The 72,089-nt window shown below is 44.8% G+C and overlaps 2 long non-coding RNA genes across 2 annotated transcripts; one reads left to right on the forward strand and one right to left on the reverse strand.

Annotated features, from left to right (window-relative positions):
• The first annotated feature begins 20,369 nt into the window (after positions 1-20,369).
• On the forward strand, positions 20,370-45,161 carry LOC131424567 (uncharacterized). The gene is made up of 3 exons (XR_009227848.1): positions 20,370-20,502; positions 24,930-25,169; positions 41,043-45,161. It is a non-coding gene; the product is annotated as an uncharacterized LOC131424567 (long non-coding RNA).
• On the reverse strand, positions 35,957-44,244 carry LOC131424566 (uncharacterized). The gene is made up of 3 exons (XR_009227847.1): positions 42,339-44,244; positions 37,744-37,889; positions 35,957-36,776 (listed from the first exon to the last, which is right to left on the reverse strand). It is a non-coding gene; the product is annotated as an uncharacterized LOC131424566 (long non-coding RNA).
• Positions 45,162-72,089: the final 26,928 nt, after the last annotated feature.

Here is a 72,089-nt window from a genome sequence, read left to right on the forward strand (position 1 = left end):
AAGCTCCCACTGTGTGGAGCAGTCACCGTGTGGGACGAGCCGGGAGTTGCAGTCCTTCCTAAAAAGCAGGAAGGCGGCTATCTAGCCATGGCCTCAGGTGGGAGTCTGGGAAAAAAAGATTCAGGACATTTAGAGAAGCAGGTTCAATGGCTGGGTGTACCGTGATAACCCTGTTTCCCCTTGGTCAGAAAAGGAATGAGATAAACGCGTTCTTCCTCAAAAGGGCCAGAGCCCCGGAAGCTGAAGGGCTGGGGCTGAGGAGTGGTGGCCTGAGCGTGGGTGACCCTCCAGGACTGGGACTGAGCCCCAGGATGGGGGAACAGGGGCTCCGGGGAGGGGATTGGGTGCCAGGGCTCTGCTTCGAGGAGGCCCGCTTACTAGAGGGCTTGAGGGAGTGAGTCTCCTTCCCCCTTGGCCTTGTGAAAGGCCCATCTGTCAGGCACACAGCCCTCACGGCTCCCTGAGTCTCCTTTCACCTTGAGCTTGGACTCTCGGCCTCTCCAACCGTGAATCATAAATTTCTGTTGTTTACAAACTACCCAGTGTGACTTGCTTTGTTATAGCAGCCTGAAGGGACTGAGACAGATGGCATGGCAGGATCCTTTCCTGGAGGGAATGAACCTGCTGGCATATTTTGAGTGGGGTTCTGTGCAGAAATCCCGTGGGCAGCCAAGGCTGGCAGCAGCCAGGGCTCCACTCTTCACAGGGTGGGCTGCCTGGAGACCCTGGCATCCATCTGACATCTAGAGCTACCCACTGCCAGAGGACGTGGGCAGCAGCCCAGGGAGGCTCCAGCAAGGAGGCAAAAGCTCTGGACCAAGGCCAGCCCTGTCCTGATTTTCTGGCACCAGAATTCTTACATAATTTTGTAAAAAGTGGGAGACATCCTCTCCCACACTGAGGGGTGGGCAGGATTGCCCTGGCTTAGAAAAAGTGGATTTACCTGACTTGGAAAAGGAGAGAAATGTGAAGTTTCCCTGAATTGAATTCTGAGCAGTAAAAGTCGTTGCCGAAAGCTCGGTTCTTGTCCCCGATGTCAATCTAATAATGAGGACACGGTTTTGAGAAGAAGGAAAAAGAAGATTTGTTGGTTTTCTAGCAAAGGAGAAACACAGGGGGCCCCTCCCCCAAAGGCTGTGATTCTGCCCATGAGCGGGAACAGGGGGCTTTTAAAAAGGTGGCTCAAGGGCTCCAGTCCCGTGTTCTCTGTTGGAGTTGCAGTTTGCTTGTTGATTTGGGAGACGGTCATTTCTGAGATCTTCTGGTGCCATCCCCAAAGTCTAGATTACTTAGTTCCTATGGTGGGTGTGGACTCAGGGACAGATAACTGGGCCTTGGATGGGGAAGAAAGATAACTCTGTTTCCCCTGAGATTAGAGGAAGAGAAAGAAACATGGCCATTTAAAAAGTAAGTTGCAATAGCAGCAAGTGTTATCTTCAAAGCATAAAATGGACCACTGTTACAAAGTCTCAGAGGAGGTGAACATTTCTTCTCCTCCTCCCTCATCTCCTCCTCCCTTTCTTCCTTCCCCCACCTTCTCTTCCTCCCTCTCCTCTTTACTGGTGGGAACCGAGGGCTGGGATGATGCAGAGTCGTTTGCTAGTGGAAGTTGAAATCTTAGCATAAAACATTTAGCATCTGGTAGAAACGTGACTGAGGTAAGCTCAAGGAATGTGAGGTCATATTTGTAAATCAATTTAAGTAAATTTAGAGTTTTGGGAAAACACATTTGGAGGAAGAAATGGAAATGGCTGACCGTCCCTTCCAGGTGCACGCCCTCCCCTCGGGTGCTACTGGATTACAACTGGTGCTGGGGTTGAGGTGGACGTGGAGTTCAATCTGCTCATTTCTTTCTCCACATCCTATGAGTGGGTGTTCCTAGGGCCTTCCAGCTGAATGGACTCAGCGGATTAAAAGCTCACATCTGTTCATGAGGTTGAACTTTCTCAGCCCACAGGATCCCTTGGGTCTCATGCGGGGAGGGAGAGGTTTTATTCTTTTAAATGGACTGACTAGATGTAGGTTTTAGGACCCTGTGAACAGAGCTCTCCACATAAAACTATGGAGTGCTATTGACCCTGGTGCTGAGGATGGAGCCCCAGGCTCTGCTGGAAAGTGCTGAGAAGAGGGGTGTTATGGTTTGGAGGTGAGGTGTCCTCGAAAGCTCATGTGTGAGACAATGCAAGAAGGTTCAGAGGAGAAATGATTGGGTTGTGAGAGTCTTACCCCAATCAGTGAGTTAGTCTCCTGATGGGGATTAACCCAGTGGTAACTGAAGTGGTGGGGTGTGGTTGGAGGAGGTGGGAATTGGGGGCATGGCTTTAGGGTATACATTTCTATCTGATGAGTGGAGTCTCTCTCTGCTTCCTGATCACCATGTGGACTGCTTCCCTCTGCCACACTCTTCCACCATGATGTTCTGCCTCACCTCGAGCTCCGAGGAGAGGAGCCAGCTGTCTATGGACTGAGACCTCTGAAACTGTGAGCCTTTAAATAAACCGTGAGCCCTTTACCTCTTCTACAGTTGTTCTGGTCGGGTCCTTTAGTCACAGAACCAGGGGGCTGCCGAGGACGCCAGGCCTCATGTGAATTATGAGAGGACTGTTACCCACAAGAGTGGAAAAACACTTTAATTTTCTTCTTGAGTCTTAAACAGAGAACGGATATTATCTCCTCCAGGGAGAATAATCTCATATGGCCATACATTTGCAAAAAAAAACTTTCCTTATAGCTGAGCTATTTCCTACATGGATAGAAAGTTGGAAAGAATAATATAAAAAGCACTAGTTTTTTTTCCACCTAGGATCAACAGAGGATACTTCTGTCATTTGGTTTTTGTAGTAAGTAAAATACTACAGTAAGCTTTGTGACACTTAACCCAAATGGGTGTTGCCTTCAATTTCTATAAATGATGTCACATAATACATAATGACTTACAGTTTGGTTTATCTGCTCCACATTGTTTTTCAAACATATCCATGTTCTCATATATATTTATTTTGGTGTGTGTGTGGGGGGGATAATTGGGAATTGAATGGTGTGTTTGTGTGTGGGAGGGGGGGGGACTTTATCACTGAGCCACATCCCCAGCCCTTTTTACTTTTTATTTTGTGACAGAGTCTCACTAAGTTGCTGAGCCTTTGCTAAGTTGCTGAGACTGGCTTTGGACTTGTGCTCCTCCTGCCTTAGCCGCCTGAATTACCCGGATTACAGGAGTGCACCACCATGCCCAGCTCATGTTTGTATTGACAGATCTTGTTCCTTGTTTTTAAAAGTTGTATAGTGAATGTATTCTATTTGATTAAATTTCCTTATCACTTCAGTCGTATTATTATTATAGTAATACCATGATGAACATCCTTTACTTCCTTGTGCAAATACGTGGTGAATTCTTTGTTACATACTGTAAATGGAATTGCTAGATCATAGATCATGCACATTTTCAATTTATTCAGAGCCTACTAAAATCTCTATACTGATTTTCCCTTCCACCAGAGGTATCTTAGAGGGTTAGGAATCCGCTTCCCTCCATACATAAAAGTCAGGCAGTCTGGAATCACCTAAACCCAGATTCTCTCCAGCCTTCCCATCATGCTGAGAATGAAACCTCAACCCTTGCACTGGCCACCAGAGCTCTGCAACAGGCCCTTCCCATCTCTTAGCCTCAACCTCAGCCTAACTGCTTACTCCACTCCGGCCATGATGGTTTTCTCCATGTTTCTTGACATTTCCAGTTTGTTCCATTGTCCAAATTTTTGTGTCTGTTTTTTCATCAGCCTAGAATAATCTTTGGTAGATTTTCTCATGTTTTGTTCCATTATTTCAGGTCCCTGCTAAGAGTCCTTTAGCAGAACTGCTTTCTGGGACCACCCTTCCCAAAACACCCGTGCCTGTTGCCAAAGCCATTCTGCCATTGACTGTCCTGCTCACCTCATGTTATTCTTATTTATAGAATATCTCACAGTCTGCCATATATTTTATTTATTTTTTGTTGGTTGTCCACTAATATGAGCTCTGTGAGGGCAAAGTCTTTACTCCTTGCTGTGTCCCCCTACCCAGAACAGTGCCACATTATTAAGTGCTTACTAAGTGTTGGATAAATAAACATAATTCTGAAAAGCAAGGGATGGAGGGATGACTTGTGGGTACTAGAGGGATGTTAAAGATCTCCCCATTCCCCCAACCCTAGACCCTTACTTCAAAATGTGCATTTTCATGTGACAGAAAGAGACCATATTCAGAGAGGACCAGGGAAGATACTGAGATATTGGAATCTGAAATCTGCTCTAGCATTTTCTTTTTTTTTGAGACAGGTTTAAATCAGAATATTGCTGGCCCAAGATGGTGGAGTGGATTTTACGTGCCCTCAAACTACCCAAAATGTGTGTCGCACTGGTTTCTGTTTTTACTTGAGTTATCCACAAAAGGCTTTGTTTGGTCGATGATAAGAAGGCCAAGTACCCCACAGCACAGTAGCTTAAGAAGCATTCCCTTGCAGTCTCATGGCTTCTGTGGGTCAGGAGCCTGGAGAGGCCTAGCCAGGTCTGGGCTTCAGGGTCTCTCACAGGTGGTAAGCAAGGTGTTGGCCAGGACTCTGGTTGTCTCAGAGCTCAGCTAAGGGAGGACCACTTCCAAGCACGCTCATGGTTGTTGGCAGGTTCTGTTCCTCATGGGCTGTTGGCTGGAGGTGTCAGTTTCACGTTGGCTGTTGGCCAGAGGCCACTTAGTTCCTTGATTCATGGGTCCCACCAGCACAGCAACTTGCCTTATCAAAACAAGCAAACCGAGAAGACAAGAAAGACTGAAAGCAAGATGGCAGCCACAGTCTTATAGTCCCAGCTCAAAGTAACATCCCATCACTTTTTCCCATATTCTTTTCATCCTGCACACAAAGGGAGGGATTAGACCAGGTAGCAGATACCAGGAGGCGGGATCATTGAGAGCCATTTTAAGAGCCCCATGCCACAGAAGGAGCAAGAGATAGGCATATGGGCTGGAGAGGGGGCTATTTTGGTGACAGAAGAAGAATTAGTTCTATTTTACAAGTTCTTTCTTACCATTTGGTTGCAACCAAATGGCAATTGAAAGTATGCTTTATGTTGTATCACGGAGAGTTTATTCTGACACCTGCTGAAAGTAGCAAAGAAGCTGGCTGTGGTGGTGTAGGCCTGTAATCCCAGCATCTTGGGATGCTGAGGCAGGACGATCCCAAGTTTAAAGCCAGCCTCATCAACTTAGCGAGACTCTCTCTCCAAATAAAATAGGGCTGGGGATGTGGCTCGGTGGTCAAATGCCCCTGGATGCAATCCCCAGTACAAAAAAAAAAAAAAAAAGCAAGACTTTCTTCTAGACTAGTGCGACGGGGGTGAGGTATTAAGCTCAACTCCATGTACAACAGGGATAAGAGGGGATTACAGCCAACGGGCACAGAGAATGGGAAACCACCCTGAGGCTTCCTTAGGTGTCAAGAGGATGAGGGAGAAGAGGAAAAAAATTAAAAAGTGGGTGAGGGAGAGGAACTGATTAGTTTCTAGGGTGGAGGGAGAGGTGCTTGCCTGGATATCGGGGGAGTGGGGATTCTTGATGAACTGCCTTAGCAGGATTCCTTGCTAACGCCAGACTCAGGTTTAGACAGGAAGGGCCTCCGAGGAGCCTACTGAAAGCTCCACTAAGAGGGAGCCCTCTCAACTCCTGGCCTCTCTGCTAGTATCTCTATGTCTCTGGAACCCCTTTGACTTGCTAGAAAACACCAGTTTAATGACAGCCCTCCCATGGGGATGAGGCCCCAAATCCACAGGTCTGGTGTCCTCATGGAGGAGGAAGAAGAAACCCAGCTGGCTTTTCCTCTGTGCATACAGAAGAAAGGCCACCGGAGCCCACAGGGAGAAGACAGCTGTCCTCAAGCCAGGAAGAGACTCTCACCAGGAACCAAGTTGGTCAGCACCTTGACCTTGGACTTGCAGCCTCAAGAACTTGGAGAAATTAATGTCCACACAAGCCATCCAGTTTGTGACATTGTGTTGTGGCAGCCCCACCGGCTAGCAAAACCACCTCTCCCCTTCTCTTTAGTCCCCTTCCCCAGTGGCGACCATTTAAGATCGTTTTAGTAGTTTTTTTTTTTTTTCCTGCTATTTATCCTATTGCGGTTTTGGATATGTGATATCTTTTGGCTCATTAACGTCAGACATTACCTGTTAATTTCCTCTTGTGCTTAGCCCTTGTGTCCTGCTCCCTGTCTCCCATCCTCCCACTGGAGCTACAATGCTTGGTTAAGTCAACATGCGGAATTTACATCCCTTTCTTAATCACCAGTGAAACTGCGGAGACAAGGCAACCTGACCTGAGTGAAGTGGGCCTCACTGCTGTGGAGAGTCGCTGGGCAGGTGGAGAGGAGGACATGTGCATCCCGAGAACAGAACATGACAGAGGGAGTGGAGGGGCCGACTCAGCGGTGCTCATTCATCAGATGCTGTGCTCCTGTGCCCAACAGGACCCAGAGTGAGTGAGCCCGAGAGGCCAGAAGCCTTCTTCCTGACCTTTTGCCTCCAGGGGAGTGGAAAGGAAATTCCCTCCCCTTCATGGAAGCCTGAGGTGCGGAACAACTTTCTCTCCTATCAGGTCAAATGGTTTGATTTTTGTGAGCCTGAGGCCGTGATAGGGACCCGTGGAATGCCAGAGCCCAGGCCTCCCTGCTTGGGGCAGCTCAGACGTCCACTGGGAAATGAGTGTGGAGTCCTGAGGCTTGCTAAAAGTAGCAAAGAAGCTGGCTGCAGTGGTGCACGCCTGCAATCCCCAGCATCTTGGGAGGCTGAAGCAGGACTCTGTGAGTCAAGGATGGACGCACAGAGCATGGGCAGCTCCGGAAGTTCAGTGCGTGAGGAGGTCAAGCTCCCCAGGCGCTCGCCTTTGAACTGGACTCTAGCACTCATCTGCCGTGCTCCTGCTCAACAATAGACTTTTAAAATGATGCACACGCAGCCCTAAATTTGCTGAGCTATTCCCACACTCAGCCGAGCTCATTTCAAAGCATTCAGACTGTCCCACAATTAGCTGCTGACACTATCCTAAAATAATGTAAAGCCGGGCCAGTAATTACACACTGGAAGAAACTATGTATAGAAAATCCGATTAACTTGTGGGATGGTGCAATTTTCTGAGCTGAGAGCATTTGAAAAGCAGAATGTTAGTGCTTGTGTCGGTGTGGATGAACCCAACTGCGAAGCCTTCGCCAAATGTTTAACAGTGTCCTGCTCAGCAGTCATCAAACAGGTCTGTAGACTTCATGGGTCAAGGCATTGAGAGGGCCACATCTTTCCTAAATTGACCTGTAGGTGGCACTGTAAGAGTGGTCAAGGGAAATCCAACACTAACCTACCCACTTAGAAGAGGGACGGCCGCCACCAGCTGGGTTGTTACTATTGTCACCATCAACACGTTCCTTTATGGGCGAAGGGCACGTGGTGTGGTAGCAGACGTCTTTCCCTCTGTTCTGTCACAAGCATGCTTCACACGTATGCAGTTGGCTCTGGAATTTCCATTGCTGTTCCTGGTCCCTTCTCTGTGAGGTCCCTTGACTAGGCTCTTAGGGTTGGCATGTTCCATGGCCCCTGCTGTGTCATCTCATGAGTCACCACTGTTCCTCCCAGGTTCCCGAGGACTCAGGAGGGCTTCTGTCAAACTCCCAATATTGTCCAGCACAGCTTTGCCCCGTTCCCCGCCACCCTCCTGCCCCATAGGCCTTCCCTTCTTCCTTCTCAAGGTGGTGTCCAAAGCAACTGCCTCCGACTTCCTTGTGGACTGCCAGTGCCCCACCCGCCTCTCCGGTGGGGAAGGCGCTACTGGCCGCCTCTGCTTAGTCTCCTTCCTCTGCACCCAGAGCGGTTCCGTTCTCCCTCTCTTGACATCCCTTGTGAGCTCCTAGACTTCAGGGACTTTGCCTCACTGATTCTTTATCCCCACAGGCGGACACACAGTAAGTTGTCACCAGAGATTTGCTGAATGAATGTGTGAGAAGAGAAGATGAAGCAAAAGGCCCCATAGGCACCTCCTTCAAGGCAGGATGAGGAAAGGCAGAGAAATTTCTAGTCTTCTTACAACAATGTTTTGCCTTGACTTTGGGGATCTCTACTTGTGGGGGGGCAGGATGAAGCTACAGGGAATCCTTTTTGAAGGAAGAGTGTTGTACTATCCTCTCTTGAGGTGGGCATGTTGGACATGACCCCACTCTTTTTCCTGTTGGCAGAGCCCTGAATCTGTGGCTTCTTCATGGCCCCAGGGGTAAATCATGATTAACTTAAGTGACACCCTCATTCACCTTGTTAAGGAATGGTCTGAGCCTTACTTCTGGCTAAGGATATCTGAACGCATCCCCTTAGAAGATTTGGGGGAAGATTTTCCTTGCTAAAAGTAGACTGGACCAAAAATTTCCTTTTCTTGCCTAGATGTCGTTGGATTGGATTTGACCCCTGGAAAACCTACAACCATCTTGCACCAAGAGGAGACCTTCTCATGTTGATGAGGTAGAAAAGTGCACAGCCCCCATGGACATAGTAGGATTCTGGTTTACCCTGCCTTGAACCTGTCTTCTGGGCTTATTGAAAAATAATAAACTTCTTATTTAAACTTTTGTTCATTAAATTTAGTCTTTCTTATAGTCAAAAGTGTCACAGTTGATGTTCCTTACAATCTCTGTGATGTTTTTCTCATCATTTCCCCAGGATCAGCATGGATGCCCTCCCTAAACTGTGGGGAGGCAGAATCTCTGGTTCCCATGGGGAGGAGTTGGAGGGCCAGGCTTGTAGAATGTGCTGGATAAGTTCCTTGGGCCCCTCCAGATCTGCTTTCCACCCTTTCCACCCCACTCCATGGCCCCTCTCTGTCTCCTCATCCTACTGAGAAGAGTACATGCTGGTGCCTTTATGTCAACATGGGATTGCCCCAAAGGCTTCTCGTGAAACACATGTGCTGACTTGTGGTCTTCTTTTCAATTTTTTTCAAGATTGAAACCAAACTTTGGGGCTTATGATTTCATTCCATACGTTGTCAGGGTTCTAACAAGACTCACGTTTGGACAATCCCAAAGTTTGCTTATACAGGTGTGAGCAGGGGGTGGGCAGTCACCAGGTCAGCCAGAGATACCAGATTTTGAGGATGAGTCCTCCTCAGTCTTATTCAAATCCAAAGCTAGTTAGAAGCCTAACTCTTCTCAGACTGTTGCTGGATCCAGTGTCACCCATGCCTCCTCTCAGTGACAGTTCTCTTGGTTTTGGAAGAATCTCAAGTTACACGTCTCCTGGGAAGTTTCCCTGACCTTGACCATCAGCACTTCCTGAACCTTCAGGTACCACATCACATGAACGCCCACCTAGGTGGAGCAGGGAACTTACCTGATACCTATGAAACCTGTCACCGAAACTGAGCGATTCCACCAGAGTAACGTGTGCTGTCCTGCTAAGGATCAGATCTGGAATGTTCCCCAAAGGCTCAGTATCCGAGGACTGGCCTCCACAGCGCGGCAGTGTTCAGAGGTGGGGCTCTGGGAAGTGATTGGATCCTGAGGCTCTGGCCTCCTCAGTGACTTAATCCATCGATGGGTTTGGAGCCAATGGCATTATTGGGAGGGGCTGTGGGGGGCACTTTAGTTGGGGGCAGTAGGTCTCTGGGGGCATGCCCTGGAGGGGTATTTCTTGTCCCTGGCCCCTCTTTCTGCTTCCTGGCTGCTGCGAGCTGAGCAGCTTTCCTCTGCCACACCTTCTGCCATGATGTACATCTCACCAGAGGCCCAGAAACAGTGAAGCAAGTCAACTATGGACCAAACCTTACAAACCTGGAGTCAAAAGAAATCTTTTTTCTCCTTTAAGTCACTTTTCACATGTATTTTGTTACAGAGATGAAAAGCTGACCAACACATACTGTGTTATCTTTGTGTTACTGTATCAAAATAACCTGAGATAATCCATTTAAAAAGAGGAAAACCTTAATTTTGGCTCATGGCTTCAGAGGTTTAGCCCATGGTGAGTTGGACCCATTGGTCGTGGACCTTGGGGCAAGGCAGCACATCATGGCAGAGCAAAAAGCCCATTCATCTCATGACTGAAATGCAAAAGAAAGAGGAAAAGAGATAAGCGCTCCCCAATCTCCTTTGAGAACACACTTTCAGTGCCTTAAAACCTCCCTCTAGGCCTCACCTCGTAGGGGTTCCTTCTACCAATCCTTTCATGCATGGGCCTTTGTGGAGTATTCAAGCTCCAAACTAGAGCACTTAGCGTGATGCTTCTTTAATTTTGGTAAAATGTACCTAAGCTCAAATTGACCATTTCAACCTTTTTAAAGTGTATAGCTCAGGGGCATTAACTGACATTCACACTGTGGTGCAAATATCCGTCTTCAGAACTTGGTCATCATCCTAAACTGAAACTCTGTATCTATTAAACAATAATTTTTAACCATTTATTTAGAATCAGGCACTTAAAAAATAACAGACCTTTAAGATTTGCAGAAACTTGAGCCCATAGTACAGAATGCCCATCTCCTCCTGCCCCATTGTTAATTAGTGTTTTACGTTTGTTTGATACATTTGTTAAATTACTAAGCCAATACTGATAAATTATTATTAACTAATGTTCATATTTTATTCAGATTTTTCTTGGTTTTAGCTAATGATCTTTTCTGGTTCCAGGATTGCATCTAGGATACAATTTGTCGTGTGCCTTCTGGCTGTGACAGTCCCTCAGGGTTTTCTTGTTTTTGTTGGTCTGGACAGTTTTGAGGAGTATCGGGGAAGTTGAAGAATCTTCAGCGGGGGTTTGTTTAATTTCATCCTCATGGTGGACTGGGGTTATGGGTCACTGGGAACAAGACCACAGCGGTGCAGTAATAGCACATCTGGGGTCTGTGATATCAATAGGATTTATAACTGTTGATTTGACCTTGGCTAAAGTTTCTCCACTCTACAGTCACTCTCCACTCCTCCACCCCCTTCCATATCTGTGACTTGGGAAGGAAAGAAGTCAGTACACGTAGCTCACGCTGAAGGAGGAGATAATTGTGGAATTATTTATTTGTTTATTTATTTGTGGTGCTGGGGATTGAACCCAGGGCCTTGTGCAGGCGAGGCAAGCACTCTACCAACCGAGTTGTAGCCCCAGTGGAGTTCATTTTTGTACTCTTGCAGGAGACACTTTCTGAAGCATCCGACTGGCTCACACGACTTCCTGTTCCCTAGGAACTTCCTTCTCTCAGATCCAGAGGGTACCCCTCCCCCCCCCTTTCACTTCCCTTCCTAAGCAGATTTGTTTTATGAAACCCTGTCCCCTTGTTCACTCTGATTGGAGAAAGTTGGGTCAATCGATTCTTTCATCAGCTGTTTGGGATTTTAGGACAAGTCGGGCTCTCTGTGCCAGGGTCAATACATAGCTACTGAATTAATGACTATTTATTAATACCCTTTGGTTAACTAATAATCATGCAAACAGCTTAGCTCAAATGCCTCTCCCACTGTTGATTATCTACACAGCATGTGTTCCTCTCTCCTTCTTCCACCACATAAACTCACTTTAATGTCTAATAGGTTATTTCTTTTGTGTAATCCATGAACTTGAAGAATGGGACCCCCACCCCAAGCTCCAGGAGTGGGCCCAATTGCTGTTGAGGAACCCCCTTTTCCTCACCTGTTATAGGTTCAGAAATAGGCATGCAACCCAACAAGTGATGGGAGATGTGCAGATGTTTGCTAGAGCCTCCTGGCGGAGTTCTTTGCTCTTTTGTTGTAGCCTTGAAGCAATCTCTCTTCTGGACATTGTTACATGTTAGATTGGAACCAACGCACATCCCTCCCTACCAGCCCAAGGGGGCAGCTGGAACAGAGAGGAGGGCAAGCTGGAGAACACCAGGAGAAGGAGCAAGAGTCATGCCAAAGCCTACCCTGTCTCCAGGTCAGTGCCACCCAAAATATAGGGTGTGAATCTTCTGGAACTGTGTTACATCCTGCAGTGACACAAACACAGAAACTGAGAGTAAGTGCCTAGAAGCTTTTGTAGGCATTTGACCTTGCTGTCACCTCTAAGAGTGTGACCAGCTGTAGACCAGCTTTGGCGCTGCCCAGCCAAGGGGTCAGCTGTAGTTCATGCAGATTGCCTATAGGTCCTGTGCATGTGGACAACACAGCAGTCTGCACTGGATTGGAAAAAAATGAAGAAGACAGCAACACGGTTCTTCACCAGCTATTTTGAGAAGCACTGCTTTAGAGGTCAATAGTGTGCGAGTCCATTAATTTCCCCACAGTTTGTGACAATATGGGTTTGTGTGCTCCAATTCAAGGTCAAAAGCATCTTGCTGACAGTGAGTGGATTTGGTAAAAAGACAAAGAGGTCATAGAGACACTTTTTGTAGCACATACATGTTTAATCAGTGTCTGTGGGTATGAGTGTGTGTTCACCTAGCTCTGCTGCTGGGTAACCATCTCCCCATGTTAGTGGTTCTGAAATTTGGATAAATGCTGCCAGCTGCCAGCATTTCTTAACTCTAGTTATTTGATTTGAATACCATGCTATCGTGCAACACAGAGCAAGATGCTAGAAGAACTGAAATTCCCTTTGAGCCCCCAGGGAGCCTTCATCAGAGGCAGGAGAGTTGACTGCATGCCATTTATGATTATGTTTTTCTCTTTGAATTTCAAAACTTCTCTACTATTGGGAAAGCATCAGTGTGATTTGTATAACATTTTTTTTTGGTCATAGCCTTTAAGGAATTATCAGAATTACAAGTTATATATATAAAAAAAACCATTACTTATAAGTTACAAAACAGAGCTTTGCAATTCTTTATGTTTTTGCATGAACTAAGAAAGGGACCATAATGAGATGATTGTTGTATGCATATGAATAGGATGGGTGCGTTTGTTAATAGATGGGAAACTTATTTTTGTGACTGTTCTCTTTGGCTATTATTTTGATCCCAATGGAGAGTTTTTAGAGAGACAGATTATTTCCCACATGGGGAATGACTATTTTTGTTTACCATCCCAAAGATAGTCTTTAAGCTAGTGATCTGGGAAAAATCATTGTATGAAATTTAAAATTTTCTTTTGGCAACAAGAGTGAAATGGGCACATCTTTTTAGCCCTGGTGGAAGGAAGCCACCTGACAACTGATTTATAGTATGCATGGCCTCAGCCACTGAGAGCCTTGGAAGGACTCCTGGTGTTGAAGGATGAGGCAGATGGGGTGTTCTCGAGAACTTGTGAGTTTATTTTGGCTTCAAAGCTGGTTACTATTATAAGAGATGGAAAACTGGGCAATAGCAAGCAGAAGGGACGGCCTCAACAGATGAGCCTGATATAGTATTTTAAGAACCTTCTTCCAGAGCCAAGGCACAGCACCTCGTTGCTTTGTATGAATTATAAAGCACATTCTCTTTACAGGACTTGCTTTCCTTGAAAATAACAAAAAAATCAATCACATAAACAGATACTTTATTTTAATATAAACACAGAGAGTTCTTGATTCAATTAAATAATAAAAAGTACATTATTATCATGCACCTTGTTGGCAGAGCCACTTCCCTATCCAAGAGCATCTGTAAGTGGACTCTTGGATGTGCCTGGTTGGAACAGTAATGTTCACCAAATAGACCCTAGTTCTCAGTGTCCCTCGTAGTTGAATTGGGGCCCTGTGTCTAGATCAGGCTAATGGATCATGTGAAAAAAGGACTTTTGTCACTTTTGGTTTTAGGCAGTTAAAAACAAGCATAAGATTTCCAAAATCTACTTTCCCTTTGATGGTGACCATTTTGAATATGGAGAAGCCACAGGTGGAAATAGCTTCTATCCTTGGATGACCACAGGAAGGAACATGTCCCTGGGGATATCTTAACCCACATTAGACATTTTTGTGAAAAGGAAAGAAACTTTGGCTCTGCTGCACCTTTGATATTTGGGTAACTATTTGTTACTGCAGCACAGGCCAGTGTTAGGCTAACTCTCATTAATAGTCTTGTCTATACAACTGTAGCCCACTTGTGCTGCTATAACAAAATGTCTGAATTGGAGTAATTTATAAAGAACATGAGTTTATTTCCTCACAGTTCTGGAGATTGGAAGCCCAAGATCAAGGTGCTAGCAGGTTTGGTCTCTGTTGAGGGTTGTTCTCTCTGCTGTGTGACAGAAAACAGAAAGGCATTAGGGCCATACCCTGTGGGAAGCCCTTTTACAAGGGCCTTAACTCCCATTCATGAGGAAGGAGCCCTTATGATCCAGTCACCTCTTCTAGATCCTGCCTCATCCTGCTGTTACGTTGGGGATTTAGTTTGAACATGGATGTTGGAGAGTGGAACAAACAGCCAACTGTGGCAGAATTGAGAACTGCTAGCCAGTTCACCGACTGCAGAGTCGAGACAGCACCCAGAGGCAGAGGCCCTGATAGCCGCTGTAGATGTGGGCACAGGGGGAGCTCCCCGGGGCCCTGTGTTAGCCTCTGCACCTCACTGTGCCAGCAGAACTGTGCTGGGTCACTGTGATGAGCTAACCAACAACAACAGAAAGATCTCGGCCCTACATCAGTTCAGCCCAAGGATGAGCACCCTACACATCCTGCCCTCGATGAACTTGCAGTCTATCAGGAGAGCCAGGAGAGGCCTCCTCCATAGAACACAAGGCAGAAGGACAAGTCCATTTCATGGGAATGTAAATTGTAAACCAGCTAGAGAAGACAGGTCCCTCACATTAACTCAGTTAATAAACGACGGCAAAGTCGTACATGCTCATGAACTTGTGTGTTCAGGGTAGGCACTGCGTGGATCTGAAGAGTGAAGAGACTTCCTATCAGGCTGATTTTTTTGAAGATCATTTTTATTTTTTTTTTGTACAGGAAAGGCAACATACCTTCATCCTAGGTTGGTGGCAAGTCCTTTGGCCTTTGCTTTCCCACCTTGGAGATGAGAGGCACAGATTTGGGATCTAGGCTGTTTGCCGCAGTCTGGCTGGGCACAATTCAGGAGCCACTTGTCAAAAGAAACGAACTTTATTTTTAGAAGCACACACGCCAAACAAAACAGCTCCTCAGGAAAAACCTTCAGAGCCCAACTGCCACCACCGGCTTCCCACAAGCCTCTCCACCTCCCACACTCCTCCTGCTCTTGAGGCCGATTGGCTGGGTCGCGTGGGCAGAGCCAAAAAAGTCCCCCAATGAGCAGCTCCGTGGTCTGAAAGGGCGGGGAAACAGCCCAATGAGCATCACCACAGAGGAGCCAATCAGTTGGCAGCTAGAAGTTGCTGGGGCCGCTGTGAGCCAATCATCAGCTGGCAGCTGGAAGTTTGCTGGCAGCTGGAAGTTTGCTGGGGCCCCTTCTGGCTGTGGCTCTCAACAGCTGTTGCCTCCCCAGTGATGACTGAGTTGTCCTATGTGTCATTGTGATTGGTCCTGGTGGCTTCCATCAGCCTTGCCAGAGCTCTTTTGTCTTTTGAGCCAATGTCTGTGTAAAGGCTGGGGTGACCTGGGCTTTTCTGGGAACCAGGCATCCAGTCTGGCCACTCTCTTGATCAGGAACCTGTGAAAGGAACCCGCTTTGTAGCGCAAGTCAGGCAGGAAGGACGGTTCAATGGGATCACATGGGTGCCACCACCACCAGGTGAGCTTTCTTGTTTTCCGCTCAGGTGGTGACAGTATTAACACCTGCTTTAAGGACAGGTGGTCTCAGTGAGGACAGTTTTCTGCTTTTCTTGCTCAGTGTCTGGATGTACTTGGAAAAGCAGTACTTAGAGGAGCTGTTGGGCGGCCCAAGGCCTGGGTGACCTGTTAACCTCAGGGGACATTTTCAAATGCTTACAGAGGAAGACGCTTAGCCCCTGCAGCTGGATGTAGCTAGGTCATTTGACAAGCAGATGACAGAGGTCATCCCATTTTGTAGGTCTTCCTGGAAATTATAATAATTTGGTTTTGACTTGAACATCTTAAAATATTTTGATAGCATTTAAGTTTTGGTCAAAGTTATACACGCCTATGCTTAAAATCCAACAGCTCCCTGGCCATCCCGCTGCCGCTGTGCCTCCTTGGTGAAGCACCTTCGTACAGAGGTTTCACAGACTCGTCTCATGGAGATAGATCTGACCACACAAGGCCAGTTGCAATCTGTGCTTCGACAAGGAAACATATGTAAATAAGAACACAATGTTAAGTTGTTAAGATTTTCCCTGTCGTGGTGAAGATTTCTCTTTTTTTAATTAAAAGGACTATGTCAAATCAAATTTTATTGCTTTCCTTCTTGGTAAACAAAAATGAATTTTCTATGTGCTATAAAGACAGCACCAGATCTTTTTGTCCCTCCTGGTTAAAAGTGCGCTGTTACCAATACTTTGACATTTATCTGCATGATTCTGTAATGAGTTATTCTAGGACACGTGTGGTCTCTGGTCTCTCTGTTCAGCTGTGTGGCTCGTACCTGACATTTGAGTAATCTAACTAATGAGGAGATCAAATACAATAAAAGTTGGAGAACATGATGATCATTCCTTATCCAGAAAAAACGGAGGCCTGACAGAATTTTCATAAGCAACTATAATTCCAGGATCATTTGACCTGTCCATTATGAATCCTCTTAATCATGGTCTCTAGTCGTCATCACATTTTCTCCTGGGAAAGATAAATGAGGCACAATAAAATCCAAGTTTGGCTTGTGGGCATTGGGCGAGTTCTGGTGAAATGCCGGGGGCTGAGCTGCAGGTTTTCAAGACTGTTTATTTTCGAGCCTGCAGATGTCAGGAAGTAACACCTTCGAGCCTTCGTGTCGTTGCTCCTGGTGGTGTCCGGCTGCCCAGGTGTGTCAGAGACAAGACCCGGGAGAGAGGCAGTGTGTGGACTCTGCCAGCCCCGAGGGCCTGCAAGCCCATGCCATCCCTTGAACTCCCTGCCTTAGTCTGGCGCTCTGAATTTTGCACTCGTGGTAACGGTTATCCAGAGGGCTGCGGCTTTCTTTGGAAATTCCAGTCCAGGATTGGTGTGTTCATGGTAACCTCTATCAACAGCTTCATTCCCGAGGACCACAGGCTTAGGGCCTTTTGATGGCAAACCAGTCAGGAATTGTCAACGCCCTTATTCCCTCGCTAAGTCTTGGTGTGAGCAGCAGCAGCCACAGCAGGGAGCCCTAGGACCAAGGGGCTTCCAGGCAGGAGGGGGCCAGGCAAGAATGTGCAGGGGGCAACTGGGTACAGGATCCCCCAGGCAGGGGTCCTTTCCCAGTTGGGGAGACATCTCATTAGGGGAACTGGTCAGAGCTGGAATCCTTATCTCATAGAGAAATGAATATGTAAATTGAATTTGTTGAAGAATTGGGGGAATGACACACCATTCTAGCTCCTAACAAGTGGTAATAGCCAATCAGTCTATTTGTGGGTGAGGTCACTATAGTCAGGAGATGCCACCTACCGAGTATCTGCAGAGGACTCAGAAGGAAGGCTCCCCTACATGACCCCTCCCTGAGGTGATGGGGGTGAATTCCAAAGGAAATCCCCTGGGGTTGACCCTGAAGGGACAAGTGCTGATTGACAGGATTCCTGAAGGCAGCCTCTGTCCAAGGCCCAGAGCTATCTAAACCACACCCGTGAACTTCACCGTGGAGTTTGATGTGTATCTCTGAACTCCACCTCCTATGGCTTCCACGTCTATGCTCCCCACCCCCCAAGTTCACATACTGAACTCTTAACCCCAGGCAATGGTGTTAGAGGTGAGCCTTTGGGAGGTGATGAGATCAGGGGCAGAACCCTCATGAATGGGATTGGTGCCCTTATAAAGGAGACCCCGTAGAGCTGCCTCACTCTCTGTCTTGTGTTTGTATATAGTCAGAAGGTTCCCTGTGTGAGCCAGGAAGCGGGCCTTCGCCAGCTGGGAATTTGTTGCTGCCTTGATCTAGGACTGTGCAGCCTCCAGAACTCTGAGAAATGCATTTCTATTCTTTGTCAGTCACCAGTTTAGGGCGTTTTGTTATAGCAGCCTGAGCTGAAATACCACCATAAATTTCACTCCAGGACAGAAGCATGAGTTCAAGAAGCCATTAGAGTATTTCAGTAAATTATCAGAAGTTGTTTTCTTTTTCTCTCCTGTTCTTTCTGTTGCTGGGGATTGAACCCAGGGCCTTTCACATGCATGCAATACCTCCAACCATCCTTTTTTTTTTTTTTAAGAATTTATGTAGCACAGATTGAGAATCCCTTATCTCCTATCTGAAATACTTAGCAAAACAGAAGTGTTTTGGATTTTGTTTTTCCACCCAGATTTTAGAATATTTGCATATAAGTAATGAGATATCTTAGGGATAGAACCTGAGTTTAAACATGAAATTTACTTGGGTCATATATACCTTATACATGTAAATTGAAGGTAACTTTATATAGTATTTTTCAAAATTTTATGCATGAAACAAAGTTTCACGGTGTGGAATTTCCCACCAATACGTTGGCACTCTAGACAGATCTTGTGCTGGGACATGTTCACTGGTAGAAGATGTGCTTAGCATGTGCAAGGCCCTGGATCTGATCCCAGCACACGCACACATAAAAAACATCTGATGTTTTAGGATTTAGGGTTTCAGATTAGGAATGCTTCAACCTGTATATGTTCAAAAGATAGAGGTTACATAAGGGGAACTCTTGGTAGGAACTGGGATCTGGTTAAATAGAAAGACCAGCATGGACACATTTCAAGCATCTGAGGATTTTAAGTGCCACCAGGCTTTCCTTCCTAAATTCTTATGGCCCAAATGAGGCCAGTTTCTCAACCTTCATGGAGTGGAAAAGACTGTCCAGTGTTACAAAATACAATGAAAAACTGGTGATACCCAGAGAGAGAGAGAGAGAGAGAGAGAGAGAGAGAGAGAGAGAGATTTTGCACCACATTATGCTCTGCATAATATTTTTTAAATGTCCAACTGTTTTTTTCTATTTTTTTAATTTGTCCAACTGTTTTTGTTTCAGAAATATATTCCTACTGAGTAGCACATCAGGTAATTCTCCAAAGAACTTCAAGGGAAAAGAGGCGAGGAAGTCAGGCAGGTTTCATGTTGAATTTTTGCCTGATTCTGAGTTTTAAAAACCTTGATACTAACTTAATACTTTTCCGATTTTTAGGTTTTCTTAAGGGCAAGGTGGCGATTCAACCCAGGTCCTCGTGTATTCTGGGCAAGTGCTCTGTAACTAAGCTGTACCCTCAGCCCTGATTTTTAAATTGAGGTGTATGTGGCTTATGTACACCAAGCTATAAATCTCACTAGGTCACCTATGTCATCCAAGTTGGCCTCCAGCTCCAATCTTTCGCCTTTAGCCTCCCAAGAAGCTGGAACTACAATTGTGTACCACTGTGCCCAGCCTTGAATAAGTCTTAAGTGGTTAATTAAGTATTTCCAGCTGTCCAGAATTTTAATACCGCCTTCAGTCAATCCTTTCCTACAATAACCCACTTCTCTGGCCTCTTCCTATCCTATAGATTACTGTTGTCTGCTTTGAACAATATAAATGGAAATCTTCTGCGAATGGTTTCTTATATACAACATTATGCCTGTGAAATCCTCTTTGTGTGCAGCAGTGCTGTGTAGTATTCCACTCTGCAAATATACTACATTTATTTCTCTATTCTTCTGTAGTACACAGTTGGGTTGTTTCTGGTTTGGGGACTATTTTGAACAGTGCTACTGTGGACATTCCTTTTCTTCTTTTAGTAATGCTAGCCATTCAATTTTCATTGGGTTATACCTAGGAATGAGTCAGAACAGAGATCATAATTCTATTTAACTTAGTGGATACTGTCAATTGGTTTCTGAACTGGTGAATGAGTCTATCTATCTATCTACAGCAATGTATGCAAGTTGGAGTTTCCCCTCAACCTTGCCATGTGTTTAGCTGCCCCTTAACTTCAGGTGGATAGTGTTGTCTCACTGTGGTTTTAATTTGTATTTTCCTAATAACTTATGATGTTGGGCACCATTATGAATATTTTATCCTTACTACTTTTTTCATTTTTCCATGTGTCTTTTCAGTGCAGACTATGTTTACATATTAGAGTAGATCTAGAATTTTGTGCCTTTTTACTTTAATTATTTAAAAATTTGTTATGGCCTTTTTATCTACCCTTTAAAAAGGTTTATTAAATCCTACTGAATTTGCCTAGCATAATTTACTTAGCCATTTCCCTCTTATTGATCATTAGGTTAATTCCCCCCCCCCCACCCCCGTTATTGTCCAGAGAGAGCAGAGCTACACTCGCCTGGCCCTTGTAATGTTTTAGTGAGTGGAAACTCTCATTGGTGGTGCGGGTGTGCTAGGCACTTGAATGTCTTTTACCTCCTTCTCAGTATAATCTGCAGAAGTATTATCTCTGTTTTACAGATGAACAGAGGCCGGGGACACACTTACACGGTGCCTCTGAGAGCCTGGCCCTGGGTGGGGGGTACTCAGGAGCTCTACGTGCCTGCAGGTAGCGCCAGTTCTGCGCTGACCCGACCTGCGCAGAGAGAGGCCAGGTACAGCCCTCGCCCTCGACCACCATGACATTCCTGCTTCGCCGGGTGAAAGGAAGCAAGCGAGACGCATCCGAGCGCGCTTTTAAGTTATGAAGTGTCATGCAAACATGAGTCAGGACTGTGACGACAGTCCCTCACCATCTGTCCCCGCACTCTGCTTCCCTGGAACCATGTCCCCGCTTCCTAGTGTGTGTAACATTTTCATTTTCTCACTTGGGTGAGGTAGCCGGGTGGGCAGGGAGCTCCAGAATCACGTGACATGGGTTGTCACCTGGCTTGCTGCGTGGTGACTGTGTGGTCCCTGGCAAGTTAGTGACGCAGCCGGCCCTTGGTGTCTGCAGGGGTTTGGTTCCAGGACCTCTGTGGAGTCCAGAATCTGTTGATGCTCAAGGGCTTCATGTAAGACGGTGCAGTATTTGCATATGACCTATGGGCACCGCCTGTGTGTTTTAAAGCATCGCTAAGTTACTTACAATACCTAATGCAGAGTAAGTGCTCTGAACATCCAGGTTATGCTGTGTTATTTGGGGAACAATGACAAGAAAAAGGTTTGTACATGTTGACTACAGAAATAACTTTTTTCCCCCAAGTATTTGCAATCTGTAGTTGGTTGAATCTGAGGATGAGTAAGCTCTGGATATGCAGGGCTGACTGTACTCAGATTTTGAGGCTTTTTTAAAAAAAATCTGTAAAATGGTGCTATGGCTTGAATATTTGTGTCTGCCCAAAACTTATATGTTGAAACCTAATCCTTAATTTCCCTTTATTGCCCCTCAGTTATACGGTCAATTATTTTTTTTAGCATTTCTATTTTTATTTTTTAAAAATTTCTCCACTTTTAAAAAGTGGTGTGTGGTAGTCGTAGATAATGGTGTTTTTTTTAAACATCCATCCCTCTTTTTTTTTTTAATATTTATTTTTTAGCTTTCAGCAGACACAACATCTTTGTTTGTACATGGTGCTGAGGACCTCAAACCCGGGCCGCACGCATGCCAGGCAAGCATGCTACCGCTTGAGCCACATCCCCAGCCCAATGGTGGTTTTGTTGTTGCACACAATTTAACACTGAATCTGGCCGATATCCCTTCCCAACACATCCTCCCACCCCGCCTGCCACCCCTCGGGGTCCCTGTCCTGTTCTTCTGACCTCCCTGTGCTTTTCACGTGAGGTTGATTCTTTCTAGTTGAAGTCATGGGACAGCTCACATGTGCTGGTGGGGGACAAACATGTGCATTTCTTCTTCCTTTTGTGCTGGAGAGATCTCTGGCAGCTGAGGTTGCTGCCCCCTGTAAGCAATGGCCTTCTGAACTGGCCACCCATGGTCCAGCCAGTCTGACCTGACTCCTCCCCTGTTAGAGTCCTCAAGTCCTCGTGGGAGGCATGCGTGTCCACTATGGTGCCAGGGACATGATCTAACTTCTAAACCAGATATTTGCCGATCCCCACATTAGTGTGTTGTAGCCCAGATCCATTCCTTTTATCCACGAGGAAGTTAAGTCCTATGAAAGTCGCTAATGACAAGGAAACTTAAAAATGGCACAATTAGAGCCTGAACTCAGGTTGTGTGACTTGAAGTCATCACACCGTTAGCTCCAGCGGTTATTTAAGACTGCTTCTGTAGCAAGAAGACGGTGAGGAGAGTACGGAGCTCGAAACCTGGAGATCTAGGACTGGAACTTGGCTTTGTTTCATGCTGCTTTTGTAAACTTGAGGACACTTGGTATTGTGTCTGCCCAAACCACAAACCATGACTTTGCCTTGCACCACAAACTGCCCCTTGGGCTTGGTGCTGTGCAACCTCACCTTTTGTCCAAGCAACTGGGTGCTACTTTTGATTATTTTTTGAGAAAACCTGGATCCTAACTTCTGAAGGGTCCCCACCTGTATCAGAGCCAGGTGACCGAGTCCAGTTGCCCAGAATAACATTTCTAACACTTCTTTCTCAATCTTGACTTGACTTAAATTATTAAATAACAGTTCTGGGTGTCCCATGGCTTTCAATGTGAATTTGCAGACTCATAATTGTGTCAGTGAGCTTTCCATCACTGTGACCAAAATGCCTGACAAGAACAATTTAGAAGAGGAAAGATTCATGTCAGCCCAGAGTCAGAGGATTCAGGCCATGGTTGGTTGACCAGCCCCAAGATAGAAATATCACGGCGGAAGGGTGTGGCAGAGGAAGGCTGCTCAGGTCATGGCATCCAGAAAGCAGAGGACAGCTGTAGTCGCAAGGCCACACCCTGAGTGACCCACTTCTCCCAGCCTCACCCCAACTGTCTATAGTCACTACACAGATGTCCATTCCAATTATTAATCCATCAAACAGACTAATCGACTGCTGAGTTCCAGCCTTCATGTCCAATCACCTTCCCAAAGTTCCACCTCTGGACATTGCTCAATTGCTTGACACATGAGCTCTTGGGGGGACATTCTGGATCCAAACCATAACAATAATCAGATTCTGCTTTTTGTTTCCTGAAGCCTCATCTTTTGCCTCTGGCAGAAGTCGGTCTTTGGGACGCTCTCTGCACACATGGACAGTCTCATTTTCCTGCCTCTTTCTCTTTCCCAGTGCCAGGTGCACGCACCCTGGAGTGCTGAACATCCCCGGGCTCTCCGCGCTCTCCGCCTTTGGACGTGATGGTCCCTTTCCTTGGAAGGCTCTCTTCCGTCAGGCCCACTGCCACATGTCCTTCAGCCTGAGTTCCCATGTGTCCGTTCCGCGGGGCCCTCCTGACCCTGCTGGCCGGGCTTGTCCTCATCTGTGTGCTGTTAGACGATGATTCACGGGGGTGTTCTTATCTGGCCCTCCACTAACTGTGAGCTCTGCGAGGATAGAAACCTGTGCTACTCGCGTCAGTATTTGCAGGCGTAGAGGAACTGATGGTGTAACACAGCAATTCATGCATATTTGCTGAATGAATAAAGAATGAGTAAGTTCTTTCTGACAAGGGAGGAAAAATATATTGAAGAGGTTATCAGATGGTGGTGGTCAGTACTGACTTAATCTCTGTTAATCAGAAATGAAACTGTAGACTTTTGTAAGTGACTTTAACACAGAGTTCAGCAAGGTGCCTTTGAACTTGAATTTCTAGTTCCTTGGGAATTTAAAATCCCCCCTTCCTTTTGTTTCTGAAACAGCTTAGAATCAAAGGCAATCTGGAATTCAATCTGGTTGGGTTACTACGTAAACCTAGTATTTGCTTGATCCAGGCTTATACTTGAACTTTTAAAAACCACATATTTTATTAAGATCTGAAAGACATTCCACAAACAGATGAAGCAATGTTGCTACCACCCTCATTAAAAAGAGTAAATTTGACATTTTCTTTATTCTTATTTAGAAAATGTTCCCATTTTTAAAAAAATTTTGTTGTTCCATAGCCTCTTTTTTTTTTTTTTTCTTTTTTTTTTTCTTTTTTTTTTTTTTTTCCATAGCCTCTTAAAAATGATTCTTAAAGGTTAAAAATTAAGACTTGTTTCTTTGCCTTTGTTCCTGGACCAGAATCATATATCAACAGAACTGCCTAGTCAGGAATAGCTTGCAAATTGTGCTTATTTATGAAAAATAGTGTCCCCTATCTGAAAAAGCTTGAAGTTCAGGTATCTGTTCTTTTGATAATTTGTGGCCTACTGAAGTGAAGAACCTTTCACTAAGATTTTTTTATTTTATTTTTTATTTGTTCCTTTTAGTTATACATGACAGATAAGATTTCTTTTTATTGTGCTGGTAGAGGAGAATGAAGAAATTGTATCTGTATTCTGTCTCTACTTGAGCGCTGTGTCCATTTCCCTGTAGTAATGGTGGCATAGGTACTGGTCCAGGAGATAATGAAATATGTTTTGGTTTCATTATAGGTGGTTCTCCATAGCCAAGAGCTCTGCATCTGTGATTCAACCAATTGTGGATTGAAATATGTAGAAAAAGAACGTTCTGCTTTTGCTGACGTGTTCTCTATGTTCAGGCCTAGAGTGGATGAATCTGTACTGAATACAAATAGGGGTTTTTTTTTTTTTTTGGTGTGGCGGGTTGTCATTATTCCCTGAGCAAGGCAATATAACAACTATTGACATAGGATTTCCATCTGTTGGAGTTATAAGTGATCTAGAGGTGGCTTAAACTGTACCAGAGCAGTTACATAGGTTATGTGCAAATACCCGACCATTTTCAAAAGGAACTTGAGCATCTGTGAATTTTGGTTCTCGTGGGGGTCCTGGAACCAGTTCCTCATGGGTGTTGAGGGTTGTGTTGCTTTTGTGGCTCATGTTCATAGACAAGTGTGATCAAGTCACGTGGAAGTCTGTGATTGCATCCGTCAGCCATAGCCGCATCACAACCTCCAAATACCATTCCACACGCAAATAACCCTTGGTTCCCCAGTCCTGGTGCAGGAGTCAGCTGAGACAGCTTCGTCTCTTGTTCCAGGCTGCCCAAGTGGTGCTCCAAGTGGCTTTCGGCCTCTCCTGGCCCCAGCAAGTGACCTGAGGCCTGTTTACCTTTTGGTGATGGAAGACCAGAGCACACGCCTCGACATGCAACCACGAGGCAAGTCCCAGTAACATCTTTTGGGCAAATCAAGTCACTCAGTCAAATCAAGTCACTCTGGGCAGAAAATCAAGGACAGGGGAAAGTACACACTGCCTTCTGCGTGGAGGTAACTGCAAGGTCAGTGACAAACAGCATGGCGATAGGGGGAGCGAAGGGTCTAACTGATTCCAGTCTTGTACCTTGACTAAGTACCTTTTAGATGGGGTACATGATGATATGTTTGGTCTACATGAGCTTCTGCGAAAACCTCAATATAGTTTTTTTTTTCTGTATAGTTTTTTTCAAAATAAACTAATTTTAAAACTATAGTAAGGTCACAAGATTTGCTCACACTGGCCTTGGATGTCCAAGAAAACATGCCACGGTCCCATCTCTCAGCTGCAGGTGTTAATTCAGGGAAAAAACTGGTGAGGGGCGATAGGAATTAAGAAAAGACAAACAGACACATATAGGGAGAAAAAGCTGAGGCCAGGTGGGACATCACCCCTGATGGAGGATGATGACCCAGAGCTGGCTCAGTGCATCTCACCAAAAGGTTATTTGTGGGAAAGTTTCAGCAAAGCAGGCAATATGAAGGACACGGCATGGCGAGACATTAGGGCCATCTTGTTATGCTCAGAATTCTCTATCCCTGGGAGTTGGTGCTTGAGCTTAAGGTTCTGACTGATACAGCTCTGTGCCTCTGCACGGTGTCACCATAGCAACCGGTCCATCTTGACCTGTGCCTTTGTACAGGAAGTTCCCAGTGCAAACGCAGCCACGAGGCAATCAGAAACCATGATTCAAATCACCACTGTCCATGAAAACATAGCTTAACTTTTTTTCTAGAATGATCTTAGTCTTTCTCATAAACACCAAGCAGTGAGGAGTGGGGATGGAGTGTTGTCTTTCCTAATAATCGTGGACAGCTTCTTGGTATGTCCGTCTCTCCCCGAAGTCGCTTGGTCTCTCTTGTCCCTACTCTGCTCTCTTCCACCTGTCCAGCCTGGGCATGGGTGATTCGCATGTCCTTGTTGGTGCAAGGTGTCCCAGCACCTCTGGTGGCCGCTCACCCCTCGCACATTTACATCTATGATCCTGGTGGGTCACAGTGTATTGTCTCTCTTCTTGGCTGGGTAGGACCTGGTGGCCCTCCCTGAGTGACAGGACCCTATCTTGCTTCTTCCTGGTGCGCTGAGACCCCCGGGTTCCTACTGTAGTTACCACTTGGCTTGGACAGGGGTCCCCCCAGACTCTGCTCTTGGTTATTCTCCCCTCACTGCGGCAGGCCCCATGCTCTCCTACCTTAGCTGCCTCCTGAGTTCTCCTGGGGACTCAGGACCTTCTGGGTTCCGCCTATGCTCTTGGGAGCCACAGAAGCCTGGGAAAGCAACATCCCAAGGCCCTCCTCTGCTGGGCCATTGAGCTAATCACGGTTCTTCAGAGAGACAGAACCAATGCGAGATTATCTATTTATCTATCATCCATCTAAAAGGAGATTTGTTACAAGGAATCGGCTCTGATGATTATGGAGGCTGAACCGTCAGCCCTACAATCTGCCCTTTGTAAGGTGGAGATTCAGGGAAGCTGTTGGCATAATTTAGCTGAGTCCAAAGGTCCCAAGAAGTAGGGAACCAGATGCTTAAGAAAACATAATTTTAAATCCTTGAACCCCAGTCCAAAGGTAGGAGAAGATGGGGTGAGATGTTCCAACTCAAGCAGTGAAGCGGAAAATAGGAGGGGAGGGTGTGTTCCTCCTCCTTCTACCTTTCCTTCCATTTAGACCTTCAACCAGTAGGATGAGGCCCACCCACGTTGGGGAGGGCCAGTTAACTTACTGAGTCTTGATTCAATGGTAAGTCCATTTGGAAACACCCTCATAGGCACACCCAGAAGTATGTTCAGCCAGGGCACTTTGTCACCCATTTAAATTGACACATAAAATTGAACATCACAACCAACTTGTGCTTCCAGACTTACTGATGTGTCCACTCTCCAGGCAAATGCAGGACAACTTGAAATTTTCAGGGTTCAAGATGAGAAAAGGGTATAGCTCCTCTCTGACCCCCTCTTGTGTCACCTCTACTGGTGTCCCCAAGGCCACTGGCATTCCCAGGTGACCCTCCCTGGTTGAGGGAGGACTCCCATTCTCCCTCCACCTGGAGGAGAGCCTATGGTGGCCTGATTGTCTTCCACGTAGAGGAGGCGACCCCAGCCCATTCGGGCCCCATTTATAACCTTCCGATCCAGCTTTCCCAGAGCCTGTCTTTGTGACCTCGCTGGGCATTTTCCAAGCCATTCATGAAGGTGATCCTTTGATGGGTGGTTCTTTCTGTGGCTGGGTTGGACGGCCTGTCTGCCAGCACCCGGCAGTGTCCACTGAAGGGTCACAGCAACTCTGTGGGGCTCCGTCATGTGGACGGTAGAACCCTGAAGAGAGAGAGCATGAAGTTAAGCTCCCCGATCCCCACCCACTTCCCACTGGGGTCGTCGGGAGGGCTCAGGGTCTGGGAGCAGATGGATCAAGCACGAGGTCAAGGTTGCCAGAATCGCCGAAGGAGGTCGGTGGCTGCCGAGCTTCTGTGCATGGCCCAGAGCATCCGGGGACTGAGAGGTCTCTTGCTCCCCTGGGCCCCCTGGTTCTCCGAGTCCAGGCTCCCTGGCTCCTGAGCACGGGGAGGGCAGGAGGATCTGCGGCTCCCTTCCACCTCGGGAAGCCTGGCCCTGTCCCCAGGACATTCGTGTCCCCATGATTGGAGGCAGTTGCTGGGCACCTGTGAAATGCGCGTGCGTGGGGGGTAGCAGAGGTGGCGGGCAGGGCTGTGGGCAGAGCCAAACTCCTCGGCCTCCCTCAGGGGGTTGGTCTGCTCAGGCTTTTGAGGACACGCAGGCCACCGGGCAGACCCACTTTCAAAGATAGCTCAGGACAGCCAGGGCGGGAAGGTAGGTCAGGGCGCATCTGTACTCGCAAAGGGGCTGAAATACTTCCTTTCCCTGTGCAGGGATGACGCAGAGAGAGGAGCAGGGCGCACGCAGCCATTCTTTTTTAGCGCTTTCTCAAATTGATTTTAGATTTGGGAATTATAGTTTCTAAAAGAAATAGAGCAGTGGACAGTGGCTTCCGGTAGAGCCACCCAAGTGTCCTTATATAGTCTTGAAAATCATGTCATCGGAAGCTCCCCATGTGACAGCAGGCAGTGACATTCAGTGTGGACCAGATGGGGAAAGGCCTGTCAGACTTTGTGGGCATTCTGAACAGTAGGCTATTTTAGAAGAAGAGGCTCTGTATTTTCTTTCATGTTTTGGTGATTCAGGCATGCAAGCTGTTTATGGAACCATCATGAACAGAGGGCCTCTGGTACCCACTCCCCACCCATCCCCACTACCCTGCTGTGGAAACTGTCCGCTGTTGGCTTTTCACCCTGCCAGGTTCCACAGGGGCATGACCTCCATAGACCACCAGTGGGTCTGTTGGCTGCTGGTTTCTAGGGGAAGAGAACAGGATATGGGGACATGGGAGGGTGAGAAGGATAAGAGGGCAAGGGTGTCTCAGTCCCTTTTCTGTTATTATAACAGAAGGCTACAAGCTGGGTAATTTATAAAGAAAAGAAAATTATTTCTTTTCTCCGTGTTGTGTCATCCTGTGTTGGAAGGTGGAAGGCAAGATCACACGCGAGGGCCAGAGGGGCTGTGTGAGGAAGGCTCTCCTGCAGCAACTGCAGACACCCATTCACGAGGGCAGAGTCCCACCAATTAACACTGCTGCATTGGGGATCAAGTTTCTACCACATGAACTTTGGGGGATACAGCCAGACTGTAGTAGAGGGTGATGGGAGGATGAGGGAGATGGGAGGGAGAGACAGTCATTGGTACTGGCCCCTTGCCGTGCTCTGGGGGTCCAGCATGGCAGTAGAGGCCTATCAGAACCTCTGGGTTCTGGAGAGCCGGCCCAGCTCCCTCCTGCCTGAGGAGGTGGCTTCCTGTTCCCACCCAGCACTGCACCCTGGATGCTTTCCTCTTACGTCACCTGCAGCCTCGTCCAAGTCCCTTTATGAAACTCTCTTTGGAGCGTCCATCTGTTTCCGCCGGAACCCTGACCAAGGTGCCCAGTGCCCTCCTAACCTGCTACTTACCTGTACATATTTCAGGTTTCCTCTCCAGCATGTCCACGAGGACACCTTGGTGTTTACGAAGCCGTCCTCCCCAGTTGACGCCCCCCTCCCCTGGGTGCCTCCTGCCCCCCTCCAGTTCTTTTTGGGTCTTCTTCAGAAGCATCGCTGAGCATCGGGGCCTCTTCTCCCTCCCCTCCTTTCTCACACCCTGGTTTTAATTGGGAGAAGGAATTAACCCGAGTACTTCCTGGATGGACATCAGGTGCCTTATCCCACGATTCACTTGGATGTCCCCCCAGTGTCTCCCCACGGGACACCCAAGCGCGGCTGGGGCTGGGAATGAATTATCTGACTCTCTACAGCAAGTATGTGCCACTGTCCCCGTTTCATAGCTGAGGCGTCTGAGCCTCGGAGAAGTTAAATACAGGGCCCAGGTCCCTTTCCTGCCTCCCACTCTGGGCTCTTCCATCTGTAGGTCAGTGACAACCCAGCTCTTGTGTTGTGTATTGCTGAACTTGAGTTGAACTTAGCTTCATGTTTTCTAAAAACCGCCAGCCTGGCTTCAGGGGCTTGGGCTGGAGTGAGCTCTTTTTGCCAACTCATTCATCAGAGCCGCGTGCCCGCCCCTGACTTTGAGCTTCGGTCTGCTCTGTAATTCTCTGCGATTCTAAAAATTACCCCTGACTCCCTCAGGGCTTCATTTCAGACTCATGGTATCTTGACAATGCATGATTAATCTAAAACTAGAGCAGCAGGATTCATTCCAGAGATTTCTTTTCATTGCACAAATTAGAAATAGGAATCATTGTATTGTCTTCCCTGCAAAAGGAAGAAGATATACGTAAACCTTCTCCAGTGTGTAAACACATAAGCTGTGGCCTCTGAAGCCAAATCATCACTATTATTTAGTGAATGTGACCTGTTCAAGGAACAAAGAATGGAGACTGGGGCCACCATCTGGATTAAGCCTTGTCTTGGGAACGCAATAGCTCTCGTTTTAAAATCCCGCTGGGTGATCTTGGGCATATGACTTGACTCTTCTGGGCCTCAGTTTCCTCATTTTCTCTTATGGACATGAGAGAGATGAGCAGGATGTAAATATTTTGTGGTCCCGAAGCCCTGGTCAGCAACTTTTGATAGAGACCACAAGTGTCCCTTTGGAGAAAACTTGAGTGATTCTGGGTGGGATGGGGTGGAGAGTCACTTCACTGACTCCCACCCGGTTCTCTCAGGGAAACTCAATACTGATGAACTCTCAGCCGTTTGCTGAAGGAGCTCTGGACCTTTTAAGGGGGAAGAGTCTAGACTCTAAGCCCTTGTCCCTAACTAAGATTGGAAGTTCAGAGCACCCTTCAGGAAGGTTCAGGAAGACCCTAAGCAGGGACAAGGTGAGAAAGATCCTGAAATAAAATCACCAAAAGGGCGGAAGGCATTGGGGCCAGGAGGGGTGGTGGTGGGAACTGTCCTTGGCCTTGAGGCCTGGAGTGAGTGAAGAGATCAGAGTCTGGGTGTCCCTTGGCCCCTGAGGGGACAGTCCTGCTTCTGCTTATCTCCACTCAGCTCTTGAAGGTGGACTTGGGTGTTGGAGGAAGTGGCTCAGAGGCATAGCCTTTTTTAGGATGATGGAACTTGCTCTTTTGCTGAGTTTTGGGGTGAGGAGGCTGAGGCAGGAGGCATCACCTGGAAATGCCCTCGCCCACAGGTGAGGGCCCAGAAATTCCTTGCCATGGGGGGATGCTGGTGGGCAGGGCGGGACGTCCTGCTGGTCAGTGTGACTGGCCTGGTAGCATTTTAACTGGAGAAACTACTGGTGATCTCCGTTACCAGTTACACATAGAAAGCGTTGAGCAAGTGCGGCAGGGAGAGATGAGGACTGTTATGTTGCTAAGATAGATTTCCATGAGGAAAAGAATTAACCCCTCAGGCTGAGGTGAACAGAGAGCCGGGGGACACAGCCAACCGACCGCCAGGAGCTTTGGCAGCTGTGGGGAGTCCAGTGACTCATCGTGGGCGGGGGAGGGGATGGCTGCAGGAACGTCCCTATACCTATACCTCTGCCTCTAGTGGTGTCACCATGTTGTAATACTCAGAAGCTCGTTCAGTCAGACATGGCCCAAGTCCTCAGGGTGTGCTATTTAGAGCCTCAGAATCTTGCAAGGAACTAGGAGCCATCTCCCTGTGGTTCTCAAACTTTTCACAGTGATAAGTTCCCTCCTCTCCCTTTTTTATCTCTAATAAAATTTTATAAGCCATCCTATTATATAAAACAAATAGAGTGGTGTGTGACTAATAAAAAAAATATTTTAAAATGGAAATGTATTCTATGGACTTATGTTAGCATTAGTCAGAACAGTACAGCGATTTTGAAAAATCAAAAAACTCATAATTGGGGCTATGGAAGCTGGTTTCAGTTTTTCTAGCAGATCTATCATCTATAAAATTCAAATTAAAGTGCAAATGGAATCCCAGAAGTATCCTGGTGGTACTTGGCATACCTGAATCTGGCTTTGTATTAGTCATGGTCTCAGCAGGAAATGGTTTGCACTCCCTCCTCAATTAAATTACTCAGAGGAGGGTCTGAAACTTGCTAAACCATTTGCAAAAACATCGCAGAGAAACCAAATGGGCTGGTGGCATACCCCAGGGTAGCACCAATGGAGGTGACACCATCCCCAGGGCCATCCCCGTTTGTCCTTCCCACACCCCCAGCCTTTTCATCTCTGAGGTCTGAAGACTGCACTGGGTATAGAATGCTAATGTCACCCCTCCTTTGGGACTGGGGTTCAGGGGACAGGCTTAGCTTCATCCGGTAACTCCCTTTATTCCGGCCAGGATATTTCTGCTCCAGGGTTGCTGTGCAGCCCAGCTGACTTTGCAAGTGTGAAGAGAAAGCGCACCTATCCAGGGTCAGAGCCGGGCCAGGAGCTCTTTGGCCTCTGCCACACACTCTAAGGTCACACACTTTCTCAGGAAGGATGGGAAGAAGTCAGCCCCACCATGTTCGGGGCTACTAACTAGACCGAGGTTACCAATTCTGGCCTGGGAAATATCCTCCTGGATGCCTATCTGTGCCTGCTGAGCAGCGGTAGAGACTCTGGGATCCCTGGTGACATCCGGGATCATGCTTCCCGAGGAGTTCACCCTTTGCCTGCTTCTCACAGAAGGTTGGGCTTGAACGACCTCTTCTAAAGCACACACCATCAAGGTGGTGGGTGGCAGCCACTGCCTTGCTGTGGACTGGGGAAGCCGTGGCGAAGATCCCCCTGCCCTCGAGCTCCAAGTCACTGGTGGTTTGCGGCAGTTGGGTGGGGACGGTGTGCACCTTAGGACTTCCTTGGCTTAGTGGAAACAGCACACAAGCAAGCTTCGGAGTGAGGGGATGGCTACTTACTTGCTGAGGCTTTAGGGTACAACAGTCGCCTCACAAGGAAGCCACGTGAACCCCTCAGCCTCCGGGGCGTTCTCCCACTGTGTGGCCACACCCACCAACTTGCCCTGGTTCCCAGGGATGCTGCCAGCCTAGCTGGACTTCTCCACGGCTGCTGTCCCGTCCCACCCCGGAGTGCCTGCTGCCTCCTGGGTTTACCGAGCTCCCAGCTCCTGCCTGTCTTCAACACGTCATGGTTAACTGGGCCACATAGGCATACGCTCCACGTCTGTTTGTCTGAACTGTTAGGACCCTCGGATAACCTCGGTGTCCCAGGCAACAGAGGGGTCCTTCTGACCTCTACCTCTCTTCTCTTCTAGCAGAAGAGCTTAGTTTTCTCTTTTGTAGTTTTTCAGATTAAACAGCACCAATCTGGGGTTGGGTAAGGCTCTTCTCATCTGTAGCTCTGTAGTCAGCAAGGCCAATGCTGTTTATGTGCCACGGTGCCTGGGGCTAACAGGACTGTGCCAGCCGGGGACCTTGCTTTAACCTTGAATACCATGTGACTTCCCAGATCATCCAGGATCACACTGCAGCACTGCAGCAAACCATTTAGGTCTAAATGGACTTCACCATTAAACTCTTCTCTGTAGAGAGCAATTGGCACTATGTAAGTAGGTCTTCTGAGAGACCTCCTTACAAACAGGCATCACTTATTGATTATTCACACAGGAGGAACCGCCAAGGGTAGCCTCATCCTCATGCTTCTCTAGCCCATAATAAATTCACACAGTGCAATGTTAGAACATGGAGCGGTGTCTCATCTGCACAGCGAGAACATCAGGAGAGTCAGGTATTTTTTTTTGCTTACTGCTGTAGCCAAGGCTATTTGATCTTGTTTACATGAATCAGGAAATGAAAAATGAAAATAAGTCTGGGTCCCTGATGCAAAGTACACATTCTCTGTGTGAGTCAGCTTTCTGTTACTATAGCAAAATACCTGAGATAATCAACTAATGAAGAGGAAAGGTTTACTTTGACTCAAAACCGCTTACCTCATGGCCAAGATGAGAAGGAGAGGAAGAAATGGGGATCCCACAACCCCCTTCAAGGGGATACCCTCAATGACCTGAGACCTCCCACTAGGCCCCTCTGCCTCACAATAGTGCCAAGCTGGGGACCAAGCTTTTAACATGTGCATTTGGGGAACATTTGAGATCTAAACTATTGCTCTCTCACTTGATTTAAACATAATGAAAAAAAAATACCCCAATAATGCAATTCATGGAGCTTTTCTTGTTGATTCATTAATTACTTTTCATTGCTACTGGACACCTAAAATCTTATGAAATTCTGATGAATGAATGTGAATGAGCCACTCTATAATTACATCTATATTTTAAATAGCTTCTATTTATTTTTTTTCCTAAGAGCTTTAAGTAAATGCTTTATTTGCACCTTCTAATTTGCATTTTCTTACTTGGCTTTTCTAAATTAGCGGTTGTTAAGAAGCACATTGTTAATAGGAGGGCTGACCTATCTACTCATAGAATTTTGTTAATACAGTAGAGGATTTAGGAGTAGATTTTTTTTTTCTGTGCTGGGGATTGAACCCAGGGCTTCCCACATGCCAGGCCAGTGCTCTACCATTGGGCTACACCCCCAGTCCAGGAGTAGATTTTTAATTTTTAATGTAAACGTTCCTAAGGGACAAATTTCCTGGCTAATGAGTGGCCTCCCACCTCGATCATTTTTTAAAAATAACTTTTTATTTTAGAATGTATTTGATTTACAGAAAAATGGCAAAGATAGTACAGGGTTTCCCTATATCCTGCATCCTACATTAATATGGTAACTCTGTCACAATGAAGCAATATTGATACATTGTTGTAAACTAAAGCCCATACTTTATTTACATTTCCTTAGTTTTTACCCAGTGTTCTTTTTCCATTCTAGGAGTCTGTCCAGAGACTGTGGTACGTTTAGCCCTCCTATCTCATGCTCTCTCGGTTGTGACAATCTCTCAGACTTTCCTTGCTGTTGACAACCTTGGCAGTTTTGAGAAGCTCCGGTCTGGTGTTTTGTAGAATTGGATTCTATGTTTGTCTCACGATCAGGCTGGAAATAGGAGTTTTGAGAGTGAAGACCTTCGAGGTGAACTGTCACTTTCATCACATCATATCAAGAGTGCATCCTGGAAACTTGGTTGATGGCTGTCGATGTTGACCTTGGTCACCTGGCTGAGGTCGCATTTGTCAGGTTTCTCTTCTGGGAAGTTACTCCCTCCCCCTTCCCCACACTGTGTGGTTTGGAGGAAGTCGGGCTCCACGCACCATCCACACTTTGGGAGTAGAAGTTATCCTTCACCTCCTTGAAGGCAGAGTGTCCACAAAAATGATTTGGAATTATTCTGCACAGGTTTGTCTCTTCTCTATAGGTATTTATTTATTTATTTTCCAGCTGCTTCTCTATGCCAGTCTGGATCCCTGGGTGTTTATTTTGTGTTTTAGACCACAATGTAACGCTACTTCCTGTTGTTGCTCAACTTGTTCTAGCTTTAGGCTTTGAGAGCTTTTTCGGGGGTTCGTTTGGGAACGGGGATAGATCCCTTTGACATACCCTTATGGTGGCATTTAAATTTTTTTTTATTTATGTTTTTGAGTACTTCCTTACATCCTGGCACTACAGAATGTTCCAGAGATGTTGGACATGTTTTCTGTTCTAATCTTGAAATCAACATTTCTCCAAGGAGCCTTGGGTCCTATTATCGGAGAACTGTGTTAGAGAATGTAAAGTGTGCTTGTTGCTGTGGGGTCATTGCTTCTAGGCCCTCTTAGCCGACAGAACAAGGAGGTACATATGTATCTACTAGCCCAAGTGTTCATGTGTGTAGCTCTCTTTTGATATGTAATAACTGTATCTCTATTGTGCTAACCAAATTCATACTGATGTTTCCAACTCTAATCCATCCACTATCTTTGCTTATCTGCAAACTACTCCAATGCTTCCTCATTGTTCCTGGGAGACAGCTAAGTCCTGCCATCTCCTCTGAGCAGGTGGTCAAGCCCATGGTTGACCCAGCTTCGACAACCCTGCTCAGAGCAGTCAGAGTGCCCAGGAAGCAGCATAGGCACGTTCTCAGCTTGAGGTGGAAGCCCAGAGTTTTATCACCAATTTGGTTTATGACTTGTTCTTTCTATCAGCAATAAGAATGGGGCAGGCTCACTGTGAAGCAAGGTGCTAGGGACATGGAGAATCACCCACACTTATTACCACCACTTGGATGTTAGCTGTCAGACTTTTAGGTCTTAGATGGTGACTGTCATTCTCTGACCACAAATTGTCCCTTCTTGGTCCTGTTGGGGAAAAATCATACAACGAATAACATTTTGCCACTCCAAAATGTTATTCGTTGTATGATTTTAGTCTCCAACTTTGTCTACACTTTAAAAATTATCCACTCATCTCCCTGTGAACCTCTGGCCAGCTAGTTTTTTTTTTCTTCTTTTCTATAGAAACTATTTCTGAAAGTCTTCATGCTCCTCAAACTCCCACCCCACCCCACACTCAGTCATGACCTTGCCCTTCCCACACACCAAATGATGCTCAAAACATTTCTGCCACACCCGCAGCAGCTTTCTACTCTCCAGTTCTGAGGTGCTCGGGAGAAGGTAGAAACATCACAGAGCCGTGATTTTCATAGTGTGGTTCTCTGGGCCCAACAGCATCTGCAGTGCCTGGGAACTTGTTGAAGATACAGCTCTCAAGCTCCATCCAGATGTACTGAATCAGAAGTTCTGGGAGTGGGCCGGGGCCTCTGGGGGTTGCCAAGGGCTCCAGGTGATTCTGGTGCGTGCTAAATCAGCCTTGAAACAAGATGTGGTTTCTGCTTATGCCTTCGGTCTTGCCAGTGTTGGCACTGCCTCTGTTCTATTGTGTGCTTTAATGATGCAGAATCGTGGTGCTGACCATCCCCAATGTGATCAAGCTTTCTCTTGGCTCAGGGGTTTGCAAAAACCGCTACCTCAGCTCAGAAATCTGCTGCTCTTCATTCTCCATAATCCCTTGTCTCCCAACATTACAAACTTCAGGGACTTGCTTCACATCTAGGGCTAAAATCTAGATGTGAAGACAGACTGGGGATGTGGACTCTGACGTCAGCGGCAGAGGCCTTCCTGACTGGGGGCCCCATGCCAATGTGTGAGTGTCTCCAGCTGTGCCGACTTCCTGGTCTTGCGTCACTTCAAGGTGACTTGAAGACAGAGTCTGTGTGGAAGGGTTGACAGTCATTTCAACAAGCTGTTCTTTTTGTTGTTTTGCAATAAAGAAAAGCTAGCTTACCAGCTCCGTCTATTTCTAATGTCATCCTTTCCACTTGCCGGACACTGAGTCGCTTGTGGACTGGGTAATTAGCTTGGTTGGAAGTTGGACTTTCAGGTTGGGTTAGGGCAGAGGGAGGGCATGTCCATTATTCTCTGGGTTGCCTAGCTGCCTCTGTGGTCTCACTTTAAGATCTCACAAAATAGCATTTCACCAATGCCAAGGGATCCCCAGGAGGGCCCTCTAGTGTCATTCAAGATAATTCTAGGGAGGAAAGGTCCACATATGGAAACTGATTTGGGAGGCTGTCCACCTCTTCTGGGAGACTGGCCTGTTTTATGATTTCAAGCAGTTGGCTACAGCTAAGGAATTGTTTCACCTGAATGCTCCGCTGTGAAGAACAGGTCCACTCCGGTGTGTGGTGTGGGTGGGGCTCGTGTAGCTCTCAAGGGACACTGAAGTGCAGTACCGATGTGAGGTGGTAGGACATCTGGAAGGTGGGGCCTAGGTCTTTAGGTCATTGGGGGGCGTGCTTTTTGGAAGGTGTTTTTTTTTTTTTTTGTGGTGCTGGGGATTGAACCCAGGGCCTTGTGCAAGGCAAGGCAAGCACCCTACCTACTGAGCCATACACCCAGCCCTGGAAGGTGGTTCTTAAAGGGTATTATAAAAACCTGTGTGTGCCCCCACCAGTGCTGTCCCTGCTCCTGTAATCACTTTTGCTCCTGCCATCGCTATCGGTGCCATATGTGACGCAGTCCAGCTGTGGCTCTGGCCAAGCAGTCTGGGCCATGCTGTTTGGACTTTGAATCTCCAAAACCATGAGCTAAAATGGACAAACCTCTTCTTCCTAAGTGTCCTATGTTAAGAATTTTGTATAATAAGGCAAAGCTAATGTACATAGAATGCATTTTACCTGTTTAGCTGCGTTGTAGGACAAGGCCCATGAATTCTCAGTGGTCATTCACCAACGTTTTCAGTTTGGTTAACTTCCCCGTGGTTTCTGCACAACTCTAAGCAAGGCCACATTTTTGTTGTTTCTTGTACATTTTTTTTGGTTTCCTGTAAATATGAGACATATCCCTGTTAAAACCTGATGGGATGTCAGCGTGTGTGTGTGTGTGTGTGTGTGTGTGTATGTGTGTATATTCCAAGGCTCTATCGGCTTGCCCTCTCTGACTGCTGAAGGTCGCCTGTATTCCTTGGTTCCTGGCCCCATCTTCTGTCTTCAAAACTGGGGACATCGCATCTTCATGTGCCTCTCTTCCATGTCACATCAACAGCTTCTGTCTTCTGCCACTCTTCCTACTTTTTAGGACTCTGGGAAGGCAGTGGCCTCCTGGGTAAACCAGGATAATGTCCCTACTTTATGGTTATCAGATTAGCAACCTTAATTCCATCTGGGAGCTTAGTGCCTCTTTGCCATGCAACCTAACATGCCCAGGTCCTGCAGACGGGATGTGGCTCTCTTTGCAGAGGTGATGTCATTCTTCTACCTACTTCACTAGTTTCTTTTTGTTAGTAGTGTGTAGTAATTTCTTCATTTTGGGGGGGGTATGGGGAATTGAACCCAGGGGTACTCAACTACTGAGCCACGTCCCCAACCCATGTATAAGTATTTTATTTAGAGACAAAGTCTCTCTGAGTTGTTTAGGGTCTTCCTAAATTGCTGGCTGGATTTGAACTTGCAATCCTCCTGCCTCAGCCTCCTGAGCCACTGGCATTACAGGCCTGCGCCACCGCACCCGGATAGTAACTCTTTACTTTTAAACATTTTGAGTCCTTTGTCAACTTGGTATTTCTGTCATCTATCTTTTTTTTTTTTTTTGGTGGGGTGGGTATTTCTTTGATGCTTATAATTCTCCCACTTCCTCTCTGCTCCTTTAGAAAATACACATTTTATTTATTAATTGATAAATTATAAATTGTGAATTCATAATTTAACATGCATCCTTGATGTTAAAAGGCCCAAAGTTAGTCACTCTCTTTATTCTCCTCCTCCTATTCAATAAGGTCCTCGTCTGATCCCTGCCCTCCCCTGTGAACCAGGTGGCTCCAACAGGAGCTTGTCTCTTAGTCCTGGATGCTTGAAGTCCAAGGCAGGGCTGGTCCTTCCCAGGCTGTGGGAGTCCGCCACACCCATTGCCAGCTCCTATGGTCTCCTGGTCACCTTCTGCTCTCCTTGGCTTGTGGAAGCCACTCTGCTCTGCCTTCGCCTTCATACAACACCCTCCCTGTGTGTGAGTCTCTGCACCCAAGTTTCCCTTCTAACAAGGACTCCAGTTATTTTGGATTGACTCCAGTTAAGTGATCTCCTTTTTTTAAAAAAATATTTATTAGTTGTAGATGGACACACACCTTTATTGATTTATTGATGTGGTGCTGAGGATCGAACCCAGGGCCTCATCATGCTGGGTGAGAGCTCTGCCGCTGAGCCACAACTCCAGCCCCCAGTGATCCCCTTTTAACTATTACATCTGAAATGACCTTCTTTGCAAACATTACGAGCTCCTTATGAGGTCCTTGGGGTTAGGACTGCAGCGTTAAGAAGTTTGGGGGCATATAGTCCAGCTCCTGGGGCTCTCCATCTTGGTTTGACACACTTTAAAATAGTCCTGTGTTTATTTATTTGTGCACCCTTCATTTTGTGGACCTCTGTCTCTTGAAGCTCAGCTTCTTCCTCTGGGCTCAATTTTCTTCTTCTCAATGACGCCTCGTCTTGATCATTGTTCATGATGTCCTCTCTCCTTTATGATATTTACTTGCATCTAGAATTCCACATTGACATCTTTTCCCAGCACTTTGAAGATACGATGTCAGTCTTTTATCGTTTCTTTTGTTACTGTTGGGAGGTCTGAAATCAATTTCACGGTTTCTTTGTAGATAATCTGTCTTCCCTCCCCCTCCCACTTCCTTCAGGCAACTCCGAGACTCACTCCACGGTTTGCTGCAGTTTGACTACGCTATGTCTAGGCGTGCATCTATTATCATCATCTTTTTCTGTTCAGTATTCACTGTTGCCCTGAGTCTGTAGACTCATGCTTTCTTTTATTTCCAGAAAAATCTCAGTCTTTATAGCTTAGAAGGTGGCTTTCGTCCTGTTTTCTCTTTTCCATCCCAAACATTTTTTTTCTCTACAAGTGTAATTTTTATTGAAGCATAAAATGCATATAAAAACTACATAAATTATAAGTGTTAGGTTTGCTGAATATTCATAAGCCTAAACCTCTGTTTAACCAGCACCCAGACCCAGAAATGGAATAATTCCAACACTCGAAATCCCACTTCAACTCCTTCTGGTCACTGCCCACATCCCCTATCAAGGGTAGCTGCTATCTTGTCTTTTATCACCACAGATAAGTTTTACTTGTTTCGAAGCTGCATAAAATTGGAACCATATTCTCTTCAGTTTCTCTTTTACTCAATGTTACGTTAGTGAAAATCATCTACGCTGTGCGTACTTGTTATTTATCCTTTCTCACGGCAGTATGGTATTCCTTGTGTGATTCTCACCCAGAGCTTTTTTTGGAAGCACATAGGACCTTCTCTCCCATCTGTCATATCTCTTGCCTTCTTTCTCATGTTTTGCATCTTAAAAAGATTCTTTTTAAGTTGCAGATGGACACACATATATTTATTTATTTTTATGTGGTGCTGAGAATCGAACCCAGTGCCTCACACATGCCAGGCAAGTGCTTTACCACTGAGCTATAGCCCCAGCCCTACATTTTCTATCTTTTTAATTCTCTGTGTTTCCTGCTGTCTGAATTCCTCAGATCTTCCTTAATGTTTACTAAATCTCTACTTGGCCACACCAAATTTGTGGTTTAGCCTATTGACTAAGTTTATTATTTTTTTATTTTTTTGTTTTTTGTATCTCTGTAGTCTGACTTTATTTTTGTTTATTATTTTTTAATAAGAAATTTTTTCCCCATTGACTGAGTTTTTAATTGCAGTAACAACCTTTGTCATGACTGTAAGCTCTGTTTGGCTCCATTCCATATACAACTGTTCATCAAATGCATTTTTTCTTCTCTCTTAAATTTGATCTTAAACATACTTATTTAAACTCAGAGGGCTCCTTTCCAATGAAATATTAGGGGATCTTGTCTTAATTTTGTTGTGTGTGCTGACTTTTGTTTTTGGTGCATTTTTCTTGTGAATTGGATAATCTTGAATTGAGATCTGTTTTTTTTTTTTTTCCTTTTGTTCCAGTGGAGCTGTACATTTGGAACCATAGTGTGGCCTTCTTGGAGGACTTCTCTTTGGAAAGGTGTGGTGGATGTTTCTGCTGCAGCTGTAGCATGAGATTAGGACCAGCTTCTATATTAATTTCTTGGATTGGATTTTTCTGCATTAATCAGGTAGCACAGAGTATATTCATTAGGCTTGAGTGAGGTCCAAATAGTGATTCTGAATTCTCGGGGGAGATTATGTTTCCCTATTCAGAATCCAATGTGAGACAGACAACAATCTTTACCCAATAAACTCTCCGTGGCTCAGGAAAATTTAAAAAAACCACACAGCCCTGTGACTTGAGCACTGGACCCCATGACAAAAGAAGTGGACATTGGAATCCAAGGATGGACCCCATGACTGGGACTTTGGAGTGTCTCATTCGAGAAATGGGGCAGGAGAGAATCTAGAAATGAAGTCAGGACGTCAGACAGTAGAGGCCACGTGGCAGGTGAAAGGGAAAGGGAGGTTCTGGGGTAAATTTTGTGTATTCTGGGCACTCGGATCAACATGCCATTGAAATCATCTTGACACTTAGTTTGAGCCCTTCTCTGGACCAGGGGAGGTCCCCTTAATGGCACAGAACCTGGCCAGTCTCATTGGCCACATTTTGGATGATGCAACTTGTCTTTAGTACCATCCTGTTTTGCTATCCCACTTTCTACAGCCTCTCGGACAAGTGTCTCATCCTCAAGCACCTGTGAAGGAATGGATGATGAGGTCAATAAGAAAATTAATAAAACTACCCGGAAGGTGGCCTTAGGGAAGTTGAGGCCCCGTGGGACATTGCTTCTCAGTTTCAGCTTATTTCTGTGAAGTGGAAATGCGCAACCTGGACCGGGATTTTGGATTTTTAAAAGAAAACATAAAATTTTGGCAACTCATTCAATTATTAAAATGTGCTGTGCTAACCACAAACACAGCTGTGGTGCACATATGGCTTGCAGGCTGCCGGATTGCAATCTCTACTTTGAACGGCCTTCCAGAACCTTCCAGGAGCCTGTGTCCCCTCTTTCCGAGCGGTTCCCACCTTCCAGGCCTACCTGTCAAACAGAATGTCTTCGCTTTCAGAATCATCTGTGTTCTTAATTCTTCACTAAATACCCCGTTCTTTGAGTGAGCGTGTTTGAACAAATTTGCACTAATGTGGGATTGAAGGATGTCCCTCCTGCATGTTGGACTGAGTCGCATTGCGGAGCCCCGGAGCAGCATGCCTGGCCGACAGGCTGTGCGGGCTGTGCTGCCAGATGTTCATGACCCTGGCTCTCCACTTACCTGCTGAGAAATTGTCTCCAAGAGAATCAGCTCCAAAAGGCCTCAGCTCTCTCAGCGCTGCTATTCTTCTCTGTTGAGTCAAGCTCTGTCAGTGTTGCTGAAAGGCTATTTTAAAGTATGTCACATACTGGATGCTTATTTTCGTCCAGAGTATGAGAATTCTGCAGTTGTAAGAGCCCTGGAAATCTCCTAAGTCAAGCCCTCCACTGGGTGGATTTTGTAGACAGGAGAGATTTTGGTTCAAAGGACCTGTCCGAGGCCTGGCTAGCCACACTGGAATGTCTGCAAACTTTATTTGTAATGATAAATTTTGTTGCAGATGTGACTTTAATCTCCCAAAGCTTATCCACCCGGCATTGTGAATTAATCATTAAAGCAAATTATCGCTCCTGAGTCTATCAGGGTGGGGTAGTGGGGAAGAGACCCAAGGTCTTGCAGCGGTCATGTATTATCTGCCTGCGGTTCTCTAAGTTTCAGTCAGGCATCAGGAAACGACACAGTCAGATCTGCTTTGTGGTGAGAGTTTTATTCTGAGTGTTATTAGCGTGGTGTGAACATGAGCCCATCTCTTGGAAAAATTCATACTGGCCCAAGTTGTCTGTTCCTGACTAGTGGAAGGCTGGTTTCTTCTTCCTGTGAATCCCCTTCCCAAATGGTTGAAGAACCTGAGGGTTACAGAGTCCTAAGGCGGGGGTGGGCAGGGGGTTTAGTAGCAAAGCCAAAGCTGAATCAGCCCACTGTGCCCACAGCTCCACGGAGCTTCACAGTGTCCCTGTCAGTCACCTCTAAGTGCTCCAGAGACCTTCTATGATTTGAAAAAGGATGGCCCTTGAGGTAGACAGGGCTCTGTGGCCTCCCGTAGGCACGTGAAACCCGGACTAGACTTTGCCCTCACTTGCTTCTTTGAGCTAAAGTCCCTGCCCCATGGCGGTGTTGGCCCTGGTGTAGCAGGACACCTGCTCCCACACTTTCTGACTTGGGGGGGTGCTGGTCTCATGTCCCTGGTAGTTATCATGGGTCTCTGAGGGGGATCGGCTCCCTTACTTGGGCTCCCAGGTCATGGCTCTTACATGTCACCTCTCAGCTCTTTTGTTGCCATCTCAGGAGGCGAAAGCCCCTCAGGGGACGCCCACCTGGTCTCTGCCTCCTCCCTGAGGACCTCACACTCCACCCTCAGAACAGAGGGTTTGAGTTCTCACTCTGCAGAGCTGGGAGAGAGACCCTCCTCGTAAGGCCCTGAATGCCTACAGGGAGGCTCACAGCCTCCAGGATCCTAGCGTCCCTCGGGTGACTCACCCTCCTGAAGTCAGCACAAAGAACTTTCTAGAGCATGCTGTGATGGAGAAAACAAAAACAAAAACAAAAACAGTGCAAGTAAAAGTCCCCTGGAGATTCTCGACACACGCTGGTGGAGTGTTGTATTACGACCTGTTCTCTTTTTGGTCTCCACTTAACACTACTCATCAGATTGCATGTGAAATAGGCTGGTGGCCTCAGCAAGAACTGCAGAGGGTCAGGACTTTCAGGAAACTCACTGAGCCTTTTTTGGACCCTTGGCTCTGGCTTCACTTGCAAATGAAATTCTGGGTGCTGACTCACCCTCTGAATGTCACTCTGGTAGCCGAAACCCTCAGCTGGCCTCCCTTGTGACTTGGAGGAACAGATGCTGAGAAGCAGGGGCCCAGGCTGGGCTCAGGGGCTGGACTGCTGACCTGGAAGCCAGGCCTTTCGCGCGTGACCACTTTCTTCCCATTTGAACTCAGCAGTTGTGGGGTCAGAAGTCCTCGTGCTAGAATCCACGCAGCTGCGGGACACAGGGTGGACTACAATGAACAATGAAGGTTTCCTTTCTTTATTTCGAATTCTGAAAAGGCTGACCAATGTCTTTAAAATTATCCCAGCTCACGGAAATCAGGTCAAGGATTAAGGGAAAACGCCAGCAAACAAAAATCAATAAATCATTAACGTGAGGAACACGCCTTCCAGGCCCGTTGGCTGGCTGATTTGCCAAGAGACAGAAGGGTCAGTGACTTCTCAGAAGTGACATCATAACCATGATGTCCCTAAGAGTGAATGCATTAATTTCGCGTGTGCTGCTCATGAAGGGCTGAGAGCGATGCTATGTCGCCCCCTAGTGGTAAGTGCAAGTTATGCACAAATGGGCTCCGCGATTGCCTTGGCAGCCTCCAGATGAGGTGAGGCCTTTAGATGAAAACTGACCTCAACAAATGACGCATGACAGGTATTAAAATAGAACTACTCCAAAACCTTCCCTGCCTTCTGTTTTAGTTTTTAAAATTTTCGTCTTGAAATTTTATTAAAATGTATTTGAAAGGAAAACTAGTAACAATGTATACCGGCTGTACTACACAAGTGGAAGTCCAATTATTGACAAGCTTAGCACAAAGGACAGGGTATGGAGATTGAATTATATTGTCATGAGCATTCATTATACATTTCGGAAAAGCATATCTAAGTGGGAATGTCTAAAAAATATTACTATTAGGAAATATACCTTTTAATTTTGTCTTATTTTGTTTTCCCCCAGCTTTAATTAACATATAATTAAAAAATTAAAATTGTATATATTTATGGTGTTCAATCTGATCTTTTGATACATGTGCACATTGTAAATTGATTAAATCAAGGTAATTAACATTCACCATCTCACATACTTTTAAAATGTGAGAACATGTACAGTCTAGCCTCTTAGCTATTTGTATGTGTACAGTGGTGTTGACCCTTGGTGTCCACAGGTTCCACATCCATGGATTCAAGCAACTGAGGACTGAGGAGGCAGGTAGTGTGTGTGTTGAATTTGTATATGCTTTTTTCTTATCATTATATATATATATATATATATATATATATATATATATATATATATATATATATTTTTTTTTTTTTTTTTTTTTTTTTATGGTACTGGGGATAGAACTCAGGGCACTCGGCCACTGAGCCACATCCCCAGCCCTGGTTTATATTTTATTTAGAGAAAGGGTCTCGCTGAGTTGCTTAGTGCCTTGCTTTTGCTGAGGCTGGCTTTGAACTTGTGATCCTCCTGCCTCAGCCTCCAGAGCCTTGGGGATTACAGGCGTGTGCCACCATGCCTGGCTGGTTGATAACTTTTTATAAAGCATTTACATTATATTACATATTAGAAGCAATCTAGAAATGCTTTAAGGTATGTAGGAAGATGTGCATAGGTTATATGTAAATACTATGCCATTTTGTTTAAGGGACTTAAGTGTCTATTGAAAGACCTAAGCAAGCTCATTCTACTTGGGACCTCATTTTGCTCTGAAACTTAGCCTCTGACCTACTGCAGTCCTAAAGTCAGGAAAATACCACAGAAAAGCTCTGTGGAAACATTTCTCGAAAAAGCTGCAGATGGTGATCACCTAAGATAGGCCAAGATATCGAAATATCTGAAATTCCAGATGACCCCCACCTAGGTGTGGTGACCAATATCTAAACTAGAAGCCCTGCAGCTTGGCACGTACCCCCCTTGCGACACCCTCACGGTTTAAACCCATCAATTTTAAGTGCGTCAACCCCTTGAACTAACCAATAATCCTTTCCAGATTCTTTCCCACCACTTGATACGCTAATCATGTTTTAGAGTTGTTTTATGATTTTCCCGCGGTGTGTGATGATTTGCTAAGAGATGCTATGATGTATGTGGGGTCCCTGCCTTCTCTAAAGAAGGTATAAAACTGCTGCAAACCCTGGGCATAACACTATGGATCATGGCTTCCTCCCGGGTCCTGAACCAGTTCCCCATGGGCACTGGATGTTAGAGGCTTCTGTGTGTATTTGGTCTGGGACGCTTAGGTGGGGGCATTTTGGAGCGAGGATCACTGTGCCAGGCTCTCTGGGCTGGGGCCTCATCCACCAAGGGTTATTAAATAGTGGGGGATGGGCCTGCCACAGGCCACTCTCTGAGTCAGTCCTTTAGATAACGGGAGGACAGGAGTGAGAACCCTTGTTCTCCCAGGGAAAGCTGCGTGCTCCTGCTGTTGGGGGTTTTGTGTGCCTCATTGTGTATGAACTTGAGGGTCATGACGTTTTCTGAGGAAGGCAGGGACAGATCCTTCCTAGTCTCCAGGCTGCCTGTCTGTGGAGAACAGGGAGTAGCTGCTGTGAGGGCCTGACCGCCACCACCCTCTGCCCCCACCTTTGTTTAAGCCAGCAGTCAGATTTTCCCATGTGGAAATAACCTTTCTTCCTTTCTCAATTCAAGTGGTCAAGCAGGGTCGACCTCATCTACTGAAGCGTGTCCCTTGTCTCTGGCCAGTAACGGGCCCCAGCCCCTGGTCACCATATAGACTGATAGACAGATATGGGAGCATTCTGTCAGGAATGGGGTTGCTAGCTGGCCCAGGACAGGACTGTGGACACAGCTTGCCTGAGTGGAACCAGCCCAAGAACACCAGCTCTGGGGGACAGCGGGAGGCCCTTGGCCTGAATTTGCTGTGTCTGGTGCTAGCCACACCTCTAGGCTTTAGAGTTCTCCTGAGAGCTTCGATTCCTTCAGCTCAGCCAGTCTAATTGGGTGGCTGCACCTGAGGGGCCGAAGCTTGAAACAGGAAGTGCCTCGGTTTGATAACTTAGGTGATTAGCATTGTACTAGAGTGACCTCTGCGACAAATTCAGTTACCACATGGTCCAGCTAGCACTGCTGAGAGCCAAGCTCTGCCCCTTGAACGGCACCAATAAAAGCAGGATTCAGAGAGCCAGAGTACCTGACTCCAGACCCTTCTTCATGCAAGTGGAGTGATTTGGTGAGCTTCCTAGTGATGATGGATCAGCCCTGTCATCTCTAAGAATCAAATGTTCTGGAAAGAGTATAGGTGGATCTATAAATTTGCTAGAAAACAAAGTATTTTGACACTTTTGCCAGCCTGTGTCCTGAATTGCACTGAAGTAATTGGTGTACTGGAACTGCTGGGAAACATGATCCAGTCATCGAAACCAAGTGGACTGTGGACCAAATACATTGTTTTAAATCACAGAGAGTTTTTAAAGGGAGTTAAAGTTGGCAGCAAAAACTTTCAAAAGAAATTGACTGTACCACTGAAAAGTAGCACGATAGTAATTTATTTCCTGGGAAGTAATTGTGACAATAAATGAAAAGCTTTCATCAAAGTCTTTCAGGATGAACAGAGCCTAAGTAGGTACTAATTTGATTTCAGAATTTTGTTATTTTAAAGCAATTTATAACAGAACCAATTTCAGTTATGCATTTTGATACAATATGGTGTGGGAAGCAAATTAAACTTATGACACAGAGGAGGTGGGAAATGTGTTCTATGAATAAATTTGAAGCTTCCCAGATGCCCTTCAATAGATGAATGGATAAAAAAAATGTGGCATTTATACACCATGGAGTACTACGCAGCACTAAAAAATGACAAAATCATAGAATTTGCAGGGAAATGGATGGCACTAGAGCAGATCATGCTTAGTGAAGCTAGCCAATCCCTAAAAAACAAATACCAAATGTCTTCTTTGATATAATGAGAGCAACTAAGAACAGAGCAGGGAGGAAGAGCAGGAAGAAAAGATTAACATTAAACAGATACATGAGGTGGGAGGGAAAGGGAGAGAAAGGGAAATTGCATGGTAATGGAGGGAGACCCTCATTGTTTTACAAAATTACATATAAGAGGTTGTGAGGGGAATGGGAAAATAAACAAGGAGAGAAATGAATTACAGTAGATGGGGTAGAGAGAGAAGATGGGAGGGGAGGGGAGGGGGGATAGTAGAGGATAGGAAAGGTAGCAGAATACAACAGTCACTAATAGGGCATTATGTAAAAATGTGGATGTGTAACCGATGTGATTCTGCAATCTGTATTTGGGGTAAAATTGGGAGTTCATAACCAACTTGAATCTATTGTATGAAATATGATATGTCAATAGCTTTATAATGTTTTGAACAACCAATAAAAAAAATAAATTAAAAAAAAAATAAATAAATTTGAAGCTTGTCTGCTTGATCCAAAGACAGATTGGGATATCTATCAATATCACAAGGGAGAAATCTCTCCCTGGCCTTATAATCAAATAAAAATTTCCAAATTTTCCACTTTAGGTTGTGGAGGCTGGCAATTCTGACAGAAGTTCAAAGATCAATATTTCTTATGGAGCTGGAATCGAGGTCCTGAAATATTTCCAAAGTTTTGATTGTCATTGAGATAACAATAATGTAAAAAATAGGATATAACTCAAGCCTGTCTTTAAGGGCAATTACATTTACACAGAAAATATTCTTCAAGAGTAAAGCATCACTGAATCCTGGTGCATAAATCTCTCAGATCTAACCTCCACAGCCTTTTTTTATTTTCCAACTAGTGATACATAACTCACTACTTTTTAAAATACATGTAATTATTGTATAGTGGAACGGAGTTAGACTACTAGACCCTTAAGGACATAAAGTTTATGAGCTTAGAAGTCACATTTGAAGTAGTGTTAATGACAGCTTGGAAATGAAAACCGAGACAATTAAACATCCGGAGGCCTGACTTTGTTTTGGAGTGCCTTCAAAGAAAACGTTTGTAATAGCTTTCTCCCATTAGTCATACTTGGTCCAGCCGACACACAACACAAGTACCATTCTCCATTCTTCAAATTCTTACAGGATGGATGCTGTGCTTTACAGGGTTTCTGAGTTTTCACATAGTCTAGTTTTTTCCACGCCAACGTAATATGGGCGGTTCCTTGTGGACCATGGTTACCTCACAGTGCCAATTCCACACACTTATTTAATAAGCATTTATTAGGTGCCTATTCAATAGGGTACTATCTGGGTCTTATGGAATTTACAACTCAATGGAAAGACACAAGCAAGCTTTCGACAACAGCACAATTTCAATAGTGCTGCATTGCACAGGGAGCTCACTTAAGAAATAGCTGATGGCTGAGTTCAAGGCTCAAAACCTCTTCATGCCTCTGTGTTCCCAACTGCAACACAGGGATAATAATTCCTGTGAACAATTATGATGCAGTTGAACCCACAGAATACAACCAAACACAGTTGTATTCTCTATAGCAGTGTCCATCTGTCTGCTGAGGGATAATATGGACGGGTACATGTCCTGGTATACAGTATAGAACTCAACATTCGTATTAGGTAGGAACGATTATTATCCTAATTTTTGAAGATGAGGAAACTGAGGCAGAAGAAGAGAAATTAGGTTAGAAGTAGAGAAGTTAGGTGGCCACTTACCCTATTATTAAGAGACAAAGACTCAAACTCAGAGTTGGATCCAGAGTCCACATGTCTAACCCCTATTTTCTTTAAAGGAGAGAAAGATGAAGAATAAAAGATACAGACATGGAGAGAGAGACAGAGAACAAAAGAGAGGGAGATAGACAGGAAGAGATCCAGAGACAACTCTAACTTGGTGGCAAACAGATGTGTGTCAAAAAAACATCCCGAAGACTTCTGACAATGGTTCCTGTGTGCCAGCAATTCTTAGTCAAGCGCTAAGACGCCACTGAGATTTAGGAACAGTAATCCTTAAACCTGGAACTACTGTCAGCAGAAATCTGGCCAAGACTGGAATTGGTGGATTCTTCAATCTTTTCCGGTTCTGTGTTTGGAAGTCCAGGCCAATGGGGGGGGGGGTGGGAGTGGGTATGAGGGATGATAAGACAGGGGGAAACTTTATATTTATTGAATCTTTCTTGCAAATTTCAATATTTTATAAATGAAATTTCCTGATGGATTAATATATATTTAGAGTGATGTCCAGTGAAATCTTTATTTTTAACTTTGTTATAACAAGGGCTTGACCACATCCATAATTAAGCTATGATCTGACATTTTTTTTTTGCTTTGCCTAATTTTCGTGGCTTTAAAGTGCAAAGATGACTGCTCTAAGTGCACTGTTCAGCATTCTAAATCTAGGCAGGATGGTGGGGAAATGGGTGAGAATTCTCAACCCGTCAGACTTTCACCTTGCCCTCCCCAAAGTTAAAAGGTGGGCGCAGCCTTTTGTGTCCTGCTTGTCCGCTGGGGCTGTTCATTCATCTAACACGGTCAGACTTTCTTCCCATCCCCACTGTGCTCAAGACCTGCTCAGATGCTTCAGTTCATATTTTGAACCCAGAAAAGTGTTTGACTAGTGACAAAAGTCATAGCCTTCATATAAAGGGACGGACGTACGTACAAGTGAAATGTATGATAAAGACGGCACAGACAGAAGCGCGCTGTCGTGCCATCTTCACACTCTAGTAGCACAGTATAATATTACTGGAAGGTAAACTGATGAGTTAGAGATGCGTGGGGTGAATTCTGAGGCAATCGCTGAGAAAACAAATCTAAGACGTGCAGTTAATAAGGAATTTAAAATATAGATTCACAAACTCAATCCAGAAGAAGAGTGAAAAAAGAAGAAAAATGAAGGGAACACCCACCTCCACCCCAGAAGTGACAAAGAGAGAACAAATCAGAAGCAGCTTTAAATCCAGCCATTAATCATATTAAGTAGGAAAGGGCTCTCCAGCACAATTAAAAGGCAAATGCTGTGAGGTAACTAAGCAATCAACTGTCTGCTGTCTACTGTCCAGATAGGTTAAAATGATGGGGGAGATGTACCAGGCCAATGTTAGTAAGGAGAGTCATTTTGTAATAATGAAGAGGTCAGTTCATTAGAAAGACATAATAATCCTAAGCGCATATGTACATAATAAAGAATTCAAATACACAAAGCAGACATGGACAGAACTGATGGAGAAATGGAGAACCCCATAACTCTTGCTAGAGATTGCAACACTCCTCTCTCAATAACTGATAGGGCAAGTTGACAGGAAATTAGTAAAGATACAGAATACTTGAAAAAGACCATTGATCAACTAGGTCTTATTGCGTGTATGTATAAGTGTTCTAACACTTTACCCAACAAAAAGACAATAGATATTCAGCTTAAAGGGGACATATTCTGGGCCATAAAATAAATTTTAACAATTTTTTAAATAATTGAAATTATGCGACATTACAAGCCATCATGGAGTTAAGCTAGAAGTAAATAACAGAAAGATATCTTGAAACTTTTCAGTATTCGGAAACAAAATCATATACTTTGGATTAACTTATGGATCAAAGAAGAATCACAAAAAGAAATCTGAAAACATTTTTGAACTGAATGAAAATAAAAGAGTGACTTCTTTGTGGGATGCAGCTAAAGCGGTGTTAGAGGGGAAAGTTAATAGTATTGAACACATATTTTAAAAGGAAAAATTCTAAAATCAATATTCTGAGCTTCTCCGTTAAGCAATCAGAAAAAGGAGGTTAAAGTAAGCAGAAGAAAATAAGAGTTAAAATGAAAAGAGTAGTGAAAAAATGGATGAATTTACAACTGGTTCTTTAAGATCAATAAAACCAATAAGCTTTTAGTGGAAATGATAGGGGTGCGGGTGGGCAAAGAAAAGATTTTATATATATATATATATATATATATATATATACATATATATATATATGTATATATATATATATATATGTATATATATATATATATATATAGAGAGAGAGAGAGAGAGAGAGAGAGGGAGAGAGAGAGAGAGAGAGAGATGGGGGAGAGTACAAATTGCCAATATCAGCAATGAGAAAAGGAAGACCATTAAAAGGACATTTAAGAGCTGGGTGTGGCGCTGCACAACTGTAATCCTAGTGGCTTGGGAGGCTGAGGCAGGAGGATCACTGAGTTCAAAGCTGCAAGGCCCTAAGCAATTTAGCAAGACCTTGTCTCTAAATAAAATATAAAAAGGGCTCAGTGGTTAAGCCCCCCTTGGTTCAATTCCTGGCACTCCAAAAAGGAGATTATATAAATAGAGTCATGCCAATCAATTGGACCAGTTAAAGAAAAAGACAAATTATTTGAAAAATGGCAGCTAGAAAAATCTCACTCAAGAAGTAATAGATAAGCTGAATATCCCTAAATTCACTAATACATAATCAAATTGTAGATAAAAACCTTTCTAAAAGAAAATCCTATAATCAGATGACTTCTACCTAATCTTTAGAGGGAAAAATAATGTATATTGTAAATAAATGCATCCAGAAAGATAGGAGAGGAATAATTCTTCCTGAATTCTTTTAGTACAGAATCACCATGAAATTGAAATCAAAGCCATTACAAGAAAACTACAAATCAATATTTCCCATGAATTTAGATAGAAGATTTCTGAAAATTTTTTTTAGCAAGTCAAAATTCACGGACAAATGGGTTTATACTAGGAATGCAAGGTTGAGTTAGCATTTGAAAGTTAATTTGTCATGCTAACAGAAAAAAGAAAAGCATAGTACCTTACACAAATTAAATTTAGCAGAATTTATTAGAGCAAAAGATGATTCATGAATTGGGTACTCAGAATGAAGAAAGGTTCAGCGATCTTCTCCCATCAGCATGAGCCAAAGCTTATGTAACACAGAGGCAGAAGCCAAGTAGAGAAGCATCTGATGAGCTAATGTTACGCCTCTCCCTATCCTGGGCGTGGTGCGCTAATGCAGTTTCCTCCTTTGGGTGTGGCGTGACCAGTTGTTTGCTGTCATTGGCTGAAATCCTGTTGCTTGGGATTGGTTGATACTTGCTGTCTCCCGTATTTCTAAGTTAGGTTGTAGCTCATAATATAGGAATTCAAAGTATGGAGGCAGCCTCGGAATAATGAGCTCCTGCTTATTTAATTCAACAAGTTAACACTATTTAACATTCTAGAAGAAAACAGGAGATATCCTAGTGGTCTTAGCATGGTCTTCTTAAATGAGACATAAAAATCATGAACTGTAAAAGAAAATGTCAATAAATTTGACAGCAAAATAAGAATTTTGATTCTATTAATAAAATGAAAAGATAAATGGCAGACTGGGAGGAATATTTGCCTCTCATTTCTAGCAAAGGACTTTCATCTAGATGATATAAAAGATTCTCACAATTCAACAATATGGTGATTTTAAAAATTCAGTAAAGGGCTGGGGTTATACCTCAGTGGAGAGTGCTTGCCTAGTATGTGTGAGATCCTGGGTTCAATTCTCAATACTAAAAAAAAAAAATAAAAAAGTTAAAATATAAAATCATAAATTAACAAAACTGGTCAAAGGATTTTGAATAGGCACTTTATCAAAAAAGGTTTATAAATGGTAAATAAGCACATAAAAAGATGCAGCCCTTCATTAGTTAGGAGGGCAAGTAAAATTAAAATAGCAATGAGACACTATTATATGCCCATTGGAACGGTGATAATACAAAAGCTGAAAATAGCAAGTGTTGGTGAAGATTTGGAGCCAGGGGAATGCTCACACATTGCTGGTGGGATGCAAAATGTTACAACCACTCTGTCTTGAAATAGATAGTGTTATGGTTTGGATGTGAGGTGCCCCCCAAAATCTCACATGTGAGACAATGCAAGAAGGTTCAGAGGAGAAGTGATTGGGTCCTAAGAGCCGTAACCCAATCAGTGATTTAACCCATGATAGGGATTAACTTGTGGTAACTGAAGTGGTAGGGTGTGGCTGGAAGAGGTGGGAATTGGGGTGTGGATTTCTGATCATGATGTGAGCTGCTTCCCTCCACCATACTCTCCCACCACGATGTTCATCCTTGCCTCGAGCCCCGAGGAATGGAGCCTGCCTTCTATGGACCTCTGAAACCGTGAGCCCTCAAATAAAATTTTCTTCCTCTACCATTGTTCTGATTGGGTTTTCTAGTTGTAGTGGTAAAAAAGCTGACTAAACCAGATAGTTTCTTTAAATGTTATGCATATACCAACCACATGGCCCCATTATTTCACTCCTTGGAATTTACTTAGAAGAAAAGGGTCTACACAAAAACTTATATTTGTAATAAATATATTATAATTTGTAAACTTTTATTTGTAATAGCCAAATGCTGGAAATAGCCTAAATGCCCATCAAAAGATGACTGGATCAACAAAATGTGGCCTATTCCTACAATGAAATACTACTTATCAGTAAAAAACAAAATATGGATGCATATGACAACGTGGAAGAATTCCTGACATGGTGCTGAAGGAAGAAGCCAGACAAAGAGTACAGATGATTTTGTTTTTATATAATCGAGAAATGCAAACTAATCCATATTTCATTTTTATATACTCTAGATATGCAATCTAATCCATATTGCTAGAAAGCAGAGCAGGGCAGAGGGGAGTCCCAAGGGGCAGGATGAGACTTCTGAGGGTGATGAAATGCTCATGATATTGATGGTGGTGGTGGTCTCATGCCGTGTGCACATGCCAGGACTCATGGAATCACAATTTATTTAAAAAAAATGCAGTTCATTCTGTCAATTCCACCTCCATAGATCCATTATAAAATGAGCCAGGACAAAGCAGTTGGTGGAACGAGATGTCCTGGGCCTTCCTGATGCTCCTGAAATTCATCAGGTGGACTGTTGCCTGCACCACTGATAGCCAAGTTTGGTTCTATTTTCATGTCAGAAAAACAGCCAATTAGAACACAGGCTTGTTTGGGAGGCTTCTGAACATACAATGCATTTACTTCAAATGGGCCATCCCTTTAAATGTCCTTTCCTTGAGGTGTCCAGTACCAAAGGAGGAACTTGCAGTAACCTTGGAGCTAAGTTCCTTGCTCCAAACACCAGGAGCTCTTCTGCAAGGCAGCAGAACAAGCTCTTGTTTCTTACACTTACTTCTCCCCCAAATGGAACACACACCCTGTGTTGATGCTTAGGAGCACTGCAAATGAACACAGATGGCAAATCAAATTTAGGGAGGAGGGATGTTCTATATAACTCCTAAATGCCAACTTCTAAACGCTAGATGGCTCCCCCCATGTATTTCAGATTGCAGCTATAAATATGGTTCCTCATCAGAGTTATTGAGAAAGATGACAATCATGTTTTAGGCAACACTGCGACCATATGGGCTCTGGTGACGAAGACAGCAAAGTACAGCACAGAGCAAATAAAACACTCAGGGATCAGAACTTCGGGCTATTTTTCTTTCTCATTGAGTCTAATAAACGCCAGGTGGAGCCTACTGTCTTGGTTGCCATAGAAGAATCAGGATTCTGTTTTTAAAAAGTAGTCATGAGTTATTTTAGAAAAGAAAGAGTAATTTAAAAAAAAACAATTTGAAAACATGTTTGACAGTTGGTGTGATAATACTATTAACAGCAGTAGAAGCTAACCTTGCCAATCTCTTCTGCTGGGATCCACAGGATGCTTTAGAACTAGGATCGCGGCGCTCCTGCAGCCACGTGCAAAGCTGAGAGGTAGGGACCCTGGCAAAGAAGAAACAGTGCAGCCTGGAATTAGTCATTCTCAAATATTGTGACAGCGTGAATCTACCCCATTTTCCTCACCTGTAAAATGGGCATTCAAGAATGTTAGTTTGCCTATTCCAGTAAGGAGCACACTTCCCCCTCTGTGTGCATATGGTAGAAAAATATACATACATATACATGCATGATGCCTTATAGTTTGCAAAACATGTTCACATTTGTGAGGGATGTGCAAACTTTTGGTCCAAAGGGATGTGTTTTTTCTTGAACTTTTATACGGAAGTCAAAATAAAACAGTGAATTCACTCTGGTTGAACAAAGGGTGGAGTTTCAGCCCTTCTAATGCCTCCACCCGAACCCACACCTTCTTGCCCTCAAAATGGTCCCTTCCCCGTGGAGCACAGTCTAAGAGCCTCTGCTAGTAAGTTGTCTCATTTGATCAAATGCAGGATTTGTATGATCTGAGAAGCTGAAGGGTGGTGCGTGCTCTAAGATCACAGATTTACTTCATCAAGCATATATGGCTTGATTGCAGGAAAGGTGCTGGACCGAGGGGCTACTGGGATAGTTTTCCTAGCTGGCCTGCTGGGTCATTGAGGAGTTGACATCTCTGTCTCTCAAATGGCTATATATGCTAATGAATAGCAGCCTCCCTTTTGTTTTGAAGGATCCCAGGAAGGTGATTCAAGTTCACTGGAGGAACCATTTCTGCAAAGCCAGAGAGAAATAAACCTAATTTGAGAATGGATGTGGATGGAGACATTTCATCTTACACAAGCCAATATTCCTTGATGTCGATTTTTATAATAACTCTTGACTCAGTGTCTAATAATGTAGTTATCCCACTTATTTAATTAAAAAAAAATAGCCCATGGAAGAATCTTCCAAAGCAAAGGAATCTTGTCTTCCAGTAGAGGCTCTGGGGGGTAGTTTTTCCGGAAAATGCTCTCAGTTCACACTTGTTCTATGAGCTCTAAAGGGACGTGTGAATCCCGGACAAGCAATGATCTTTAGAGTCATACCGAGGCCTGTGGGATGCTGTGCTTGACTCCTGACACCTGGTCTGTTAAGCAGAAGATTCCATTTGGGCCTCAGGCCTGGTGTGTTAGGGCCTGGCTGGGCACAGGATCAACTGTGGGGTGGGCTGTAAAAAACCCGTGTTTTCAGGGATCTGACTCTCCAGTCTAGATGGCTGACTTAGTCATTATCTCCACCTCCTCCCGTCTGTTGCCTGGTTTTAGTCATCAAGCTGAGGAAGAGGAGAGGAAGACAGAGAGTCTGTGGGTAGGCAGCTGTCGCAGGAGATTGGGTGGGCCTTTGGGTTGTGTGCAGTTTTCTGGATTAGGTGATGATTTCAAGCAGATGATCTTGTATGTACTTTAGATTCTTGGAAGAGTAGAGTTCATCTATATACTGATCTAGCACCATGAATCCCAGATTTTTGAGATTTTTATGGCTTAGGAAAATTTCACACTATTTTTGGTATCAATACAGGACGGCTAACTTTCTATTTGGACATACATGAACTTTCATTTTCTGTCATTATCATTTCATTTAAAAATTAACTCTAAGCCCCCCGTGGAGTGAGGATATAATCTAAAAGGCAAGGTTTTAAACTTGCTGAGTTTGAAAAAGCTCAGCTTTATTTTTCTCATTTTTTTTTCTTGTGGGATTTGGAGAGCTCTGCCATGGAGTGGCATTTGGGAGACCCAGCTCTGGAAAACTCTGGAGGAACAGGGCAGTTTCCTAAGGGAGCTAGTTCACATATAGTCCATTGCCCCGTTGGAGTGATGGCTGTAGGACTTGGAATGGCTGAGACCTTGTCAGGAAACTGTGGCGCTCCTCTTCTTGGTGGTATTCCTGGTGCTCTGGGAGACCTCAGAGGTAAGAGGGGCCTAGGGCCCTGTCTCCCTCCCAGGTCATTGACTTCATTCCAGCACAAAGGACTATTTGAGTGTGAGTTTTGTGGGGAGTCACTCTTGTGACACCTTATGTGGTCCCAAGGGCAACTGAACCTCCACAGTACTTTCCACAGCTTCTGTACCATTTTACACTCCCAGCAACAGTGCACGGGTTCCCATTTCTCCAATTTCTTGCCAGTATTTGTTATTTTTTTCCTCCCTCCCTCCCTCCCTTCCTCCCTCTCTCTCTCTCTCTTTCTCCTTTTCTTCCTCCCTCTTTCTTTCATAGCAGCTGTCCTAAAGGGAGTGAAGTGGCATCTCATGGTGCTCAAGAGCTCTTTTCTCTTTAGATAAGAGTCCATGGTTGAGGTGCACCATGTTTGCTCATCCATTCCCCTAATGAAGGGCATCTTGGTTGCTTCCAAGTTTGGGCAGTTATGAATATGCTGCTGCAAACAAATGTGCAGGTTTTTGTGTGTATACACGTTTTCAACCCCATTGGGTAAATATCAAGGAGCATGATTTTTGGATGGTATGTAAGAGGATGTTAGCCGTGTAAGAGACTGCCAAAGGATGATTCAAAGAGGCTGTGCTGTTTTACGTTTTCAGCAAAGACTATTTTTTTCCAACAAAGAATATTTTTTAGATGTTGATAAACCTTTATTTTGTTCATTTATTTATAGGTGGTGCTGGGAATCGAACCCAGGGCCTCACACATGCTAGGCAAGTGCTCTACCACTGAGCCCCAGCCCCAGCCCAACAAAGACTGTTTAGTGTCTGCTGCTGTTGTTCCCCACATCCCGTGATGCTGTGTGCCCTGCTTCTGTGTTCTGGTGAGGAGAGGCTGAGATGGGTCACTGACAATTGGTAGGATCCTATTTTCATGTTCTTCTAATATTACCTTCCGTCCACTAGCCCTCTGGAAAGTCAACTTGAGATAGACCAAGGCAAAATCTGCTTGGCCCTTGGGTTCTGGCTGACAGAATTTATTTTCTACAGTGACTAAAGTATATAAGGAACATTAAAATTTCTAACACCCTCCCCTTAAGATAAAAGCACAAGTCACTTAAATGCTGATATTCTTTCCTGCTGTGTGTCCTGTGCTGTTAATATTTGGATCCATCTCAATGTTTCAATCCTTTTGTAACTAAGCCCCCTTGAAATTAAAAGCCCCCAAATATTTTTCTTCCCAATTTCCTAGTTGTTACCTTCTCCGTCTCAGAGTAGATTGAGGAACTGCTTTTCAACAGGAAGTGTTGAAAAACAGGCAAGTGGCCTGTTCCCCGTGGGCAGTTAAATATGAAGATATGTACCCACTGTGCCCCTCTTCTCTTATAAAAGCTGTTTATGCCCCCAAAGATGGAGATTGGAGGCAGAAAACTCTCTCTACCTTCCTCAAGGGTGGCTTTGAATGAGGCTGTTTTTCTTTCCAACCCCTGACTCCCCAGCTTTAGTGGAGCGATGAGCAGTAGAATCTTCATTCCTGGTGACACTTTCTTCCACATGAATCTGTTTATTTTTTCAAATAAGGGAAGATGGTAAAGAGGCTTTATCTGAAAGTTTGGATCTGGAACCTAGAATGTAATCAGCCACTTCAAGGTACTCAGAACTATAGGAAGAGTTTCTAAATTAAAAACGATCCTTGCTACATACAATCCCAACCAAAATACATGCATATGCTCATTAAATGACATGTAGGAGAGTGTTGTGTTCTCAGCGCACCGTTTGAATGGGCAGCAACCTTAGTGTCCATCAATCACAGAGTGGATGAACCAAACGTGGTGTCTTCAGTCAGCGGAATGCTATGACTGAACTACAAATGCATAATGCAAATACGTGGAAACAGTGTAAAATATGCCTGAATGGGAGAAGGCGGACATAAAAGTGTATATATACTTTAGGACTCCATCCATGTGAAGTTCAAAATGGTCAAAACCAATCTCTGGTGTTGGAAGTCAGGAGCTGGGATACCTTTGGGTAGGGAGAGGACTAATAGGTGCTTGAGGGGGCTTTTGGGTTTCTGGTAATGTCTGGGGTCTTGTTACTGCTGTTTACCGGTGACGAGTCAGAAGCATGCCGAGGCAAGTGGAGAGTGGAAGCTTTGTCAAAGGACAGCAGAAAAGACTTCCTCCCCGAGGAAGAAGGGGAGCTGAAAGGTGGAATCCATGGAAGGGCGGGGTCTTCCCTTCTTTATAGCTAGGGTCTTCTTTTCTTCCTCCCACACTCCTGTCCTTGGTTTCCCTCTGTCCTGCAGTGATAGAATGCAGGTGGGAAGGCCAGAGGTGGGGACAGGTGGGCTGGAGGAGTGATCTGGGCAGGAAGGGCCTGGGGTGGTTGGATCAGCACCTCCCTGTTTGCGGGGAGCTCCTTCATTAACAGTTCTTTAGGATGGGTTCTGGGGCTTGGGGACATTAACATTTCAGTTTCCCCAGGTGCGGTTCTGTGTCTGGACTCCATTCTCCATAATGGTCTCCGTTTTCTTCATCTTACTCGATATTAGACCTGATTTACCTAATTACACTGCTACCTATCTGTAAATCTGGCTTCATTCTGAGCTCTGGATCCAGTGTTGTGTCCATTTTGTGAATAGGCTTCATGTTGAATCAAAAGTTCAAAAAATGATCCCAAACATGTGGGAAATGCCCACAGATTAATTTTAAAAAAGGAAGAAATAAAACAAGATAAAATCCATCCAATAATTTAGATTTTTTTTTTTGGTCATTAACTAGAAGATTGGCCTTCCCTGAATATGCATTGATGCAGTTCACCAACACAGGGAGGTGATTCACCGGCAGGGATGATGGAGAAGAGTCCACCACCAGGAAAAGGGACCCAGCCCTGATGGGTCGATATGGTTTCTGAGAGCTTTGCATTTTTGGAGCCAAATGATCAGAACTTACAAAAGGAATCCAAAGGAAGCAGTTGTACAAACTTCACACTCAGGGAGATTTCAGCTGTAGAAGCCAAAGCGGTGCCTGAGCGTTTGCACGGCAGTAGGGCTGACAGTAAGTTGGACCTGCAGAGAGTCCCACAGTAGCAGCATGGGGACTCCATATTTTTAAATTTTTAAATAAAGAAATTTACCTTGACACATAAATGGCCCGTTTTTATGGGGTGCCATGTGATGGTTCAGTGGTGATCATTTCTGAAGTGACAGTTTTTCATCTTATGGTGTGACCTCACTTGTCCGTCAGCTTCTGCATCTAATGGACTTTGGAGTAAGTTTGGTGATTTAATTTTTTTTTTTTTGTACTGGGGATTGATCTCAGAGGCGCTTAACCACTGAGCCACATCCCCAGACCTTTTTCATATTTTATTTAGAGACAGGGTCTCACTGAGTTGCTTAGGGCCTTGCTAAGTAGCCAAGGCCGGCTTTAAACTTGGGATCCTCCTGCCTCAGCCTCCCGAGCTGCTGGCATTATAGGTGTGCACCACCATGCCTGGCAGTTTTCGTGATTTCTCAAGGCATTAGACAAGGCCTGCTTGGGGTGCTCAAGGAGAGAATAAAATGTGAAATGAATTCTGCCCTCTGCTTGGGAAAAATGCTGTTCTTGTTTGGAACTGGTTTTTCTGGGTAATTGATTATACATGTCTGGCTGGTTTTCTGTACGTTATGAATATTTCCCCAAACTATTTTTCTTTTCTTGTAACTCTGATACCCAAGATCCTAGTTCTTTTTACTTGTCTATGTGCTTTTGACCTCTCTGAATAGACCTGCTCTCTCCAGGGTCTGGGCAGTGTGCTGTGGTAGAGCTCAGACCTGGCAGGAGGTCAAGCCAGGCTAGTCAGTCAAACTTGACAAGTGTATCCAGCCAAATGTGGCTTAGTACAGGAAGGCAGTGGTCAAGGTGATGTGGGACTGCAAGACCAGCTAGCTTAGACAGCAGCCAGTGTAGAGGTCAGTGGTATATTTTCTTTTTTTTTTTCGTTTGTGCAGTGCTGGGGATTGAACCCAGGGCCTTGTGCATGGGAGACAAACAGTCTATCAACTGAGCTATATCCCGAGCCCCATGGTATATTTTCACTGGGCACAAAACAAAGAGTAGAAAACAGATCAGTAGGTCAGGAGTCAGGAGCAACACATACAGGTAACAATAAATCCAACAAGGCAGTGGTCAGGGCTCAGGCATCAGCTGGGGGAGGGCAGACAACTCATGTAACTTCTCTCCGTTAGATCTATAATTCATTTTTTTTTTTTAGTGTGACTATGTATCATTTTTTGTACTAGTCAGCTTTTGCTACACAAGAAAGAAGCACAGCCTCTTAATGGCATACAACAAAAACAACAAAATCCTGTTATTTCTTACTCTGGCCCTAAGGGTTGAATTGAGGCCTGCTCCAGGTGACTCCCTCTGAGGTCCAGGCTGGGCGATTAGCAATTCCTGGGGGTCTGTCTTCTCACAAAGGAGTTTACAAGCATGAGAGGGCCAAGCCAATCTGTGTAAGGACATTGTAAGCCTCTGCTTGTGTCGGGTGTGCTAACGTCACATTGTCTGAATCAGCTCACGTGTTCAAGGCCCAAATCTGTGGATGTGAAAATAAATAGCTTCTCCCTGCCCCAACGTGACAGGGGTGTGGTATAAGTTCAGTACAGGACAGCGAAGAAGTGGGATTAATATTCAATTTACCATTGGGTTTATTCTTGGTGAAAGAGATACCTATATGAATAAGACACTTTTTTGTATTTAAGATTTTCACAGTCTGCAGGGGGTTAGAGAGATTATTGTAAGAGGCAAAGAATCATTCAGCTCTGCCTGGTGCCTGGTTCCTCAGTCCCCCCCACTATGTGGAAAAATTCTGCCTTTACTGCTGAAGGTCTTCTGGAAGTGCAGAGAAGTTGTACTACACAATAATGCCCCCCCCCCCCCCCGCCCCCGTCTGTTCAACAGTTACTATCCAAGGACTTACTGGTGATGTTCTTGGCGCTTGGATCATCACATCAGTAAAGCAAAAAGAAATCTTCCTGATCTGTGGTCCTTCCATTCTAGTGGAGAAAGACGGATAATGAAAAGCAGACTCCGTATGAGAAGTAAATTATAAGGTCGATTTAAAGGTGACAAAGGCTATAGAAAAAGAAAAAGTTAAGGCAGAGTAAGAGGGTGTGGGGATTTGGGGCGGGGGTTACACTTTCAATGAAAGATAGTTAAGCCTTACTGGGAAAGTGGGTTTTGAGCTGTCTGAGCGAAGGGAAGGAGTCAGCCCTGAGGCTAACCAGGGCAGGGGAGTTTCAGGTGGTCAGAACAGAGTGTGAAGGCCTGAGGTGGGAGCACTGGGGGCTTTAAGAGCAGTGAGGTGGCCTGTGGAGTTTGGTCAAGGGAGTGAGGGGGAGAGAGGGGGGAAGCGATGTCAGAGGGATGATGGCTTGGAGTTGGACACGGCCATTATAGGGATGTGGGCTCTTCCTGTGACTCGGGTGGGAGCCCCTGGTGGGTGCTGAGAGAGAAGTGACCTGATCTTACGCTTTTATAGGGTTTGCGTTAGCTGCTCCACTGTAAGTAGACCACAGGGATGTCGTAGACAGGAGCAGTGTCCCCGGTAGGAGATGCTGCTTTTCCATAGAGATGGCCTGGTTCAGTCGAAACACAGTGTGAGTCCCAGAATCCATCTACATGGTAACTAAAAGTTTCCTAGCAGTCACATTAGAAAAAGGTGAGAAGATCCGGACGAGGTGGCGCACCCCTGTAATCCCAGTGGCTCGGGAGGCTGAGGCAGGAGGATCACAAGTTCAAAGCCAGCCTCAGCAACTTAATGAGGCTCTTAGTAACTCAGGGAGACCCTGTCTCTAAATAAAATACAAATTAGGGCTGGGGACATGGTTCAGTGGTTGAGTGCCCCTGAGTTCAATCCTGGGTACCAAAAAAAAAAAAGGTGAGATGATCCAGGTGAAATCAATCACATGTTTTTGGGTAACCCAACGTGTCTAAAATCGATCATTTCCACAGATAATCATAATAAATTAATTACCAAGATATTTCAGATTTCCTTTTTCATACTCTACAACCTGGTGTATCTTTTATACTCAGAACTCACCCCCACCAGGACCAGCAACGTTTCCAGAGCTCTGTGTCCCCACGTGGCTGCGGTGCTGGCAGCACAGATCCAAGGAGTCATTCAGTCACGTGAAGTCTCCGGGTCTAGCCTTCTTCCCACCCGCTTCCAAATGGTTTGTTAAATAGCAGTAGATCGGGAGGTACTTGAACAGTGTGAAGTCTAAACTCTTCTCCTCCCAAAAGGAAGGTTTTGAAATGGGCGTTATAAAAATTTAGAAATCTCATGCTTTATCGCAGGTTCTCCCACTTGACAGTAAGATATAGTAACTATCTTTGACCACATAAAACCAACGGCAAACTTCAGCCTGTACTAATGAGAATTATTACCTACTAAAACATGCTTGTTATTAAATACATTTTTTAAAAAGCTATTCCACAGTATTTAGACAGATACATCCTTTTATTCAGAAAACTGCATCTGGAAATAATCCTCAGCAAGTGGCCTATTAAGGCAAATATGCAATACTAAATGTTCTATTATTAAATTAGACACTTGAATAGGGGAACATTTATTATTCTCTGGGTACAAACATTTGAGATTGAGAATAATTGTTTTTTTAATTCAGGAAAAGTACTTACTGATGCTTTTGTATGTGTGTTTCATGAAGTATGCAGAATTGTTAGAATTAGATGATCAAAGTAGACCAGCCTTTGGTCCTAACACATAATCTGTGTTACTCTTTGAATTGTGAGCTTTTTGGGGATATAGCATAAGAGATGAAAAATGCACAGGATTTGAGGTCAGAGACCCACTTCCTTTGCTGTGAAACCATGGAGAAAATGTGTTGAATTTCTCCCAGGCTCATAGTTTTCAGTTCATTACATGGAGATAAAAGCACTGTTTTCACAGAGACCTTATGAATATTGAACTTGATCGTGAACATCAAGAACTGATTACAACGTCTAACACACAGGGGCAGCAAGAAGAGGTGCCACCCTCATAAGTGAGAGTCCCATTCCTGAGGGGAAATGTAAACACTTTGCTATGGAGTAGATTTGATGTGAGTCAGTGTTTGCCCCATGGCCGCTGCTGGAAGGACTCAGTGAAACTAATGAAAGGGAACACTAAGATAGCGTTATGGCCAGGTGCATGGGAACACACAGGAGCTGCATCTCTTACCCTCCTTCTTAGGGATAAAGGCTGGAGGCAGAAATCTATTAAATAACTTGAGACAAAACCACGCCTCTTCCTTTCATCGTTGCCATAGAGAAGTCAGGGGTCCATCTCATGATGGTTTCTTTGCAAGGAATCTGCCTTTGTTTTTCTCTCCAGTTGTTCAGATTTCTCTCTTTGTTGGGTTTCTGGAGTTTCCCAATGATATAGCTAGGTTTGGTTTTCTTTTTATTTACTTAACTTGGGATTCCTTAGACTTCTGAAATCTGTGGTTGGCTGTCTTAGCTCAGTTCTGGAAATTTATCATCCTCTATTCCTTTAAATAGTTCCTCTTTCCATGCACCCCAAACGAAAGTTCAAGTTTGTCTGTCCTGGCAACTATTTTTAGGGCAAAAGTGACTCTGTCCAGGTGCGTCTCTTTGGGTTTGGAATTTTCATGGGCCTTTAGCTCAGCCATTCCTTTCTGTCTGCTGCTCTTTGATGCTGTTAGATGTTTTCAAATATTTTATCCAGCATTTTTAGCTATGTTCCATAGAATTTGAACAATCTAGCTCACCATTGCCATACAAATAAAAAATTTAAAATGTTTAAATATAAACATTTAAATATAAACAATCTGATATGGAATAAGATTGGGGGCAGACAGCAAAGAGGTAGGAATCTAACTTTCCCTAAATATATGGTCAATTTTATCATTGTATTTGAAGGTAAATAATTTCTGCATCTATTCAATAAGGGTGCTCTATGCCACATTTTCATATAGCAAGACCCCAGTTATAATTTAAAGCTTTTTTTAGCTCTTAATGCTGCTTAATTGACTTAATTAAATTAAACCAATTTCATCCTGTTTTAATTACTACAGCATCTTGGGATATATATATATATCTGTATCCTCCAGGGTGAATTTTACCCTCGTTATTCTTAAGTATAGGACAATACAGTAAATGGTTACTATCTTACTACACTTAACTCTTCAACATTAATTCTACTCATAGATATGTGAAATATGTATGACTTGTTTTGCTAGTTGCTGGAGATACAAAGAAGTATAACATAGCTGGGTATGTGGTACATGCTTATGTGACTTGGGAGGCTGAGACAGGAGGATTGCAAGTTTGAAGCCAGCCTCAACAACTAAGCGAGATCCTGTCTTAAAATCACAGATAAAAAAAAGGACTGGGGATGTAGCTCAGTGGTAAAGCACCCCTGGGATCAGTTCCCAGTGTATCCCTCCTTCAAAAGAAAAAAAAAAGAAATTTAACATAAAATACTAGCTTTGGTGGATTTTATACTCCTAAGCAGAAAAGATATATTGTTAGGAAAATGAAGAAACTACATGAGTTAAATAACAAAGCCAAATTATAGAGGGAAAGATGTGTCATATGGTAATGACCAAGTACTATGAGTTCAAACCAGAAATGCCTGTGAACTGGGATGTTCTGGTGTGGCTTTTTGGATAATGAAGAATTTGACTTTGAATGATAGGTTGATGGAGAGCCTGGAATCTGAGGGACTTATGCAAGGTCATTTATATCCATGGCTTTGTGAGTAGACCGTGCAAGCAGTGTGTGGGGGGGGGTGGTCTTAAAAAGTGGGAAATGATATTTGAGAGGTAAGTTGGCACTAGATTACCCCAGATCTTTATTATCCAGTGGATTAGTTTTCTATAGCTGCTTTAACAACTTAGTACCTTAAAACAACTCATTTGTTGCCTTACAGTTCTGGGGGTCAGAAGTCCGAAATGGGTCTCCCTGGGCTAGAGCAGGGTAGTGGCAGGCTGTGTGAGTTTCTGCAGCCGCTGGGGGAGGATCCGCTTTGTTGCCTCTTCAGGTCCTGGAGGCTGCCGGGGTGCCCTGGCTCACATGCCCTCCACGGCAAAGCCAGCACGGGCTTTCAGAGTTTCCCCAACGCCATTACCTTGACACCCGGTCCTCTGCTTCCTTCTTGCATAGACTGTAATGACCCTCTCAGATAATCTAGAGTCATTTCCTTATATTTAAGGTCAGCTGATAAGCAGCCTCAATTCCCTTGAAACCGTAAAGCCTCCTTGCCACATGTGATGGTCAGTAGTATGTGTCCACTTGGTGGGCTATAGTGTCCAGGTTTTCATGGAAACTCTAAGGGTTGCCACGAAGGTTAACGTCCACACCCAGCTGACTTTAAGTCAAGGAGTGTATTCTCAATGTATTGGGAAGACCTCACCTCATCAGGTGAAAGGCCTGAAGCAATCACTGAGGTTTCCCAGCTGAAGAAGTTCTGCTCAGGACTCAGTGTCAATTCCTGCCCAAGAGTCAAGAATGCTGGCCTGCCCACAGGTGTGGGACCTGCCAATCCCTCCTTGCTAATGTAAATGGATTCATGCACAAATCCATGTGGACAGGAAATGCACCTTATTACATTATATACACACACCACGCATACAGGTACATATAACCTTGGGGGGCATTGTTCTGTCGAGCACAGCTGGCTAAAGAGTTGACTTCTTTGGTTCAAGACGTCATGACGAGCTGTGAGTGGGCTGTGGCAGGGCTGGGAAGGGTAGTCATGCGCACTCAGTCTTCTGCCTTGCACTCTCCTGCTTAGGAATGGGCCTTGGGCCTGGAGCACATCCTTACCAGGAGATCAAGCGGTCTCCCAGCCTGTGTGGGCTTGACACCTGTGTGGGGATGTACTGCCGTTTCAGGCTCAGTGTGTGCTCCTGTTCTGCTTCAGTGTGTGTCCATCACGTGGCACCTGTATTGTCCACTGCTCTAGCTGTCCCCTGGAGGAGGGTCCTTCTGCAGCAGCATGAGAGGGGGTATGCAGGTCAGTGGCCCTGTGTTGGCTGCTGGAAGGTGTCCTGGCCCGTGGGAATGGTGCCCCTCACCAAAGCTGATCTTGCCATCCCTTCTCTCGCCCCATCTAGTAATCGGCTGCATCGTATTTTCCTCAGTGACTGAGAGCAGCCCGCAGCAGCAGGAGTGCTTGGACTTCTGCTCCTGGTGGTAGGCAACAGATGCCGCTGGAGTGACAGATAGGATGAAAGATTATTTTTACAATGCTGTGTCAGACTCAGTGTGTGCTGAGGGACAAACACATCTAGCTGCAAAGAGATGTGGTTCTGGGTCGGAGCAGGAATGAAAAGTAAAGTGTTTCAAAGGCTCCGGAAATAAGAATGAATAGAAATTGCCCTTAATTTTATATGGAGGGAGGGGGTAGGACAGATAGACGATTTTGAACCCAGAGTCATTTGAAAAATTTCAAGGTTCGGGGGATGGCCACCATGCCGTTAATTTAAGTAGGCAAAATTTAATATAAAGTATCTTTAATTAGTAAAAAGCAGTTAGCTGTCATTAGGGGTAAGGTGGTGTCTGTCTAGGGAGGCAGAAAACCACAGCTGCTGCATCTATGACTGAGGGAAGGTGAGCAGGAAAAGAGCTTTGCAACTTAGAAGGGCCTGTAGGAGACCTCTGTGGAGACAGTACGGGAGCCACAGGTTGTGCATCCTGCCAGGGGTGGATGGGGCAGGCCGAAGCTGATACCCAGGAACATGTGTCTCCGAGTGGCAGAGAACATGCTGCTGGCCTGTGAGGACCCGAGGCTACATGCTACAGGACCTCTGCAGGGTGCTTGGGAAGTAAAAGAAGAAGAGTCCCTTCTTCCTTGTTTGGCCTTGCAGCTGGCCCCTTCCCTGCTAAGGACAAAATGACCATCAGGCTAACTGCCAAAGGGGAAATGACAAGGCCCAGTTCCAGTGTTTTCGAGCTGAGCAAGGAAAAGTGGATGTCAGCAGAGGAACAATAAATCAACCAGTAGCACAGCTTCTATCATTCAAAAGTTTGCTAGGAAAATAGTAGTCAGTGGAGATTACAGACAAGGTGATGAGAGGTGACAAGATCACACCAAGATGAAATCCTTCATTTAACAGGCCTTTGGGGACAGTGAGTAGAAAATAAATCTCCAACTTTCCTAAAGGAGAACGGGACCCTGAAGAGTCATGATGACCAGAAGCCCTGCCCCACGTGCATCACCAGGAAAGCTGGTGACAGCTCACTGGAAAACAGGTCGCATTACTTTTTACATATCCTGAGTCGCGGGAAGGAGAACGACGTGAGTTGATTTCATAGGTGACTGAAGAGGGGAGTGGCTGGAATGCTTGCCCCTTCTTCTGGGGGCTGTTGGAATAAAGTCCTTCCTCTTACCCGGGACCACCCTTCAGTTTGCTGACATGCTGTTTCTCCGAGTGTCCTCTTTGCCGCGTCACATGTTCCGCTCCCCAGCTGCCCACGCCGAAGATCCCTGCTATTCACTGTTCACATAGCTTTGGTCAGAACTATGTACTTCTTCAACACAAGGCTTTGACATAGGTAAAATGAAAAGTCGGATTTAGAGATTTCTAAGATTCCGTGGACTCTGTCAAAACTTAAAAAAAAAAATCCATTTTTGAAAATAGTTTCAGATAGACATGTGCAAACATGGGTCTCCCAGGGTGATGCGTGGAACTGAATTAGTTAACACGGAGTCAGAATGCGGCATGGTGGACACTCCCAGGTAAGGTCCGTTCCTTGGACTTGCCTGTCGTCATGTAAACTGAACTTGGCTCTGCCTGCTGCCTCTCTCCCCACCCTGCAGGCACCTCAATAGGAAACCCAATCCCCACTCTGTCTGGTTGGCTTCTAGAGAAGGTGTGCATGTCCGGCCCATCGCCTCCCCCAGTCTCTGCAATTTGGCATCTGCCCTCCACCTCACCATTGAAATCAAACCACAGAGTACGTTGGCTGTCAAATCCAGGGGCACATTTTGTAGTTTTCAATCAGATCGCCCCGCTGCATGGGGCAATCTTCTGACCATTTCTGACCACTCAGTCCTTAAGTTATCCACAGGGGGGCTTTGGATGTTCCTGTTGCTTTTCCTTCAATATCTCTTGACTTTCTTGTTGGTCTTCATGGAATTTGTTTTCTTTTCAAGGTATTTAAACACATGTTGAAATCATCTCTATCTAGGCCTGACTCTTTCACTAGGTTGTTGGTGATTTCAAAATAAAGATGGTATTTTTTACACTATTATGTTCCTCGGAACAGTTTTAAAGACTTTCTTTTTCCTTTTTTGGCAGCATGGACTGTTGGTTATCCCTGTTATATGCTGGGTGGATGCAAGATCAGATACAATCAGATTACCTTCAGCTGTTAGTAAACCCAGTGTCTTGAATAAGTAAGAGATTTATTTTTTCTCTTATAACAAAAATCTGGAACCAGCCTCAAAGGCTCCCTCAAGAAATCAGAATCCTTGGGCTGGGCTTGTGGCTCAGAGGTCAGGCGCTTGCCTACCATGCGTGAGGCACTGGGTTCAAGCCTCGGCACCACATAAAAATAAATATATTGGGTCCACCTATAGCTAAAAAATAAATATTGAAAAAGAAAACAGAGTCCTTTCTCTGCTCAAAGACACTCTGTGGTGTTTGGCTTTCATTTTGATGGCTGCTGGGTGGGCCCTTTAGGCAGTGTGTCACCAGGAAAGAAGCAGGGCAGAGGCCACCGAGCGCCTTCACCTTCCCATCCTGGAAGACCTCCTGGGAGTCTCGGCCTGCATGTCTCTGCTGACCTGTTTTATTTTGCCATCTCAAGCTACAAGGAAGGTGGGGGCCCAAACATTTCAGCGGAGCAGGTTGCTACACTGGGTGACTCTGGAGTCAAGGAGAAGGAATACAGATGCGGGGGCTGGATGGGGGTCGCGTGGTCAGCAGCTTCCCTTTCCACGATTTCTCACTGGAGACCCCAAGCTTGGGTCACTCCCATATTACTCCATGATGAGCGTCACCTGGGTAACTACCATTATCTTGTTCCCTCCATTTTAGATCCGTGCCCTGGGGGATTTTAGAGTGTGCGCTGGCCTCTCCAGGAGCACGTTTAGGATGGGTGTGTGGAGTAAGCCACTTAGGGAGGAGAGGTCCAGGCACGGCTAATCTCACCCATATTGAGTGGATTTACACATTTCAATTCCGGAGTTGATTTTTCTATGTCCCCAGAATATACAGGGAGCACGTCTCATTGGAGACTGGCTTTTTCTTCTCCCAAAGCAGCATTTCTCTTTCTCTCTCTCCCAGCCCCTTAACCAACTGCCACCACCTTCTGGTTGAGAATATGAAGCCGTCAGTACTCTATTCCTGAAACTCGACTAGTATAGCTTGTGTATACTTGTAGAGTGTAAGTGAATTTTATCAAATTAAAAAAAACTTATAATATGCATATCACATAGAATGATTTACATTGGGATATAATTCATCTACTTGGTTAACATTTTTTTTTTTTTTGGTGCCAGGGATCGAACCTAGGGGTGCTTACCCACTGAGCTACATCCCCAGCCCTTTTTATTTTTTATGTAGAGACAGGGTCTCACTGAGTTGCTAACGGCCTTGCTCAATTGCTGACGCTGGCTTTGAGCTTGCAATCCTCCTGTCTCAGTCGCCCGTATTGCAGGTCTGTGCCACCACACCCAGCCAACATGCTCTTCGGAGTTGCTATTTCCTCAACATTAAGCAGAACTCTGTTAATTACTCTCTGGATGAAGGCTGTTTCCCCCAGGGAAGAGAGGGTGGTGGGCAGATGCTGGAGGGAGAAATACAGCCGCTCAGGAAGGATGAAATAGACACTCAAATGTAGAGTGAACTGCCGTAATCCGAAAGCTCATGAACGACTTGGTGAATTTTCATTTTGTCAACTGAAGAAGCAACAGATCCACCAGATGGGGCTCTAATATTTTTTTTTGGTTCAGCAACTGAAAATCCAAGTATTTACTGTTATTTTTAGAGAAAAATTGCATCTTCCATATTAACCTCCAGGAGAATTTGCCTGAGATAGGATTATGACTCTAATAAGCATCATCATGGCTTAATATCTTTTAATTCTCATGAGGTGACTTATAAAGAAAGTGGTCAATTTGCTGAAAAATGAGGCACCCAAAATAGTTGAATTAAATCAGTTCAAGTAGTTCTGAGTTAAATCCTTCTGGAGCCTTCTTTGAGGAAAGAAACATTTATACATAAATAGATGCATTATTGGTACAGTGCATCAGCCTCTTGGCTTGGTGGAGGCTCTCTTTGGCCTAGGACAATTCTTTTTTTTCCTTAATTGATTAATTTCTTAAATTGACAAATACGATTTGTATATACCTGTTGTGTACAACATGACTTTTTGAAATGTGTATTCATTATAGAATACACTTACCAACAGCTTAAAATGTGAATTATTTAAAATTATATTAAGTTGTTGTGAGATTCATCACAGCTGCAATATACTCAGTCCAATTTAGTTATTTTGGTAGGTCATACTTTAAATATTGTAAAGTCAAGATTCTTCAGGGCTGGCATATAAGTTTGGCAAGGGACTCATTGTGCTTCTCTTTTTCTGAGGTTTAGATTTGGAAACCGGAGCCTCGT

This window comes from Marmota monax, unplaced genomic scaffold (genome assembly GCF_021218885.2).
Source record: "Marmota monax isolate L192 unplaced genomic scaffold, Marmota_monax_Labrador192_F-V1.1 WCK01_AAM20220418_F8-fsc00026, whole genome shotgun sequence".
NCBI lineage: Eukaryota > Metazoa > Chordata > Mammalia > Rodentia > Sciuridae > Marmota > Marmota monax.